Here is a 72,089-nt window from a genome sequence, read left to right on the forward strand (position 1 = left end):
GACTGTCTAGGCCTCCAGGGACAAAAAAAAGAAACGAAAAGAAAAGAAAGGAAGACTAATCCACGTGTCCCTATTGCCTACATGTCGATTGCACTATTACAAATCATTTTTTCTTGCATATGTAAATCAATGCAGGCAATATTTCCATTAAAAGCTGCTTGTCCTTATTAATTCAAATTATGCATTTTAGACCCATTAAGCATAGTGTAGCTTAAAAACAGAGAATTTGCTGTACAGTTTGCCATTATTGCTCAGGCTTAAAAGCTACTAAAAGCTGTATAAGTAGGCTATACGAAATAAGGTACACATCAGTCCATGGCACTGTTCATCTGAATTTGCGCCTTGGGGCTATTTAGGCACCACTAGTAGCAAGTGCAGCTGACAGGGTCACTTCTAAACGTCGCCCTAGCGGAGGAGGCAACGACTCTATGGACGGCTAACTTCAGAGGGCTACTTCACTGCTTTACTGTATGTCACGGGCTGTATAAATATGGGGTCTCCCCTGTGTGGATCACACAGTTGCGCAAGACTCTGATGGATCATTTTCAATTCAGCGATCCTCTCTGGGTAGATGTGGTATAGTACAGTAGGTAGTTGTAGAGAAGGGTCTGTGCGTGAGTGTGTTCGTTTGTGTGTTCTTGTACTCCTAGAATATACAGCCAGAGGAAAGAGAAGAGGGAGAAGAAGGAGAAGAAGAGAGGCGGGATCGGTTTGTGTCTTGTTGAAATCCCGGGTGAAGCAAATAGATCGTCTGGAATAGATCGATCAGCAGTTCGCGTTCCCTCCGTGGATTTGATGGATGTTTGATCAGTGGATGTGATGCCCATATATATCATCGACCGTAAATTTCCCGACATATCTGGTAAGTCGCTCACGCAAACCAAGCGCTCTTGTAAAGCTGTGCCATCTGTGTGCGTCGGCGCCTCTATGTGTGTGTGTGTGTGAGCGTATGTGTGAGTGTGCGCGCGTGTGTGCGCGCGCATCGGTTTTGCTTGTGCGCCCGTGCTGCTTCAGTGACACGGGGCAGCGTGCACCAGTTGATCATGCCACCCCCCTCGGAGTTTCTGACGTGCAACAGGAGATGAGGAGCTGGCACGCATTTCTCGGTTGCGAAGCACGGTGTGTGCGCTGAGGCTTATATTTTTCCCCACCATAGTTTAAAACTTAGATGCATTTGGTGCGTCAAGAAAACACTGTTCCAGCTGGGTATCCTCTAACCTCTCTGTGATACTAGTGCACTGTATTCCAGCTGTGTGCGGACTGGTGGTGTTGCTGTAAGTTTGGTGTTATATCCCTTTAAAAGTTATTTTTACTGTTGCATTCATACTGCTTTTGCAAAAACCATTTGGACAGCAATTTAAGAGGTGGACTTCATTTCATCTAGATCACAGCACTTTTGCGCACAGGGACTCTTCACTCAAAGATGATTTTAGTCTTCAGTGTGCAGCTATAGGCCCCGCGCTAAAAATCATATCTCAGAGAAGGTGTTATTTTCAGTTAAAGTAGGCCACATTCCTCCATGTATTCAAACCCATTTAGACTCTGGACATATTAAATGCTCACATGTATGTAAGTTGTAAAAAAAAAAGTGACTTTGCAAATAGTGTTGTGTCGATTGTGTATGTGTGCGTGTGCGTATGGGCACATGGGTGTTTTCAGGTGTCTCAGTGAATGATGGGTTTAATTTTGAAGGGGTTTGTGTGGTCTCACAAGATTTGGGCTGTTTATGTTTTAGATATATCAAGAAAGGCAGACAGAGTGGGAAAAAAATGAGTTTTGATTTTTGTGGCTCCTTTCATAAACTATTATCTTAAAATACAGACACAGCAGTGCATACTTTTCAAATACACTCAGAGCCACAGCATTAGAAAAAAAAATATTGACTGCATCCTGTAACTGGAGTAGCAACATTTAACATGGATTAGGTGTTCTCTGTCACACACACTGACAGAGTAAACCTCTTTAATAAAAGCATCACTGTCACTGCTAACAGGTCCCCTTAACCTAACCAGATCCAATGTTAATGAGTAAATGAGAATAACCTTACTTTATATTTGTAGCCCCAGAAACACAGCAGTAAGCGTAATGACAAATAGAACACGAGTGGGACAGTATTAGTGCTCCTATAGGACTCCGCTAAACGTGCCTGGATACACTTTTAGGGAGTCACTCAGGACCTCTCAGTGTCCTGCTCAGTTTTTCTTGCACCTTTTCTTCCTCTTGCTCTCAACTCTTTTTGCACATTCCTTCACTGCGTCTTTATGTTCAGTTTCCCTTTTAATATATTTTGCAGACATTCGACTTCTTGGCATGCAAAGTGTCAAGAAGCGTGGCTGAATATAATATACAACCTCTACAATGCTGACATGCACACATGGTTTTATTAGAGCTGTGGGACTGCTGTCACAGTGATGTGTGTGTTCGCAGACAAAGTTTCTGCCCCCTCCTGCAGTCTGAGAGGGGTTGACAGGAAGTTGCGACTAACATATCAACTTGTGTCATCGTACTGTCTCATCTCCTTTTTTTTATCTTTTCAATCACTTGTTTCCCCTCCATATTTTCCCTTGCCTTTATTACAGTTGTAGAAACAAATCCAGTTGTCAATTCCCTGTAGTAAATCTTGGTGATGTCTTACATGCTTTGGTTTCGGTGTAGAGTTGGGAAAGCACCCTGCCTGTGGGGATCTGTGCTTGGTGTGTGTAATAGTGGCTTATCATGCTAGATAACAGCCATAACCTCAGAGGTTTACTTTACCTCGGGTTATTGTTTAGTCATGAAGTGGATTGATAGGTGAATTTACATCCAGCAAGACTGTGGTTACGTTTGATAAATGTGGATTGGGGGTGTGTGGGAGTACAGGACATGATGTGTGTCTGTAGTTGTCTGTTCGTTCAAAGAAAGTTAGGAGACTTTGTCCTTTGGTCACGCAGCGCTCTCATCTCAGCCTGCATGTGGCAAGACTCACCCATCTGCATAGACACCTCATGACACTATAGCTTGTAGTGTGTATGAGAGCATGGCTGTGGATGAGTGTTTGTGTGCAGTCACTGAATGAGTGCATGTCTGTGCAGCGTTGTTAAAGGATTAAGGATTAATTGCCTTCAGAGATAGACTTAACTACTTGTTTCATGAACTTTGTAAAGTTCTCACTTGGCCCCGGAGAGGAAAACAACACTGCATAGAGAAGAGCAGAGGAAAGTTTCTGCTTGTTTTCTGTTCTTCAGAAGTGTGTGCTTCCTTCTCTGTTTTTGCGTTTTGTTCTTTTGTTTTTGTTTTTGTTTTCTTTTGCTTTCCTTTTTTTTGTTGTTGGGAGCGTACAGTCACCAGGGTAAGAACTTCCATTATTTTCACCTTTCACTCCAAGAAAAAAAAAGTTTTTACGGTTTCTTTTTTCCCCCTCATTTGTTTTCCTAACATTGCCGTGTCTTTTATCTCCTTTTAACTTTCTCTTTCTTTTTTCTGCATGTGCCTAAGAAAGCAACAAAAAGATTCAACTAATACCTTTCATGTTAGAAAAGTACATGGTCCAAAAAAACAGAGAAAAAAAAATTCCCAAACTTTAAGGTTCTCAAAGACTGGGATTTTTAGTTCTACTTATATTTTTGGCTCACTGCTATTATCTGAACCCATTCATTTTGTTATATTTAGATTGAATTATTATTTTTATATTAAATTATTGAATCATTTCTAATAAATTAAAGCAACATTTGCCACAAAACTGCAAAAATGTCCCAATGTGCCAACATTAAGTTACTTATTTTGTGCAACCAGTATACACAAACTACAAACGTCAGCATATATGCATTTTAAAGTTTTTGCTTACTAAATCAGAATTTGTTGCTCATTAGAATAGCTGCTGATTAGTTTGCTCTCAGCTGACTAATCATTTCAGTCAAAACTCCGTAGGTGAGTTGATACAGGCGGCAGTTGAAGAAGGAGTGCCAAGAATGACAGAGACCAACACCCCCAAGTCGGCTAAGAAGCTCCGATGGACCTCCCTGGAGATCGGCCTCATTACTATTGTCTCCCTGCTCTTCATTGTCATCATTGCCCTCATCATCCTCTTTGCCACACAGAAGACGGGTGAGTGATCTAACAACAGAAGACTGATAAAGATAAATAAGAAATATCGAAAACCTTGAGTAGCTCAAAGGACAAACATTTTGGGGTTTTTTGTCAGGCTCATGCTGATGAAGGTTTTCTGCACCTAACAAAATCCTTATCAATACAAATGCATCAAGTAATTAAAAATACTTTTGACAGTCACCGAGTGTTACCAAGCATTTTTTTCTCATCTTAACCAAACTTTTCCAAACTTTTCAAGATTGCCTTTAAACTGTGTACATGGAAGGACAATTGCTTTCAACTGAGTTCATGGTTAATGGTGAGCACAAAGAAGCCTGCTGAAGAGCAGCACTTTGTTCAGGTGATAGATGACACTTGAGCTGTGTACTTTAAAAACACAGTGCAGAAGTGCAGTCACTGAGACAGAATGAAGAAAACACTCTTAAAGGTCCTTTTTTTAAAAGTTTCCATTGTGTTTTTTGGCACCTTTGTACACCCATTGTACGAAATCTGACCTCAGATGAGAATATATGTAAATATATTTTGATGTTTATTTCAAATCAGGAGAAATTATGATAAAAGGACACTGAGAAAGCCTTTCTTTGCCAGTGGAAGCCAAATAAGTTTGTTTCATTTGTCAGTTTTTTAACATATACATGAATTTTCGTGCTTTTTTATGTTCTTTATGATTTATTAAACTGTCACTTGCACATGACAGAAGGCTCATTTTACATAATATTAGGAGTTTCACTTATATCACTGCAGATCCAGGGTTAATGGAATGTGGCACAAGCTATGTAGGAATAAATTAATAGTGATAATAGGAAGCTTATTTATAGATGTACAGATTAAATAATAATAAAAGGAATGTGAAAATTTGCAGGTTTAGAAAACAATCATCTAACAGAAAGAGGAATCAAATTAAGTTTGAGGCTTTTATAGCATTTTGCTTCATAAATGTGTAAACTACCAAGTCATGAAGATTAAAGTTCAACACCTTGTTTGTGCCCGTTCATGCACATAGCTGTGCGCACATCATGTGCAATTCCACATAACTCATGAAGCATTCTGTTCAAGGTCGTACAGTACTTTGTTTCTTGTGTCAGACTGAATTTCATTAACACTTTACCATCTAAATGATTCCTGATAGTGAGAGTTACACACGTTATTTGCAAGAAGAAGAACAAATAAACAAAGGAACTGAGTGAAAATGGAAGTGGAGTAAGAGGAATAGGATATGACATCATGACTGATAGCTGCAAAAATCCCACTGAGTAATGATTTGTTTTGCATTTTCTGTAGATGAAATCTGCACCACAGCGGACTGCACACAGTCAGGTAAGCAGTGTTTGTTTGTGCATTCTCTTTAATGGCTCGTTCCGCAGGCTTTGATTCTTCTCAAGGGAAGACGGAGAAGATAGGAAAACTGAGTTTGCCTCATGAAGCCCAGGGATTTCAGATACATTCTTGGAGAAATTGTCACTTCAGATTCTCATAGGAAACAGAAGCTGAGAAACTGGTAATTCGTTAAGCGGGTATATAGATGAAGCGAAACAGTCCAAAGCTGAAACTTCTTTTTCTCAGCATATTAAGATTTTGTTATGGAGTTCATTATTTCAACTGCAAATATTCTTTGACCACGTCTCCAGCAATAAGCAATCTTGTATAACGTTCATGAATATCACACAAAGCTGTTGTCACACAACCAATTTTTCTTATCTTTCTCTCTCTCCTCTTTTTTTATCATGATTCCTGTCAGTGAACATGACATTTTTACTAAAATTGTAAGAGTAGCTCCCAACAACTCTGTTGTTATCCTTAAAAAAAAGAACCCCTGCCTCTCTCTTCATCTATACTAACATAAAACATTATTACTTTATTTTTTCACATTGTTAAAAACATCTCATAGGAGAGAAAAATACATGAAATACAAGTTTAACTGGTTAAAACTCTACCTCCCGTTTCTAGCAACAGATGCTGATTCATTTCTGATGCATTTTTGGGGAGCTGGTGTCCCAGTTCAGTCAAATTTGACAGACAGCCTTGTCACAGGAGATCTCTGAGCTGCCTTGTGGAATTTAATTGCAGTTTAAAAAAAGTATACATATCTCGAGTACCGGTGCTAAGCTGAACTCAATCACTGTCATTATACCGCTTTTTTTCCTTTTGCATTGCTGCAAATGTTACATTTATACCAGAGAATTGTATTTTTGTATCTTCTTTTGTTGAATATTATGCTACTGCAACAGCAAGCATTTCAGGCTTTAGGGAGATCATGATTGCAAATGCTCTTTTCTTTTTACAGGTTATTCAGTGACCTACAGAAAGAGCCCTAACAATTCCTACCTTCGTTCTGCTTAGTCAATGTTCTCTGTGAAGTTTCAGCATTTCAGTGTTTTGAAGTATTTTTCACTGTCTTGCTGAATCGTATGTGAAAAGATGCCGTCAACCATTTATAATGCCTGAGACAGCTCATATCTTTAGCTTTATATAACAACTGAAAACATGGAAAGATTTTCACAGATCACTTATCAATGTGTTATATCACATTATTTCAAGCCATATAAAAATGGAAATGCTGGCTACCATGTTAACTGGAACTTCAAGTTGCCATCTGCCATTATCCACCTAAATTGCAGTGATTAAGAATGGACATGTGTGTTCAAGGAGAATATCAGTTCAGCTGACAGTCATTTATGAAACAAAATTTGATCTGTGTTAGTCTCTGACCTATTTTTCTGCTTGTTATCCATCTATTTGTGCCATCTATGACTGGGAGAAGGGCAGGTTGATCTGCTTTTGGGGAAACCCAATAAAATTAGTTTCAACTTTTTGGTTATTTAACTTCACACACATTTACGGGATTTCATTTACTGTATATTTTCTGTTTTCAGCCTAATATTTATTCTTTGAATGCATTTATTTTTATTAAATCTAAGTTAACAATGGTTTTAATTATTAAACAAAAATGTGTTCACATCAGTAATACTCAAATAAGTCCTTTTAGTGTAGCCTGCAGCTTGTTAGCTTTTTGCTGTCAATACATTTGTCCAAATATAGTGCAATGGTAGGTTTCACTGACTTGCACTTGTTGAAAAAACTATACAGCACTATACACAATTTTGAATACAAATTATAGGTTGCATATACACTGTCATATATTTGTTGGTTATTTTTTACTGAAACTGTATATCCTTAAACAATGGCTTGCTTATTTCTGTATTCCTTCATTTCATGGAGTTTGTTTCCTCTCTGTCCATGCAGCGTCTCGTCTCATTGAGAACATGGACGCTAACGTGGACCCCTGTGACAACTTCTACCAGTATGCCTGTGGAGGGTGGCTTAAAAAGAACATCATCCCTGAAACCACCTCTAGATACAGCACCTTTGACATCTTACGAGATGAACTGGAGGTCATCCTCAAAGGTCAGACACCTACACACACCCACGCAAGCAGATGCACGCACAGAAAGACAAGCAGGCAATCAGACCAAAGTGTTTATACAAATCCAATTCGGAAAAAGTTGGGACGCTGTGTAAAACAAAAATAAAAACAGAATGCAATGATTTACCAATGTCATAAAGTTGTATTTATTTCACAATTGAACACAGAAAACATATCAAATGTTTAAACTGAGAAAAATCTGAAGAAATCTCTGGAAATCATTGAAAAGGCTTATGATCACTTCCAGAAACCACTGTCTGTGAACACAGTTCCCCATTCCATCCACTAATGCTGGCTAAAGCTCTGTCGTACAAATGTGAAGCCGTGTGTCCATGATGCAGAAATGCCAACATCTTCTCTAGGCCAAAGCTCATTTAAAACAGATTGAGTCAAAGTTCTGTAGTCAGACAAATTGAAATTTGAGTTGTGTACTTTAAAAACACAGTGCAGAGGTGCACTGAGGCAGAATGAAGAAAACAGTGTGCAAAGGTCTCTGTTTTAGTTTTCCATTGTGTTGAAATTATTTCTGGAAAACATGGATGCTGTGGCCCCCTGACAAAAGGAGAGAGGGGCCGTCCAAGTTGTTGGATTTAAAAGTAGCCAACATTTGTCTTAAAATTAAGCAATTTCTCAATTGAAACATCTGATATTCTTTTATATTCTATTAAATAAAATTCTGTTTGTCTTTAGATTCTTTTGGAATTAGGGTTGTATCAAAGCTTTTAGCTTATGAAAACTTCTGAAGCACTCGCACAATACGTTCTTATTGGTCTACTTTTTGTAGGACTGAGGACAGCTTGACTTGGTTTCTCTAGTTTACATGTAAGGAGGACTGTCCATCAGGGATCGCAGCTCTATAGATATCATTGATGCCACGGGGGCTGGGAGTTTGTTGGCATTATCAATATGTGTGCATGTGTGTGAGCGTGAGCTGTTTTCTAAAGATCCCAACACATTATGATGAAAAAAGCACAATTTAAGCATTGCATGTGTGAGTGCGCCCAAGTGTATTGTAGGTTTTTAGTAGGCATTAGAGTATAGTGTCCTTGTTACAAAAAAGGCAGTTAAAGTGCAAATGTGTTTGCAGATTTGAGCATGTGTGTACATATGGGTCCATGCTTCATTTCAAGTTGTTTGCATGAAGGTTGGCAGAGCCCTTTGTTTCAGGGTGCTAAATATTTATGGGACACAAACTTTCCATGGAAAATGAAAACTCTTCATCTGCCATAAATTTAGAAATGTATATATCAGTACCTTTCTCTGTAATAAAAACAGTGTGGAGTGGCTGCAGGAGAAACAGAGTGATTAGAGAGGATGAGAAAGATTCATCCTTATTGGGAAAGGAAAAATGGGGTTTAAAGTGCAGCTTGTCTTGTGGACTTTGCAGCATCCTTGAGTAATCCATTTGTCCAGTCTTGATGGATAAACACACTGTTTAGTGCATTGGGACAGTATCGTCTTTCTTTTGCTTTCTACCCTGATATTTTCAGTTGGTGAGATTTGTTTCAAAACATAAAAATGATTGTGGATGTGAATGAAGTAATTTTTGCATTTAATCCAAAATGAAGTATATATTGTCTGCCGTCTGTTACAATGATTTATCATGCTATGCTATTTTTAAAGTGAAAAGCTTTTCTTTTCTAAAACTTTTTTGTTTTGGAAAACAAATTCTTTAATTTTGTTACTTTTTCTTTACTTCTTGATCAACACCTTTTTACCAATCAATAGAACATTCATTAGGGTTTAGAGATTGCCTTGTAACATAATGATCATTTATTTATATACCTTTGTTCAGAGGGTCCTTTTAGTGGTAGAATTGCATCATTATTTCTTCTGTGTAGTGTAATTATAAAAGTGTATTGCTGAAATTCTGCCTCTTACGCCTTCACAGTGATTTTCTTGAACACGAGATTCTCAGAGGTACTGCAGGGATTTTAAATTAGACTTCTAACAAACAGCTTAGGGATGGTATAAAAAGCAGTGCACATTAACTTATTCGGACTGCACAACTCACAGCCATTCATTTCTGCTTTATTCTGTCTTCTCAATGACAGTATAAGCACTCATAAAAATCACACAAAGGGGGCAAGAAGGAAACATTTCTCAACAAAGACTCATTTGACCATTTGAAAATGCTATTGTATGTGCCGTTATGCACATTGCATGGCTCCGTGTGGGTTTGCGGCATGACTTTACACATACAAAATATGCTTACTCTTGTATTGTTGCTGAGACCTGGCTGATTTATCAGGTCTTGCACTAATATCTGCTGCATTACTATAAAAGGAGAAAGGAAGAAAGCAAGTTTTGGCAGAAACACTGGGCAAAGTGCAGTGGTTGATGTTTTACAATCATTGACTTAATTGCTCTAAATGCTGTGCTTACCACAGAGAGACATGAGGTTCCAGTCATTCATCAGATTAAATACCCAACAGCAGTCAGTGTTGCGCTCATTCCTTCAGCTTGTCACAGTAGGAACGTCTCAGACTGCACTGTATGCACACATGTTCAGGTTTACTTTCTGTTTGCTTCTCTGTGTAAGTCCTTTTTTTTTTCATTTAAAAAAACAAAATAAAAACACAACGCCTTGGATCTGAAGTGCACATTCTATTGTTTTGAAGACTTATAGCCATAAAACCTTTGCCCCTAAAACGTTTCTATTGACTAAATATGTAAGAAGGCAAATTTACTGTAAGTGTGAGACCTAAGAGTTGTGACCTCTGCTCTGAGGTCTCAAATATAAGACCTCTGATCTTAGGCCTGGCTGCCGATGCTTACTTGGATACTACCGCCTACTGATGAGCACATCCTTTTCCTGTCAACAGCTGCAGGGGCCTGAAAACACCTGGATACCACAGAGCTCTAGGCTCTCTGACATGCAATAAAAATGACTCCATCTATGTGTATGTGTGTGAATAGCTGTGTAGATTTGTGGCTGCTTGTAAATGCCTTGGATTGTTCTCAGATGCTGTAAAATGCTGTAATGATCCGTAATGAGGATCTGCACCCTGAATGTGACCACAGCTGTGTGTACGTAGGTGCACGAGGCTGGTAGAATTTTGTTTTTCAGTTCCCCCTCCTCAGGTGTGGCATGCTGTGCAATAATTTAACTAATTGACCGTGACTCTTTTAATTACTAACTAGTGTGTTTCAGGAAGGAACAAACTAGTTAGGAAGGAACAAAGGCAGATATATGTGTGTGTGTGTGTGTGTGTGTGTTTGTTTGTTAAAGTGCAAAGTGTGTGTCTGTGTCTGTGTGTACATTTATCTGTGCATTATCTGTATATGAGCACACTGCTGCTCTCTTGTTTTGTACACATATTTTGTACATATTTTGTACACATATTTGTAAAATATGTGTACACACACACACACACACACACACACACACACACACGCGCGTAGAAAAATATTTAGTATACACATCCAGAAATGCATATACTATTATATATTGTACATATATTTATTAGTTTCAGATGTAGCCATTCTTGTATTTTGCTTGTTTACATTATTGTATTTTGCACAACTCTGTTGCTTGTGAAGCTCGCACACAAGAATTTCACTCACATGTGCTGTACCAATGTACCTGCACATGTGATGTGACAATAAAAGTGATTTGATTTGATTTGATTTGATTTGATTTGATTGTGTGAGGTGCTTCTTGTATAGGTCTAAATCTGACTATTGAGAGCAAAATCCAACCAGGGCAGCGCCTGCAGATTACGTTTCTTGTGGAATTCGGCATAATCAAGAGCTTCAAAACAAACCTGTGTGGTAGCTGTGGCATCAACACTGTGTCCAGATATGAGATTTTCTTTCTGCATGATGCTAACAACTTATGACAAACTGAAGAGACTGTCTGTCTGTGACAACAATAACTGAAATACGGCTTTACTGTAAGACAAACAGTACTGACCACAGTAGGACTTGCTCATGATAAATAGCTTGCTCACATGACCTCCTCATATCAAAATTCCAGCAAGAATCGTTGCAAAACACCACAGAAACTCGACTCCTCATAAACACATCAAATAAATATAGCTGACCTGAGGTGTGTGGCCAAGAAAAATAATATGAATATTAATGCAGTAATTCTTCTCCAACAAAAACATATTGAACTAAAATCCTGAAGTGAATATGTTTTTGCCAGAAAAAATGCTTATGAATAAAAGGAAATAGTTTAGACCTCCACTAAGGTAATAACCTCCCCTGCTAGCTGTCCTAAAGCCAAATGTCTGAGTTTCCTGTGTAAATAACACTAAGAGTAATAAAGTGGCATTTTGACTAACAAGAACTGACAGAACGAGTGTATAGTATATACAAAGTTTTGATTTTGCTTTTTTTGGGGGGGAGGGGGGGACTAAATACTTACTACCTTTACTTGAAAACTGCAGTGTTGAGCTATATGGCTGTTTCAGCAACTGCTGGGATTATTTTAGTTTACACAATAGCAAAGTAGGCTGTGGCGCAGCCAAGCTCTAAGAAATTACTGTTTTTGTCACTGAATGGGGAACAAGACTACATGTAATAGCTCTATAACCACTAAGTATATGAAAGTTGCATGTAACTTATGGGTCTGAAACATGAAGCCAGTGCTGATGTGACAGCAGGAGGCTGCTACTTTGATTTCAGAAAGCAATCTAAGATCTAATTAAACATTAACCTGAGTAAACACTTTCCAGATCCGTTGAAGGTTTTAGTTCAATTTGTCTGCTTCTTATTGAACGCAAGATATTATTTATTTTTAAAACTATAATTAGAGTCAAAAAGGATGATAGAGAGGGGTGTGCCTTAGGTGGGCTTACCTGGTGACTGACAATTTGCCACAAGGCCCCCCTGTTCCTTTCTTGTGACCTCTATTTTCTAATAGCTAAGATGATGACAGCAAAAGCAGTCAATGCGGCAACCGTGGTTGGGAAGCGCATCTGTAACCAGAAGGTCGCCGGTTCGATTCCCAGGCTCTCTGTCCTGGTCGTTGTGTCCTTGGCAGTAGGCGGTAGACACTTTACCCTACCACCTACCGGTTATGGCCAGAGGGGCCGATGGTGCGATATGGCAGTCTCGCTTCTGTCAGTCTGCCCCAGGGCAGCTGTGGCTACAGCTGTAGCTTACCTCCACCAGTGTGTGAATGAATAGTGGCATTGTAAAGCGCTTTGGGTGCCTTGAAAAGCGCTATATAAATCCAATCCATTATTATTAATGCGAGGCCTCATAATGGGAGTTTTCTATCCAATGACTATATTGGCTATGTGCATCTTTTATGTACATTCTATTAACAAAACATCATTTGTATTAACTAATTAGTATTAATATTAATTGTAATTAATATTTAATTTAAACAAATGGAGATTTAAAGTGCAGTTGTTCAGCCTATTTTAGTTTAAACATAAGTAACAAAAAATAGTTTTTTTTCCAACCTAATTGCTTCAAACGTTTTATTTGTGGGGCAGCTGACCCTCAGAATAGCTCCTCTGCCCAAATATTTCCCAGCAATAGCACACAGAGAGCAAACAAAAACCTGACTAGCCAATTTCACTTAAACAAAAAATAAATAAAAACTCACTGGGCATATGGAGTAGAAATGTATTTTTTCAGAAAAAAAAGCAGAATGATTTCCTACCATCCTTTCGCCTAGACCACAGGGGGTTGAATCATAGGATGTTCTGATTTTGATACTCTTTTCAAGTCTGCCACTGATTGGCTAGAATTATGGCTCTAGACTACTCTGTGACATTTAGAAAAATATTATGGTTTTATGCAATTGCTTCTTTACAACATTAACCGATAGAAGCTTCTCCAGAATATTCTTGAGTACACGGTCTGATATAATATCTTTTACCTGAAAATGTACAGCATTAGCAAAGCCATGAAAAAAAAGACAAAGAAATTTTAATTAGGAAGTCATTTTCAGATATATCGCAAACAAACAGTCTTAGATAACACATTTCAATAAATTTTAGCTGAATGGGAACAGGAGACGGGGCTGCCTCAGAGAAGCTGAGATGTTAAAGCTATTGCATAAAATTTTTAAAGCTAATCTGTATTCCTTTGGTAAAGACGTTTCCTCGCAGTGGGTTTATTGTCCCTACAAATGTGTAAAGCAGGAAACTTAGAGTCTGAAAACACTTTTGACTCATTTCAGTCTTGACTTCATTTGCAATTTCTGCTCGTAATATACACTAAGTACATCCTTTATAGTCATGTATTGTAAGCAAATCCAGCTGCACTAAAAACACTGCAAGTGAAATGCCTTGTGGAATGAAAAACACTCAGGGATAAAATGGCAATGCAGAGGGTAGAAACTCTAAATTCGGATTCTGTATCATGCTGAGTGGTTTGGTTCAAATTGACGTGACGTCTCAAGCAAACATCAGGTGGCACAAAATCCATTCTCAAATAAATCCAAATACACACATAAGGGGTGATAGAAAGTGTGTCTGTTTGTTTGTTTGTGTGTGTGTGTGTGTGTGTGTGTGTGTGTGTGTGTGTGTGTGTGTGTGTGTGTGTGTGTGTGTAGAAAAGAGAGTGAAAGGGTAAGCCTTTGCTGTGGTTAAACATTAGCGCCAGGCAGTCAGTAATCCAATCACACACACATGATCTGTGCCCTTTTGCAGGAAGCGCCCTGTGAAGGGTCTCTATCTCAGGACATCATTACAATTAAATGAGCACATAAATAGTGCACACATGGTAATAAGAAAATGGGAGGATTCGAAATACGAACACGGTATAAAGAGTCTGAAGTGAAATGCAGTTATGCAAGAAGTGAAAACAAGTAGACCTATGAGGGAAAAAGGAAGGAAATTACTTAAAAAAGTAGCAAATGAACCAAAAAAAAAAAACCCACTCAAAACTACACACTGAGCATTTGGTGCAAAATTCTAGCCTGTGTTTGTATTTGGATAAATGATGTTCTCTGTGTTTCAGCATACCAATTTTGAAAGAAACTAATGGATACAACATCATTATGGTGGAATATAGGAGGATGAAGAATATACTTGTCCCTCACCTGATCTCAGTCCGATTGAGCTGCTGTACCATTTAATTAGGTGATAACAGCCTACTCAGAGGTGGGGGAGGCAGTATCTGAGCCACGTTAATTATATCTTCTATTTTCCGAGGCAGATCTATAGATAACAGTGCTGTGCTGTGATCCAAAAACACATATAAACATAAAATAAGCACAATAAAGAAACCTCTAAGTTGGTTTTATATGTCATTTTAAATCTAACTCTCTCATCAGTTGGGCTACTTGTAGGTCTGTGTATAGTAGTCAGGATTTCCTTTGAGGATGTCAATACTGCCACCCGGAGCTGCTGGTTCCTGCTATATTGTTGCCCACTCTTATAGATCTTCCTTTTAAAGAATGCTCCTCATGTTCTTAGTAGGCTTGAGGTCAGTGGATGGTGGCTGTCACAGCGTGATTGTTTTCCTTTTTATTCCAAGGGGTAAAGGATGTTTTGTGCAGCAGGAGATAGAGATACCATTTGAAAAGGTATCTCTTGGAATCATTTCATGTTTTGTGGAAATCTTTTTATGACTCTTCTTTAACACTAGAATGAACCAATTATAATTTGATGGTCACTGGTACAAACCACAGTAACCCATATGGCAAACAAACAAAAAAAGCTGTGTCCAAGGATTTCTGAATCCAACCTTTTCTCATCACATACTAATGTGTGTAATGAGTGGCTGGCTTTGCACATCTCTCACCCCCTTACTCACCCGTTATGAAAGCTTCAAAGGCACTCTTTTGCACCACATTTAAACCTAGTGGTGAGGTGTCATTTTCCTACATGCAGGATTACTGTTGTGAACCATGACCAGCTGTATTCATTGTCTAACGATAACACGTGAGTGACAGTGTAAGTCAAAAGCCCAATGGAAGTCAGATGCTGAAAATGAAATAATAACAATAATAAGAAAAGAAAAACCTCCGGCCATCCCTGAGTCACAGGAATATCAACCTTTGAAACAGAACTGTTATCTTTCTCTGCCACAGCTGCTGCCAAAACACTTTGTGTGTAAGGAATAGATGCCAGCAACATGTGACAGATCAGCAGTATTTGATGCACTGAGGTAATAATGGGTCACCAGAATCTGTAGAAAACAAATTTAATCCAAACTTAATTTGCAGAAACAAAGAGTGAAACTGCTCAAATATGTATTTTGCAGACCTACTGCTTATAAAGGGGAAAAAAATGATATTTCATATCAGATCTTGATAAATTAAATATTAAAGTTGATAATCTTTCCTAAAAAAAAATGAATTGTGTAATTTATGGAAACCCAGATCTTTAAACTGTAGAGAGCTGCATTGAAAATCCTTTTTTTTTTGAGCAGTTAAAAAAATCTAATTTGTTCTTATTGTTATCTTTTCATATCAACCCAACTCATAGTGACAGGATTGTTGTCCTTTTGGACTCAGGGGAAAGTTGGCTGTCAAGCGCCCGTGTAATTTAAACTCCATCCTCTTTCCTGTATTGATCCTGGTGTGTCACTGAGCTGTGCAGCATGATGGTGTATATCTGTTGATGCAATATTTATAAGATAACTTTATAATTGTCAGGAAGCTTTCAGGTCATGTTGAGCTATGTGACGGCTTGTCAAAGTCAAAAGGTTATCAAAGGTTATCTTTCTAACACATCCTACCTACTTAACCACCCACTGAAGAGTTTACTTTTGATAACACAGAAATTGCTCTCCTTGGATAATGTCAAAACAACCACGAAGAATAAAACAAAGAAAATATCATTTAAGCTTTTGAAATGTTGGTAGCATTTTTTGTCAGGGATATTTTGTATAGGGGAGAGTGAGGTAAGATGAGCCAGTGGGTAAGTTGAACCACCCCTTGTATCTAGGTAACTGTGTACATGTTTTGTCATGTGACCATAAATCCAGGAAGCACTCATCATTTCCATCCTGCTATATTAAAGAGGAGCACATTGGAGAAGGGGTAAGTCTGTATTACACAAAAAAATGTTTTTTGCTTGTCAAAGTAAAATTTCTGCATATCAGGTAAATTGACTGTAATATTAAAACAAATTTATCTGTGTCTAAGATGATATATTATACATGTTGGTGGGTTTCTAAAATATAATATCATCTGAAGAAGTTTTCTAAAGATTAGCCTAAATTGCTAAGCTAGCCCGTTTTTTTCAAAATGGTGGCTATGGGGCAAAGTGAGCCAAAGGCTATGGGGTAAATTGATCCAATGGTTCAACCTACCCCACCATAAGGCACTGAAATTTATTTAAGGCTCTGGCTTATTAAATAGTATTTTAGTTCAGTATACTGAACCCTTTTGTTGTATTTGTCATATGTTAACTATTATAGAAAAGATATCATGCCAAGGACCTACAGACGGAAGACCAGCTGGGGCTCAACACCCCTGGAGGAGATTGAAAGGGCAGCGAGTGAAGTCAAGGGAGGAAAGTCCATAAGATCAGTGGCTAAAGAAAGACAAATTGACAGGTCAACACTCAGGAGATATATTAAAAAGAGGGACACATAGGAGGTCAAATCGGTTGGCTATAGTGGAACAGCTTCAGCAAAGAGAGTCTTCTCTGAGGAGGTGGAGAAGGAGCTAGCAGAGCATATCAAGAAGCTTGCAGAGCAGTTCCAGATTTTTACCAGACCCTGTACATGCATGTGGTTCACGAAGTGACCCCAACCATGCTCGATATGTGTCTCCCACTGATATTCTACCCTTACCCAAAAGTCAGCAGCCCAGGAAACAAACAAATCGAAAGCGTGTGAAGACACGAATCCTGACTGATACACCTGAAAAGCAGGCAATTGAGAGAGAGAGCCCATGAAGAAAGGACAAATAAACTGAAAGGCAAAAAAGAAATAATCCACAAAAAGCAAGGAATGTGGAAGAGGAAACAAACCCAGACAAAAATGGCAGTGGAAAGCAGCTCTGAGGAGAGTGATGTTCCCATCCCATTTGAAGACACTTCTGAGTACACTTCTGACACGCTGAGTTCCAGCGATGAAAGAAGTGAACCAGATGTCTCAGACCTGGTAGTTGGTGACTTTGTCATCGTAAGATTTGCATCCAAATCCAGGAGCCACCATTACATTGGCCTGGTTGACAGCTTTGCAGACAACGAAGTGAGTGCCAGATTTCTCAGAAGAATCCGAGGGATCACTAGCAGTAAGAAACCCACGTTTGTGTTCAAGGAAAATGATGAGGCATCTTTCCCACGCAAGGATGTGCTGAAGAAGCTACCTCAACCTCAACAGGCTGGAGGAACTGCAAGGAGGGAGCAACAGTTCATATTCCCCTGCAACCTTGATCATTGGAATATTGAATAGTTCTTTTGAATAAATGGTTTTGAACTGGTGGTTTGTTTAGAAACCACCAGTTTCCAGGTTTGTTCTCACAGGTTTACAACTGTTAAAATGGTTTTTTTCACAATATGATCAGTTTTACATTTTAAAAACTACATGGTCAGTTTGCCCCAAGATGGCTCAGTTTACCCACTGACTAGGTTCAATTTACCCCTAATCTGGGGCAAGTTGAGCCAAAGGAGCATTTTTTTTTAATAGGTCATTATTTTGGGCAGCGTCATCAGACATAGATTCTGATCATTACATTTGAAAGGAGACATCCTGAAATAAAGGAATATGTTATCATTCTATTTCTGTGTCATTTTTTCTCACATCCAGGGCAACATGAGTAAAAAGTGGCTCATCTTACCTCACTCTCCCCTATCCTTCTTAGATCTTAGTCAAAATCTCTGCAGCAACACAGCACATGATTTATATATTATTTAATTTCTTATTTTTTATGAGTTTTGTGTTGTCAGAAAGAAAAAGCTAATTTTCAGACATCAGGGTGAGTGCAGCACGGGAAGTAAATTATGTCATCTACTAATTGGAAGGTTGGTGGCTCGGTCCTTGGCTACTCCCAGTCTGTGTGCCAAATATCCTCGAACAAGACACTAACCCCAGATTGCTCTCTATTGCATCCGTTGTAGCATGAATGTGCGTGAATGTTTCTTTCCAAGCTCTTGAGACTGTGTGTGAATGTTAGATAGAAAGCATTCACAAAAAAGTGAATGGGTGAATAAAGCGCGTTGAGTACAGGTAGAGTTGAAAGGTGCTCTATAAGAGCCAGTCTGTTTACCATTTACCATGCAGGTTATACATGCTTGTATTTGCCGAATATTTAGTCTGCTACACTAAAAGCCATGGGGAAAATGACCTTAAATCCTTTCTTTTAGACTCAAGAAAGGAGGATTGTACTAACCAGACAGTGTTTGCACAGCTTGTCTTTGTGGCTATCAACAAGCGGAAGTTTATGAATGCAGAGGAGACACACAGTCTGAAATACTAAGCTAGCTATACCAATGAATTCTTCCATTAAATCTTCAAAAAGCCATCCCTGAGGGACTAAATGTTTAAACATGCTACAATAATCTAAATGAATGACTTCAATCGTTCACTCTTGTTGTTTAGATGACTGGTTCTCTAGACAGCAGGCCAGTTCTGAGAAGCCACGAGTTCATGAACGGGCATTATCTCTGTAGTTCGGTCTGTAGCAATTTCTCTTTGGCTGTACCTTGGCCAAAAGTTTTTGTTAGTTATCTGTGTGCACAGCATTGAAAGAGCTAAATCTACTCTGTAGATACTACTATAGATGTTTTGTACTTCACTTGTCCAGTTTCCTCTATTGTTTTAAGGACACGCTGCAGACTGCGCTGGGATATGCCAGGTTTTCACCTAGCTCCTTGGGAATCACCTTGTTGGTGCAAACATGTTATTTTATGCCTAAGAAACAGTGTTATCCTTGGCATTTTACATAGGATTTAACTATAGAGTTAGGAACAAATGATGTGTTTGTACGACAGGCTAGTAACAAAATACCTAAAGACACCATTTAAAATGGGTTCTTTGCTAAGCTCTCTGTTCTGTGTAGACACAACACTGGTTCATCCCTTGAGTTAGGTGTTTTTTTTTTTTATGCATGAATCATACACAGTGTTAAGGGCTAAAAAACTAACAAACAATGGTTAGGTTAAAGGACTGGACTGAAAATAAGAGAAAAAGAAGCCCATGTCCCACGAAAAACTTTTAAAAAGCTTTGAAAAGTGTAGCTTAAAACCATTTAAAATAATTACAAGAAAGTCTGGGTCCTCAGAAGCAAAATATAAAGAAATGGGTGACACAAGACTTTTGCACAGCGCTGTAGTTGTAAGCACGTGCATTTGTACTGGTATTCACAACAAACAACTACTACTTGTAGCTGGGAAAGGTGTTAGTTGTAGACAGATATGAACCTGGGTTACAGTCTTTGAAAGGTCAGTGCACTAGCACATTAAATGCATTATCTTGTGCTGAAAATGTAAATGCACATATAGTCCTGATGAGATACATTTTCAAAATGTGAAATACATAAAGGCTGCTTCTTTCTCTTGAGTTGTCATAAACAATAGCAACAGCAATCATAAGTGCAGCTATTTACATACATTCCGTATGTAGACAAAGCATATCACAAGGCACTTAGACTTGAAAGACATTTACATCATGTATTATTCATGATACAGGCCATATAAAGCAACTATACAGTTGATGAACAGAAACAAAAAATCTAAAAGCTGGGGAAAAGTTGAGACTTTTTTCGATGGAGAAAAATAAAGAGCTTTTTTTTGTGATACCAGAATATCTTTAGTCTACATCATGTTGTGTTCCTACATTGTTACAATGTTTCCTATCACTTCAATGCACTCAATGCGCTCACCATCTCTCTAATTTTTTCTTCAAGGTTCCCTGAACCACCCCTAGAAATCCCAGCATACTAGTTGAACTGCAGTGAAACATTATGACGTGATAGTCATGCTCATGAATTTATCAGCGTAGTGCAGGGAGAGTTAAGTTCTTCATATTGTTGGTGCTGAATGACAAACCAGCAGCTGGACTTGAGCTGAAGTTTCAGATACCTCCTGTGTAGGTGTAAGGTTTTGTTATTTTGAAGCACCGAGGACACAGACTCTGTACCGGCATCACATAACAATAAACTTGCTTTAACCACAGCGGTTTGCAGCAAACACAAAAATTACTGACTGTGTGGGTGTTTGAACCTTGATGATGAGAAAATGTATTTAGGCACATCCTCGTGTTGCTCCTGCTCGTGTGCTGCTGCTGAAAAGTGACAGCAGTCCCTGTAGGAATAGTTACACTTTAAAGCTACAATATGCAACTTGGTGCCTTGAGGCGGCACAGGAAAAGAGTATTGGTCCCCATGCCCTCCCCCTCAGTTTAGCAAGTTTACACCCCAACACTTATCACTCATTTTGATTAGCTGTCTACCTAGAAATGCTATCTAGCCTGAGGCTGAGCTAACTGGCGTCCATATGCCCACAACAGGTGTTGAAGAGGCAATGAACGCAGGTAATAAAACAAGCGCTGGTGCTCACTCTTGTTTCCAAATGGCCCTTTACTGCCACACCTTCAGCTTTGTTGCACCTTGATTTCTTTCCACCTCTTTTCGTCTGCTCTGTGCCGTAACTCCCATGCCAAAAGGTATTTGTGACAAGCACAGAATAAAATATGCATTTATTTTTACATGATTTTGCATGATAACATTTATCATGCCCATTTAAAAGATGGGAGCTAGAACACTATTTATTTATCTGTTTACTCATTGATTTATTTATTCATTCAAAGTAAAACTGGTTGTTCACCTTATTCACATTTTGACAGTGTATTGATGTGTTAGCTTTGCTCTTGGGGCACCTGGTATATCAAAGGAAAATTCCAATACACACTATGTTGCTTGTGTTTTTATATAACATTTAAAATAAAAATGATCAAAGCTTTGTTTTTGTCTATTTTCTGCAAACCTAAACTATCTTCAGAAGACCATTTATTCTGTACTTGTTTATGACTCAAAAAAATGCACTTTCTGAATATTTTTTTCATAATAATTATTCAGGTTGTTTTTATTTAGAGAGAAATAAAACAATTAAATTGAAAAGAACAGCTGTGACATGTTTTTCTTCTTAGAATAATTACATTTCTTCTGTTTTGTCACCGGTTACTATCTACTGCAAAGGCTTTATATCATAATTTACTTAGTGTCGCCATTTTCTGACAAAAGGACCGAAAGCATCCCTTAATTAAAATAAATAAAATGCATACGCATGACAGCTGAATTCTTGAATTTTTGAATCCCCAGAGATAAGAAAAATAAAACCTCTATGTTGTACCTGAGGTTATATGCACCCAACTACTCCCTCTTTCCTTATTGTGCAGTGAGCAACTTTGCTTCTTCATCTTTGTCTGTGATTGTTTGCTTCATGCTTGCTCTGTTTCTTTATTTGAAGGTGTCCTTGAAAAAACAGTGGAGGGGGAAGCTGCTGCTCTCACCAAGGCTAAGACCCTTTACAAGTCCTGTACCAATGAGAGTGAGTCAGCAGGCAAAAGACATTAACACGCTATGCCTTTTTAGATCTTCTATTATCCTAATGTGAACAGTCATTTTGTAAATTGCTGTTGAAGGTTAAATGTTTCTTATTCAGTTTTTGTGTTGTCTATCAACAAAACTGTTATGAAAATATACATGAATCATCAATTAAAAAAAAAAAAAGAACTGCAGTATTTCAGCTTTACATGATTCAAATGAATGCTTTCTTCAGAAGTGATTTGCTTTGGAAGCCACATCAATAAACTCCTCTAAGGCCTCTGAATTGCCACAGGTTTAGTATGTACTTGATAAAAAGCAATACAGTGGTTGAATTTCTTTTTAATTGATTTTCACAATTTTATGGGTAGAAAATAAATGTATCTACACCGCAAAACCTATTTTCTTTGATTTTCGCTTCTAACTAGGTTTAATTGAGCTGAGAGGGGGGAGTCCTCTGCTTGACATGCTGCCTGACGTGTCTGAGTGGCCTATAGCTGTTGACAACTGGGAGACCAATTATGGTAGAGAACTTTGGTTCTTTTTCAAGTGTCATTGGGCATGATGTTATTGATGCCATTTCTTTCTTTTCACTTCTTTTTCACTTCTTTTTTCTTATTTCTTCAGGGAGAACATGGAGGTTGGAGGACGTTATTGCCAAGTTGAATGAGAAATATGGAACTCTGCTCTTGGTTAACTTTTTCGTCGGCACTGATGACAGGGATTCAACCTCGCATATCATTCATGTAGGTGTATGCCTGTGGCAAGGAAAAGAACTCACCTCCCTCTGTTCATATTCAAAAAGCCCTCATGTCCCTCTGTTCACTGAAGGTAATGACTAAGCCTTTATTTGGCTTTGATACTGAAAATAAATGTCTTCTTCTCCTTGCCAGTTTGACCAGCAAACAAGCCTTGGCCTGGTGTCCAGAGATTACTATGCATGCACTGGTCCTTATGCAGAGGTCAGTTTGCATGTTTACATGTATACAAATCCACACGCCAGTGCAGTGCAGTTAAAGCGTTTTAATCAATGAATAATGAAAGCAGTTCCAACTATTCACCTGAGCCCCTGGATTTCATGTCCCTCCGAATTTGTTCCAAAAAAACCACAAATGATAAGGCTATCAGCCGAAACATCCGTTCACATCAGTGCACAAATAAATTTTATTCCTACTCTTAGAAATGTAGTGAGTTTGTATGTGATGAACGAAAACACACATAATGCTGATAACTCTATCTCAATCCAAACCAGATGTGTGAGTGGAACAGACGTCCGTTGCTCTGGTTTCACTTTACAGCTTCCTATTTTGCCTTAATTGATATGCATGTTTGCTATAGACAGACTTTGTATCAGTCAAATCTTGATTTAGTCAGTGGTTACTGAAATCAGTGAGTTACAAGTTGTGTTTATTTTGCAGGCATGTCGGGCCTATGAGCAATTCATGATTGACCTGGCTAAGCTGATGCGCAAGGACCGAGGATTAGCGATCAATGAAACTCGCATTAGAGAGGAGGTGACACAAGTTATAGACTTGGAGAGAGACATTGCTAATGTAAGTATGGATTTGTGCTTTGCCGTTTTACAAGTAGAAATATGAATTCAAATACTTAAGAACCTCCTGTACTTTTCAAAATATGCTTATTATGGCTTTGAGAAACCATGGGAAAGAGATCTTGTTTTCAGTAATGCATACTGTAGTTCAAGCCTGCTCAGTTCCAAGTATTCATCCAGTTCCAAGTCTGATTATGATCAATAACTGAATGTAAAATAATTCCCGGTCCACTGCGAGAAGTGTGGTAGATATAAAATAGATATCGTCAAACTAAAACTGGCTAGTTGTCACTGGGCACTGTTGCTAGTGTAGACTTCCTGGTGGTTGAGAGCTGTCCATAATGAAACAGCTAGCAAGATTATGTGGCAAACTGAACTACACCACAATCAAAAATAAACCTCTTTCTCACATCTTACCCTTTTCCAATGATAAGCAACAGAAGACGTGTAGTTAAACACATATCATTTTATAAAATATGAAATACACCTTTTTTTCTGAGCTTCTTCATTCCCGTTCTCCTTGACCTATGTGCAGATAAGGGAGTGACATTTTCTTCTTGTTAGCTGAAAGAGAATATTTTTCAGGTAATGGAAAGAGAGACATTGGGATGTCACTGATTTAAAACTACTGTTAGTGATGCAAAGCAGGCTGGTATTAAGCTAAACTAATCTCAATTTTGAGGCTAGTGAATGAGGTGACAGCCATTGAGACTGAATAGTACAGTCAACTAAAATATTACAGAAGAAAGTTAACCATAACCTGGAATGGTAACTTGGAGTAAACTGTCAGTAATAAAGCAGTAAAATAGCAGATACCTTAATAAGCAAGTCAACATAATGAAAAACACTTGCACATTTTTGAGGAGATTCAGTGAGTTGCCTCCTTGTGAAATCCAAGATTTTCTGAATCATACCTGATAGAGCTCACTGACCTGCAGTTAAATGTAGAGCTGCAGGCTGTGGTGACATAATTACTGTGATCATTTCAGTATATAGAGTGTTACGGATTCAAATATTGGGGATGGACACAAGAGGAAAAACCACAATAACAACACTGGTCCGGCCGGGTTGAGTCAAACAATGATTTTAATGATCACACGCGTGGGAGATGGACACCGTACGCAGACAGCATCAGATCTCAAAATGGTGGAGCATTGATCAACCTCTTATAGCCTCTAGTGGCCCCCACCTAATCATAAAAGCCTAAACATTCACATTCTTTCTCTCACACAGCGCCTAAGCTACGACCTTGGCTCCCTGTTTATCTGCTCCTGCTGAGATGGGGCAGAAAACTCCAGCATGTTCTGTTCTCTTCTAATCAGACAAATAAGGCGATGACTTTCTGCGAACAGTATTTCTTATAACTCAGCAGTATAATGCATCATAAAACAATATCATTCATTCACAATAAATCAGCAGTCTAATGTAATGCAAATCAGTTTAACAAATGCAATAGTTATCACCTTCTTCTAATTCAGGAGAATAATGCAAACTAAAACGACATAATAGTTCACAATCTTTATTTAGGGGTATAACATGGCATAAAATAATATTATAATCCCACAAGAGGCAACCTACAACTGATGTAAGTTAAAATGCAGGCAAAAACTTTAGCAGGGCAAAGACTTTGTGCAGGTTCAGTAGCTTTATCTTTCTGTCTAAGCTGGTACTTCTTGACAGACTGGAAAGATGATGGTTCAAAGGTTCCTTCTTCCTTCTGTATTCTAGTTCTGTTTTTTTTTCATCTAACTTAACACAAAAGGTTTCTGTTAGCAGGATGACCCTCCTGTCATCCATTTGTAGACCAAACCTCCCTCCTCTGTGTGTGTGTCTGTGGTTCCAGTCTGTAGCAGCTGATGTCTAAAACAAGCTGTTAACCAGCCTGATCCCAACACCGTGACTTTTCATCAACAGTTTTCCACACTCTGTGTTTGTCATCCTAGTCTGTTCTGCTCTGCTCTCTGCCATGCTTCACTTCTCCTCCACTCAGCTGCTGGCTTTTACAAGGCAGTCACACCATTCGCGCTCTGACATTTACAGAGCCAAAGCCTCCTGGGACGCCAAATACTTTTGATGCTGCTGGACCTGCACTGCAACTGTACGCATGTGTCGGGAAACAGGAGGGTTGTGACAGCATTCTTGACTTTTAGCCCCTCTGTCTTGCTCTTTCCAAGGCTACTGATACCCCAGAGGATCGTAACAACCCGGTGTTGCTTTACAACAAGATGGAACTGGGGGACCTGAACGCCAACTTCACCCTTGAGGTTGAATCACAGGTAAAAAAAAAATTCTTTATGTACCACAGTTTGCTGTTTTCATTTCACATAGATACTTCTTTCTCATCTTTATCTTCTTCTCCTCTTTATCTCTGGGGGGATTTTAAAAAAAAAACTCCTTTTGAAGCTATTTGACTGGAGTTACTTCACAGCTAAAATAATGAATACAGTCAACATCAGCGTCCCTGACACAGAAAAGGTCATAAACTACTCGCCCAACTATTACAGAAGGCTCAACCTGATCTTGGCCAAATACACCAAGAGGTAGGTGTGTTCATTTAAGTCTGTATCTGTGATGGAGTATAAAAGCCTGTTTTTGTCTCTAAGCTTGTGGGGGAGGGAGTGCACAGTATTGATAGCTTTGTGTGAGTATGATTGCTTTTTTCTCAACATGTTTCTGTCTACTCACAGGGATCTGCAGAACTACATGGTGTGGCGTTTTGCTATGAACATGGTGGTGGGTCTTAGCAGAGCTTACAGAGACACCAGGAAAGCCTTCCGCAAGGTACACGTACAGGACCTTGATGCTGTTATAGTCCATGGAAGGTCCTGTTTGCAGACACTGCTGCTTACCTAAGTTATTAAAAGAAATGCAAACAACACAGGGTGCAAAGCAGTTAAAAATGTTTGCAGTAATGTTCCTGCTGGTATGGGGCTAAATGACAATACTTATGCTTTGAATTAAATGCTAAAGTTAGCATGGGATCATGTTTAAGATGCCAACATGCTGATCATTTGCAGGTTTGTTTACCACTGTCACCACCTTGCTGGAATATGTGAGCATGTTAACACTTGGCAATTAGTGCTAAACAGAAATGATCTAAACCACAGTTACATTAGCACATAAGGCTGCTTCCAAATGGTTATTTACTGCACTTTTTTGCTACTTTCACAAAGCAATATCAGTTACCTTAAGCTGATACAGTTTATCTTCTAACACTGACAAGGCTACTGGAAAACCATCTAAGGTTAAAACATGTTTGAGATTTGTCTATGCAACATGCAAAATAGGCACATTTTTAGAAATTAGAAGATTTTATATTTTCAATGACTTTTTTTGGGGGGGGGGGGGGGGGTGTTAAGAGTTTTCATTTTGAAAAATTCTTTAAAATAAAGTGGGGGATGGGAATCAAACCCTACCACCACCCACACACCTATTTAATTGATGCTAAAACTGCAGTATCAGTCAGGCTCTAATAAACAGTCGATTTCAACACGTTGCTTCATTCATATTCTTCCTCCATGCCTTAAAAATCTTGGTAATCCTTTTTCTAATCTAATCATTTCCCCACTGCCCCATTTCCTATTGCCATGAGCCTCTTTAAACAATATGCTGACCAGTTTATCCTTCATCTTTAATTGATCTGTGCCTTGTTACTTTCCCTGCAGGCTCTGTCTGGTACGACGTCAGAGGCAGCAGTGTGGCGACAGTGTGCTCTGTACGTCAACAACAACCTGGAAAATGCTGTGGGACGACTTTATGTGCAGGAGGCATTCTCTGAAAAGAGTAAAGAACTGGTCAGTAGAAGGTGCATTAGGCTTTGTATTGTTAAAACACATTAGACTCAATCAAAGATAAAGAGCTCTTGGAAATATCCTTCATTAGACAAGATACAATCTCTGTAATGGAATTCCGCACCTTGTTTATTGAAAGCTGAAACTGATAATCTAAAAATGCCTCTGCAGGGCATTACAAGAGGAGTGTGGACGTTTATGTATTCAGTTAGTCAGACATACAACAAAAAACATGTGTTTCAGGCACATCTGATGGAGAGTATTTTGACACCCACTTGTGTTTTTGTCACATTTGTGTCTTGTCTATCAGAATACTGTAGTTTTTGCTTGCCTCCACTCAAAGCAGCTGAACAAGGTGTCCTTGTTAGCATGATCACACCACCCACACTGTAAATTCAAACTGCCTATGCATGTGTATGTGTGAGCTGTGGCATCTGACATTGTGCATGTGAATCTATTTTTATTTGCGACCATGTACAACTTTCACAAATAGAAATACATTATTGTACATTTCTGTCATATCATCAAGAATTTTACAGTATCTTTGTATGGCAGTACATCCTCTGATGCACACAGTACACACATTTCATTGTGACTAACTGACCTGCAGCTGCCACACTTTCTTTAAGTGACACAGATACAGTATCTTTTTGATATGTTCTTCTTTCCTTTCAGTGCGTACTTTAGGTAAATTGTTGTTTTATACTGCTGCTATTAGTATACCATCGATACAATATTTACTCATCTGCCACTTTATAAACCAAGGTATGCAGAAGAGCATCTCAGAGGTCACAACACCTCAAATCTTAAAGCAGATGGGCTACAGCAGTAGAAGACCACAATCGCTGCCACTCCTGTAAACTTAGAACAGGAAACTGAGGCTGTAACTTACATCAGCTCATCAAAACTAGACAATAAATGATTGGAAACATGGTACCTGGTCTAATAAATCTCAGTTTGAAAGCATGGTTCCACCTTGCCATGACTCAATAGCACAAGCTGCTAGTGGTGTAATGGTGTGGGGGAAATTTAATGATAGACTTTGGGGTTTTAAATTAAGTGTCATTTAAACACCATAGTCTATGTGTATAGTCTATCTATCTTCTGATGTTTTTTGTGTTCCAACAGAATAACACACTGTATGATAAAGCTGGTTTATTGAACATAACATCACCAGATGTCAATACAATAATAAACCACCCTTGGGACAGGGTTGAACGGGATATATGCAGAAACAAATCTGCAGCAGCTGATGCTATCATGTCAATATAGCCCAAAATCTCTCAGGAGTTTTTCCAGCATCTTCCATCCATCCATCTTCATCCGCTTATCCGAGGTCGGGTCGCGGGGGTAGCAGCCTAAGCAAAGAGGTCCAGACCTCCCTCTCCCCAGCCACCTCCTCCAGCTTGTCCGGGGGAATACCAAGGCGTTCCCAGGCCAGCCGAGAGATATAATCTCTCCAGCGTGTCCTGGGTCTGCCCCGGGGCCTCCTCCCGGTGGGACATGCCTGGAACACCTCGCCCAGGAGGCGCCCAGGGGGCATCCTTGCCAGATGCCCGAACCACCTCAGCTGGCTCCTTTCGATGTGGAGCAGCAGCTGCTCTACTCTAAGCCCCTCCCGTATGGCCGAACTTCTCACCCTATCTCTAAGGGAGAGGCCAGCCACCCTTCGGAGGAAGCTCATTTCCGCCGCTTGTATCCGCGATCTCGTTCTTTCGGTCACTACCCACAGCTCGTGGCCATAGGTGAGGGTAGGGACGTAGATCGACCGGTAAATTGAGAGCTTCGCTTTTACACTCAGCTCCCTCTTCACCACGACTGACCGGTGCAGCGTCCGCATTACTGCAGCCGCAGCCCCAATCCGTCTGTCGATCTCCAGCTCCCTTCTCCCATCACTCGCGAACAAGACCCCGAGATACTTGAACTCCTCCACTTGGGGCAAGAACTCATCCCCGACCCGGAGTGGGCACTCCACCCTTTTCCGGCTGAGAACCATGGCCTCAGATTTGGAGGTGCTGATCCTCATTCCCGCTGCGTTACACTCGGCTGCGAACCGCTCCAGTGCGAGCTGGAGGCCCTCACCCGATGAAGCCAACAGAACCACATCATCCGCAAAAATCAGAGATGAGATTCTGAGGCCACCAAAGCGAAAGCCCTCCGCCACTTGGCTGCGCCTAGAAATCCTGTCCATAAAAGTTATGAACAGAACCGGAGACAAAGGGCAGCATCTTGATTAATCTAAAAATTAAGGCATGGTACTAGAAAAATATACCTAATAAAGCGGCCAGTGAGTGTATATATGACTTCTCAAAAAAATAAATAAATAAATAAATAAAAGGAAAAACCCTAACAAAAGTTATTATTGCAATGAATAATTTAATTTAACCAACCTTTCAGATGTAATTAGCAAATCTTATATATAATATGCATTCAGAAATATATTTCGGCTAAACATGTCATGGTTGCGGCTGTGTGCAGGCAGGATGAGGACCCAAACGCAAGCTCACGGAGGCAGGATTGAACTCAAAACACAGCTTTATTGCTGGACAGAAAAACCATACAAACTAAACTGGAAACTATAACATATTGCACGGAGAAACACACAGCCATGAATGAGGGAGAACGTGACACAGAACTGAGGGAGACACAGACATAAACACACAGAGGGTTAATGAAGGAAGTGGGAGCGCACGGGGAACACAGGTGAAACTGATAATCATAACAAGACACGGCAGGAGTAAACGCAACACTGACGGGAGACTGTCAAAGTAAAACAGGAAGTACACAGAGGTTCAGACAGGAGGAGAGAGAGCCCTGGGAGAGCACAGACATAACGGGCTGGGGAAAAGATGGAATAAAACACAAGGAGGGGAAACGAGGGCTCACAGATACACAGAGGGTAATCAAATAAGCAACATCTTAACAGAACCTAGGAACCACGGCATAAATAAAGAACAAAATACAAAACACATGGAAACTAAGAATACTGGGCCAACATGGCCCAGGACCATGACAAAACAACACAAACACTCACAAATCAAATAAGAGGAATGTTTCCAGCACTTTGTTGAATCTGTGCAACAATGATTTAGGACAGTTCTGAAAACAAAAGAGGGTCCAAACTGGTACTTGAAAGGTGTACCTAAAAAATTGACCAGTAAGTATATATGGTATATAAAGTAATTCAAAATAGTTAATGTAGATGGTAAATATGTAACTCTGATAAGTTGAATTACAATATTTTTCATTAGATTGTTGCTAAAGCGTTACATTTCTAAGCATCCCTCTTTTTAATACGATAAGGTAACTTTGGGTCCAACTGTCTACTTTTCCAAACTCAGTCCATGTGGACTAAATCATGGTGAATGAAAAATATCTATTTTTGAGCACTTTGCTAGCTTTGGGTAGATAATGCACCTAATTTGCAGCACTGTGTGACAAAGAAGCATAATCATACTAAAACTTTGACTAAAAGAAAAAAACCAACAACTGGAACACAGCGTATCCATGCACACAACACTATCACAAGTATGTTAAAAGGTTTTTAGAAAAGCCTCTTAAGTATAATCGCTGCTGGTTTGTCAGCAACCACAGTGTGCTCTCCAAGTCGTCACGCATTATGTTAGCTAGGGCTCTGCTAATGTGATGAGAAGCTGGTGTGCCTTTTGTCTGCCTACTGTGGCCTCAAAATAAATCTGTGGTTAGAGGACTCTTGAAGGGTGACCTTTGATGTCTCTGAAGTTATTTTTTTTTTAATTTCCTGTTTCTGTTCTCTTTGCATTTGTTATTTGGTGGCGATTCATTTCACTTTCATTTGAATTGTCCCAGTTGTGTATTTGTTGTGCTTGTGGCCAAAAAACCTTTGCCTTTTTAAGTCTGATGGCCAAAGTACAGGCATGGTTTGCACTGGTGCCATCAGTCAGATCGTGAAAACATGTAGCTCAGGGCAAATACATTATAGAAACATGCACCACAGGTTTCACTGAAAAGTGAGCTTTTGATGTGATGACTGATGATTTTTGAATTTGCATAAGAAAATCTCATTATCTGAAGCTACTATTGCTCTGAAGCATCTTTTCACTTGCACTCGTTCATGTGTTAAATAAAAATAATATAACTGGCCTGCCTATCGCATGGATGCCGTTATGCTGCAATATCTCTTCTATAATTTAAATTCATGAAGCTCAGGATCATTCGAGTAACCAGAAATGAAACCCTAAAATGCTGAATGCATCTATAAGCAAATGTAGATTTTTAAAATATGTAGAGCAGTAGCATGATCAATAATGTATTTGTAACCATGCAGTCAAGGAGTGAAGACATCTACTGTAGAGAATTTTAAAACAAGATGAGACTTTTATATGTACAAAGAAATATCTATTTAATAATAATTTTCTTTTGGTAGTTGTAGTTGTTTTTAGTCACTAATGAAGCATATCTGATTATTGCCAATTTACAGCCAATTTTAACACTTGATAGAAAAAAATATGTCATGTTAAACTAATATCACACTTCTGAAAATGTCTGCCAAGGTCTCCTACACAGAGTGTAACCTGGAGTTGTTCTGCATTCATACGTGACTATGTAATAATGAGGCTTAATTCAGGGAAGTGCATTTTTATGAATTTGTTGCCCAGTATGTTGCAAGATTGCTTGGCATAACTTCAGATGACTTTTGATGATAGTCTCCTTCTGCAGTAAATCTGTTCTGACTGATATGATGAGGTTTTCACTCTTTGTTTGTGTTTGTGTGGTTTGGCTTAGATGGAAGAGATGATTAAAGGCATTCGGGAAGTGTTCATTAGTAACCTTGATGACCTGACATGGATGGATGCAGAGACCAAGAAAGCAGCTGAGGAGAAGGTATTGCTTATACTTTTAGCTATAACAGTTAATGATTGTTATACGTATAGCCCATTCTGAATTTCAGGATAGTTGATGGCTAAAAATGTTTGTTCAATTTTCTCAACCTATTCTTGTGCAGGCCCGAGCTATTCGGGAACGGATCGGCTATTCAGACAACATCATGGATGGCGAATATCTTAACAATGAGTACAAAGATGTAAGTATCTGAAAATATGCAACTGAGAATGTTTTCCTTCTTTCATGGAATCATTTCAGCAGAATACAGAGCGCCTTTATTGTAGCCGCATATCGGTTCTGTGAAAAATCTCTGTGAATTCCTGGCTTTTATGAGTTTTGCTGGAGAATATATGGCCAAGTGTTGATAGCTCTCATCTCGGCTAATCCTCCTGTTTTTCTGTGTGTTGGTGTTAGCTGAGCTACAGTGCAGAGGAGTACTTTGAAAACATCCTACAGAACCTGGAGTATGTGCAGAAGAAACGCCTGCGGAAACTCAGAGTAAAAGTCAACAAAGAAGAGTAAGCTTTCCATTGAGGGGTAGAATAAACTGCCTTATTCCAGATGTATATTAAGCTGCAATTATTACCATTTAAATTAGCAGTAATAAATCAGTTTTTTTCTCTTTTTGCCACTTTTGGTGTACCCCAGTATCTCACATTTAGCACAGTGCACTGATCATTCTCCCACACATACTCCTACCCACGTATAGAGTTCAGCTTTCCTCGGCTGGGAGGCTAACATTAGCCCAGCTATTAATAACTGCAGGTTAATTTTGATATATTTCATCAAACATGCATTTCACAGTAGTCTAGTGCTCTTTACTGTAGCAGTAGTGCTCTTCACTGTAGGTTAATTCCAACATCTTTCTCCAGGTGGGTAACTGGAGCTGCTGTTGTCAATGCCTTCTACTCATCCAGCAAAAATCAAATAGGTATTTCACATATATGCAAAGATTAAACTGCAAAAGACTAAAACAATACATATTTTATGTATTTGCTGATTTATTTATTTTACTTTTCTTGGTGTCAGTGTTTCCTGCTGGAATCCTTCAGCCTCCTTTTTTCAGCAAAGGCCAGGCTAAGTCTCTCAACTATGGCGGCATCGGCATGGTAATCGGTCATGAGATCACACATGGCTTTGATGACAATGGTATGAGTTTTCGCATTGTTACTCTTTGTTCCTCCCTGGGGCAGTTCTGGCAGACTGCATTGATCTTTGGAAAAATAAATTATATATATATGTAATAGATTTCCCCTTGTAACTGGTACCAGAAAAACATGTTTTGTAACACCATTTAGGATCTCAGAACTTTTTTTCCAACTTGGTTCTGCTTCAGAGATGAGAGGATTTATTTGTACTGACATCTACTGTTCACAAACACATAAATGTAATTGAAATATGCAACTAACATAGAATATATATGTTAGTTGCTATATGTTATATAGCATTTAAGTGCTCTTGATATTCTTGTTTTCTTGTTCATCAAGTTCAACCTGTCCACGTCCCATTCATTCTTTAGGCCGTAACTATGATAAGGATGGCGACCTGAAGGACTGGTGGACACCAGACTCAACACAGAGGTTCCTCGAACTGTCGAAGTGCATTGTTGATCAGTACGGAAACTTCTCTTGGGATCTCGCTAGTGGACTACATGTACGTTCATCTGAACTATATCCATCCTTCTTCTTTCTCTTATCAAATTTCCTCCCATATTTTCCCCCAATATTATCATGAACTTTACTTTATCTCATAATTTGCTTTCCTGTTACCTTTGCCAGCTTATCTGTTGGTCATTTTTCTGTCTTTCCACACATTTTGCTGCCTCATACCTTCTCTGCTCCAGGTGCCCTTAATATTTTGTGTTGACATATCAATGGCTCTTCCTCTCCTTCTCTTTGTCTCACCTTCTGTGTCTTTTTCTTTTGAACAATGCTTCTTTTATCCCTTGTGAAATGATTTCCTATATCCCAAAAGTTATATGTACGATTTGCTGAAATACAGAGGAAAAATTACAGCCTCCTTCTGTCCTTTTCCCCTGTCAATCTTTGTGTTCTATGTCCCTATATCGCCTCTCCAGTTAAATGGTAACAACACCCTCGGAGAAAACATTGCTGACAATGGAGGGATACGACAGGCGTATCAGGTAATGAGCCTGGAAAAAAAAAGAGAGAGAGAGAAAGTCTGTTTAAGAGGCCCAGTTTACAGATAAGAGAGGAGGTGATTCAGTCTGCAGCTTGCTATTGTCATCTGCTTTCTAACATTAATAGACTAGTTATTTTGTTAGGTCACAGGCTGGCTCATTAGCTATTGTAAACACAGCAATAAAGGACATAATGTCGCTGCTGGATGTATCAGTTTTAGCTTGGCAAAGCACAGAAAAGACATTCAAAGACTTGAATGCAACATGAAAGAGCAGGTATAGTATTTTCACATAAATTATACATGTCTAACAAAGTACATACACGGTACACTTTTTTTTCTTTCTCTTTCAGCGCAAAGTCTAGATTATTTTTCTAATTAATACGTAGATCTCAGGGAGACAGGATGGATCCATATGCATTTATTTTTCTGTCTGCAAACATGGTGACATAAGTTATGATTTCATAATCAGTGTGATTTTTGGATGTATTCAACATGACTGCTGGGTAAGATTGTGTCACTGATTTAGGCCTACAAGAACTACGTAAAGCAGCATGGAGAGGAACCACCTCTGCCTGGAATTGACCTTTCCCATGATCAACTCTTCTTCCTAAACTTTGCTCAGGTAATAGCCTTACTGTCTGATGCAGCAGTTGTTTGTTGAATAATAAGCCATTTTTTACACATGCATTGTAGTTCTGATCTTTCCTAGGACTGTAGGCAACATTAGAAAAATATCCTGCAAAATGTGCATGCTTCGTGATGGATGGATGGATGGATGGATGGATGGATGGATGGATGGATTGGTGGATTGATTGAATGATGGATGGATTGATGGATGACTGGGTTAAGCAATGGATAGATGTGCAGATTTCTTGGTGCAATTCAGTGCATCCTAATCACTGTCTTTTTACAGGTGTGGTGTGGAACACATCGGCCAGAGCAAGCTGTTAATTCCATTAAAGTTGACGTACACAGTCCAGGGAAATTCAGGTAAACTCAAACCAAGAGTATTTTCTCTACATCAATCAGCTATGTGCTGCCGGCAAAGGGCAGAAAACAAATTACAATGGTAGCTAACATTTTAAAACCTAGACAAAATGATATGTCATGTTAATTTCACTTTCAAGTCCCCGTCTAATATAACAACTTCAGCTCCAACCATCAATCTCCTCTCTACGTTCACAGGGTACTAGGCTCCCTTCAGAATTTCCCAGAATTTGCCAAAGCATTCAACTGCAACAAAAGCAGCTACATGGTTCCTGACAACATCTGCCGTGTGTGGTGATTCACATACCTCTGGGATGGGTCCTCCCCATTCCCCTACAGTACCTCTACCCTCTGATTTTTGAAGAACTCACCGGGGGCTGCATTAAAATGGAAGCTTCCCTTAGCTCTTGACTGGATGGACCATGGCTGGTGGACTGACACTGCAGTATGCACTTCATCCAAGGACGGCAGCACACTGTACCCTCGTAGATGGATGGACTGAGCACTGTCTCTCCACCTCTGACACTGTAGTTCATTCATTCAGCCCAATTATTCTCCTACTCATACAATCACTTTTGTATTTTTGTTTTTATTTTTCTCTCAATTTTTCTTGTTTTGCTTCTCATTTATGAGTCCAATGTGTATTTGTGAGTGCACATGTGAGTGTGTTTCAGTCTAAATTCTGCAAAAGTATTTGGCAGAAGAGCAGCAGACAGACAAATGTGCTCAGCCCACTGGCATATGAATACACCAGACACCCACTCACACTCATATACATGTAACAGGGCTGAACCACTCTATTGTATGTGGGACTGAGCTGTACTCTCATAAAACCTCAGCTGGTTTCAGCCTTCATCAACATGCTGATCCACTCTTCAGTGTACTCATAGTGTAATCTTTGGTCATCCATAAAACTAGATTAGATAAATTATTATAGAAAATCAAAAGTCATTTTATTATATAGAGCAGCGAGTATTTAATCGCGATCGCATATTACACAGTGCTGTTCTATAATCAATGCTAACATCTTTACCGCAGTTGGCAGGTGGCTGCTCTTCATTAGCAGAACGTGGATTATAAACCAAAATGAAGTTTTTGCCTTTAAGATGACACCTGGTCATAAGTCATAAAGACGACAATCGACAGACACCAAACCCTTTTCGTTCTTCGAGACTCCTGAGTGTTTCCGTGTGAATGAATGTCTCTGTGTCTTTTCCAGTCTTTGTACGTCATTTGTTATAACTGCCTGCTGTTTGTCAAGCAGATTGGTATGCCTTACAGTTGTGCTACTCTGTGTGAGTGTGTATGTGCATTTGTGGGAGAACAAAGGATAAGAAAATGTATTATTAAACAAGTAGCTCGGCTTTTTCTCATGCTCGTTTGCTTTCTCGTTAAGAATTGGATGAGAAAATCAACACCACTCTCACGTCTCAGTGTTTTAGCCAGCTGCCATATGACTTAACTTAGCATAACGAGTGCAAAGAGCTGTCCGTGGTCTGTCCAGTTTATATAATAACCCCGGCTTGATTTCAGTAATTGCCACATTGCGTTTCATGTTTTTATCAGTACGAAAAGCCAAAGTCAAAAAAGAATCTGATTTTTAACAAACTCATGTGAGCGTATTATTAAGCTTCCAAACTTTTGATAAGACATTGAATAAGTGTGTTCATAAAATGTTTAACTATTGAGAAGAAGCATAGTGATTTCCCATTTTTATCTTGGCTTAATCTTACAAAGTGTGCCATATAGCCAATGTTTTCTGTTTTTGTTTTAAGGTGATTATAAGCACAAAGCAAAAAGATTAAGCTTCTTATATAGTTTCAGAAACATTAAAAAAAATCACAAGTGCATCCATTTTTTGAATACAGGTGATTGTATTAAATCAGTAGAATTTAATTAACCATTTCATGTGGTTTTATTTTTTAATGTTAAATTGTAAGTTGAAAAAGCTAGAAAAGCTAGAGATTAGTGCAATGAATGATGTACATGATCATGTAGACTGTATACGCCTTCCATGTCCAAACTATATATATAAACACCCAGCACGCCCCTGCGGGCGGTTTATCCTTCAAGCTCGGGTCCTCTACCAGAGGCCTGGGAGCTTGAGGGTCCTGCGCAGTATCTTAGCTGTTCCCAGGACTGCGCTCTTCTGGACAGAGATCTCCGATGTTGTTCCCGGGATCTGCTGGAGCCACTCGCCTAGCTTGGGAGTCACCGCACCTAGTGCTCCGATTACCACGGGGACCACCGTTACCTTCACCCTCCACATCCTCTCGAGCTCTTCTCTGAGCCCTTGGTATTTCTCCAGCTTCTCGTGTTCCTTCTTCCTGATATTGCTGTCATTCGGAACCGCTGCATCGATCACTACGGCCGTCTTCTTCTGTTTGTCTACCACCACTATGTCCGGTTGGTTAGCCACCACCATTTTGTCCGTCTGTATCTGGAAGTCCCACAGGATCTTAGCTCGGTCATTCTCCACCACCCTTGGGGGCATCTCCCATTTTGACCTCGGGACTTCCAGGTTGTACTCAGCACAGATGTTCCTGTACACTATGCCGGCCACTTGGTTATGGCGTTCCATGTATGCCTTGCCTGCTAGCATCTTGCACCCTGCTGTTATGTGCTGGATTGTCTCTGGGGCATCTTTACACAGCCTGCACCTGGGGTCTTGCCTGGTGTGATAGACCCCAGCCTCTATGGATCTTGTGCTCAGAGCTTGTTCTTGTGCTGCCATGATTAGTGCCTCTGTGCTGTCTTTCAGTCCAGCTTTGTCCAGCCACTGGTAGGATTTCTGGATATCAGCCACCTCCTCTATCTGCCGGTGGTACATACCGTGCAGGGGCCTGTCCTTCCATGATGGTTCCTCGTCTCCCTCCTCTTTCTTGGGTTTCTGCTGCCTGAGGTATTCACTGAGCATATATATATATATATATATATATATATATATATATATTCAAGCTCCCAGGCCTTTGGTAGAGCACTACAGCTTGAAAGCTAAACTGCCTGCAGGGGCGAGCGGGAGATATATGTATCGATATCTATATAGAGATATATATATATCTATATATATATATATCTCTATACATCTATATATTGATATATATCTATATATATATATATCTCTATACATCTATATATTGATATATATCTATATATATATATATATCTATACATCTATATATATATATATATATATATAGACAGATATTCTCAATGCTATTTGTGCTAGCTGTTTTTGTGTCTTTATTGGTCACTCGGTTTTCTTTCTCTCACTTTCAGTCCACTTGTAGAAAGACAGAAATACCTCAGTTGCCTGTATTTAGATACTTTCTAAGAATGACTGATTATCATCTTGAGAAGCATCTTTCTTTCAGAATAAACCTTTAAAAAACACAGTATGTCTGCAGACAGCTTGACTTATTATGTTCATGGGTGTTTTTGTTCTTTAGCTCAAATATATTTCTGAATGCATGTTATCTGGGATAGGAAGGACGTGCTAGTAACATGTGAAAGGTTGGTTAATCTTGTCAGAAATCCTTGAGAAACAAGAAATCAAAATTTTGGGCGAAGCTGAAGTCATTTACTACAATAATTAGCTGATGATATGTTTTTTTTTTTTCCCTCTTCTTCTCAGTTTTTCAGAAATGCCTAATTCTTAGAATAAACAAAGCACTGGAAACCTTACTTAGCAATTTTGGTTCATATTGACATGATAGGATGCCAAGAGAATATCTCCTACACCACTACAGCCTGAACTGACATAACCGGGATGGATACAGGTGTTTTTATGTTGTTTAAGTCTGACCATACTATCTGAAATCAAAATCCGGTAGATTTGAAATAGTCAGACCAACAAGTCAACTTCTTCTTATCTATTCTAATGCTCGGTTTGACCATGTCTACATAAGTGCTGCCATGTAATTGGTTGATTAAATATTTGTGATAAAGAGCAGTTTAACAGGTGTACCTAATAAAATAGTGCAGAAAATCATTCAAATATTCTACATCAAAGCTTGAAATCTGCATTTCCCTGATGGCCTTGTAAAGATTAAAGTATGGACATACATTACATTCCACTCACACAATATTGTTGACTTGATGCGTGTATTATGAATAAAGTGGTTTATTTTTGAAATTTCCACAGAGAGGGCAAATATTTAATCTAAATGCAGCTTCCCCCACTAATTAGGCCTATAAGAATTGGGGGAGTAGGAGCTGAGTGTGAAGCCAGCCAAAAGTTAGTCACAATGCAAACAAATGACTGTGCAATATCTTTATAGCAGCTCCCAAGCTGCCTGCTAGTAAATATACCCCATGCTGCAATGAACTAGCAAGCACATTTCCTGGCACGGGGATGGCTTGCACCTTGGCTGAGACTAGAGAGGGAAACTGTCAGGGACGTACAGGGAATGAGAAGAAGAAGAAGAAGAAGAAGGAAAACAACACTTCAGAAGTTCAGAGGTGAGCCAAAGAGAATTATAACGCACATGATGTGAGGGACAGGGATGCCAAGTAGGAGCACAGGAAATATGACCAAACTCTGAAGAAAAGTGTCAAAAATATCTTAAGAAAGGGGAGAGTGCTGCTGCAGGGGCAAGGGCCAAAAAACACATACTTGTGCAAATAGACAAAAAGTAAAGCCTGGAATTATTTTGTTTATGTCTTCATTTTTGTAGTTCTTCTTTACCACACTATAAAAACTTTCACGTGAGTGCATGCTTCTCATTGGCAGAGCAGACCAGAAGTATTTGGGGGTTATGCTGGAGTCTACAAAATGTCGCCAGTGTGTCAAACAGGGTGACTTTAAAAAGCAAGGACAAACTTTATTTAGTGTTTCTTGACTGCATAAAACAACAAACAGCCAACAAAGATATTTTCACCTGCTGCTTCTGGTTAACACATTTCTGCCCTATCTGAGATTCATTCAGTTACTGTTTTCAGTAGAATATTAGTTGCAGTTGCTTATTTACTGCCAAGATTCCCCCTTTTGCTCCCACTGGCTGTAACACTTTGGCAGTTAGCTGAAAGTTCACACCACCCACTTTCCTCGTGCTCTCACCTTCCCAGTCATTAGCAGCTACACTAGCTAACATCACAGCTAACATTACAACACCTCAGCATGTTCCTAGGAGGCTGAACAGTTTATTTTGCACTGTGAACATTGTAGACTGCTGTGGTAACCCAGAGGGGGGATATTAAACGAAAACACATTAAAGAGTGACTTGAGGTTTTTTTTGTTTTTTGTTTTTTTTAATTTGCTGTTATTATTTTATTTTATATTTCACAACACAACTAGCACTTCTGGGCTTAAAATGTTAAAGCCTACTGCCATTTCAACTTTAAGAAAGTCTCTTTTGTTTTCGCTCCCACTACAAAGTTCCCTTCTGTTGCCCTCTGGTCATAAAACTACTCAGTTTTCCATCGTGCGCCCTTTGGGTGACCTTAATGGTGGGTCTACTGGTATGTGTGTGGGTATGTGTGTGTTTGCGTGTGTATCTTGGGGGGGGGGGGGTGTCTCTTCCAGTCTCTGGAATGCTTGTGTGTATTAGTGCTTGGGGCACTGCACGGTGTATGCACAAAAGCACATGTGCATAGGCACACTGCCACGTGCAAATAATATGTTAGGAGAATCATAAGTGAGAAAGTGTTTCAGGTAGGAAATCACATCTTGTTATTGCTCACTTGATTCAAAAGGAGCTCTTATTGTGAAGTGCCCTCTTGCTGTGCTCTTGTTTTTAATGGCTGCTGATAGCCACCCATTTTGAGTTCAAACTGGTTGAGTTTTCCCTGAAGTTTTTTTTATATGGCTCTTTACTTTTTCATGCATTAGTATAAAAGAAAAGAATTCATAAGATCACACGGGCACGGGAACAATTCACTGTCGCTAGTGGTTTTCATTTAATACATAAATTAACATATAAAATTCTTCAGCTTCACATTAGTGAGTGCAGATATATCAAAAGAAACTGTTTAATGCCTTTTCTAAAAATATTGTCAAGAATTTAAGAATTAAAAAAGACATATGTGTATTAGTTTGCCTCAAGTACTCAGCATAGACAATGTGTAAATACAGTTTAAAATATTTGAAAAAAGGACATGATAAAACTTTAAAAAAAATTTTTTGCATCAACAGCTTTAAGGCTTCACATTAGTGTCTGTGCTCACTTCATAATTAATATAAAACAGCGACCTCCTGTGGTTGTTCAGTAAATCTGTTTTTGTTTTTAAATATCTTTTTCTTTGTTTGTTTACCTATTATTATTTGTTTTTTAGCTGAGTCCATTTGGATAGATAGCTGCAAAAGTTTAAAAGTTTAATCCGATGAGGATTACTGATTACTTTGGCTGCACACAACTTTCCACACTGGATCTTGTTTCTCTTTCGCAGGTGAAACTGCATGTTGTAGCTCGCTCTAATCGACCCTTGAGCTGACAGCTAGGCATCCACTTCAGTTATCTGAAGACAGCCACATATGCTTTCCCCCCCTCTCCCTTTCATGTTTCAACCATGTCTACTCTAGTGTGTTCTGCCATTAAACTAACCATTGATCTTCTTTTAGCAGATAACAGGTGAAAGATCAGTTCCATTAATTTTACATTTTGTCTCACTAAGTGGACCACGCATTTCTTATTAACTGCTTCAAGACACTGGCACACAGGTCACAGCACTTAATTGGTTCAACTGATGAAACACTATTATCTGTCACAATCAGAAATGCCAATTCGACATGCAGCACTTTGTAGGGCTTTCTGGGAATGCAGTCTTTCCATTTTGCTGGTTTGCTGATTTTGCTGGCCAGATAGTTGCTTTGTTAAACACTCTTGATAAAATATCATCAAATCATCAGCTGCTAGATATTTGGATTAAATCAGACAATTAAAACATGATGTGCATTCTTTCAACCTCCGTCTTTAATTATCAAGAAAAACCATCAGTTCTACTTTAATCTCTTGTCTTGGCTGGTCATGGTGCTTATGTTAAGGCAGTGCTTTTATATATTTGGCTTGTTCACTATGTATCAACTCCACAACAAGATTTGACTCAAGTTTAACTGTCATTTTCCGTGTTTATTTTAAGAAGCTATTGATTTCTTAACTACAGCTGAATTGGCCCACAGCTACTGTTAAAACAAATGCATTTATTCCCCATGAGTCTTTCAAGAGCATTAGATCCACATACAGGCTACTTTTTTCCCATCCCAAAATAAGTTTAAGACCAAAATGGACCTGGCTTTGCCCCAGGTGGTGGTGGTATCAAACAGCCTCTGTTAGGCCAGGTGGTTCCAGGGTTATATATAGGAGAACTGCAGCCGTATTGCCAGCATCATTAGTGGTGTTAAATTTACTGCTAAAATCAGCCTAAAGCCTAAAAAAGACTCTTACATCACTATAACGTTACAATTACAGGTATTATTGGAAACAATAAGCAATATTATTGCTGTTACCATCCAATACTTACAGTAAGGTTTGACAGGAACGATGCATCTTATTAGAATGATCTCAGTTTTGCGTTCCACTCATGCATGTTTTATGTTTTTCTACTAAACAAGGGCAAAACAACAAGGTGGTAATTGTGTAATGTCAAGTGTAGACACATAGAATTAATTTAGAGTTAATGTACCACACCTGGAAGACATGTTTTTGCACAGCACCATGTGGTGTACCTGTAAAGTGATCTATTAGTGGGAAGGCATGCCAAAGTGAGGCTGGCTGCAAGTTTTGTGAAGAATGCGTATCTCGATGTGAGGTGGTGTAAGGCAGGTTTGCTGTGAAGTGAGCACAGTGGGTGTGTTAACAGCATAAAGCATGATTATTCTGCAAAATATCTGTTACGAGCAACCTGACGCTATTAAATTACTACAAATCATTGTATGCGTGTTTAATGAAAGGTTATATGTGTATAAGTAGGATGCAGAGTAATTGCATGTGTTTGCATGTTTGTCAGCATGAAGATGTGTGTGCGAGTCACTATAATTTACATGTGTTTCTGCTATTACGGTGTTGTGGTATACAAAGTTTCCATCTCAGCCTCATTACCCTTTAGACTGATGTTTGCATCTGGTGCACATATTGAACATGACACTCAATGTACAGGCTTATTTGGCCTGTGCCCGATTATAAGGCTTACACCTCTTGCTTACTGGAAAGTGGATGTGACACAACTTGCAGTAAAAAACCAGACAGTGTAATAGCCTCTTATTAAATGCAGTCTTTAAAATGCCTCTTTAAGCTGACAGCGCCATTGCAGAGTTTGGTCATTTTAACTTATGAGCTAAGATGTTTGATCACTCATAGCTGAAGTCCAAATACTGGCTTCAAACATTTCCTGACGTGCTACAGTAAATTCTGCCTGAATTCAGTAGTGTGCAACAGTTCATCAGGTGCTTACATTTCTTAGAACAAATTATGAACAAAAAGTACTCCTCAGATGTCTAATCTCTCAAGAGTTATGGTTTCACAGCCATTGAGAGTGCGGGACTGCTAAAAAAAAAAGAGACTTGTGGTAGCCATGGTAACAATATTGCTAGTCCTAAGACTAAGAAAGAATTTTGATGCACAGCTGTATGACAGGAATATACAGAGAGGGCTCACGTGCACATGCACACACAGACAACTTTTTGGAACAAGCACCAAATGGGGTGCATCATTTTAGCAGAAATTACACCCAGCTATATACATTCACTGTAGACTATAATTGAGCAGAACTTGGCATGTCCCAGTAATGTGGCTATGTGACACTGACAATACAGTATATTCCTGTTTTGTTTTGTTTTTGGCTTTGTTTTTTTTAACATGAAGCATTATTCTTTTTAAAGTTGAAATGGTTTACAAAGTGAAGTTCAGCAGCCTAAATATGCAAATGTTTCACATTTAACACTATCTGACAAAAAACAGCTGGTGTTCTCAATAGGATATCTACTTGATTGTGGAGTTAATGGATTTCAATCCCAGATGCCTGAAAGTGTTTTAATTCATGTTGTAGTGATTACAGTATAATATAAATACTGCAATTGAATGGGAGATAATTGCAGAAATGTGTTTATTTGAAAAAAACAATATATGACAGGACAGAGAATTATTCATGTGAACATTATTATCAAACAATCACAGTAGGGAACCGTTCCCTAATTTCATACAAACATTTTCTTGTCTGTCCAGACCGTATCTGATAGAAAATTAATATTGAAGCGTACAGATGATCTTTTCTTCCCCGTGCCCTCTGGAAGGAGAAGTTATTTTCTGTGATGAATTGAATTTCTTCCTCACATACCACTTTTCTGCCAAACAAAGAAAATCAAAATGCATTAGTAAAACAAACACACAGGATGTCTGTGAAGGTTCTCAGTCATCCAGGTCATCGTAGTCAAAGGAGCTTGCAAAGAAAAGCGTCTGGACTTCTTTGAATTGCTTGAAGACGTTTCACTTCTCATCCGAGAAGCTTCTTCAGTTCTAAGGTCAAAAGGTGGAGAGTCCCAGATATAAACCCAGTGGGAGTTTCCCCCAACGAGGGACAAAAAGACCCCCTGATGATCCTCTACCTAATCACATGAGCCAAGGTGTGAAAGCGGGTGTGGGTCACAATCAGCCAGAGTTTCGGGTGAGCTCATTGTGAAACCTGGCCCCACCTTATCATGCGATTTCCTGAGGTCAGATCGCCCAGGATGTGAGTGGCCGTTAAGGGGTCTGGGGAGGGAACTCAAAACTGGATTATATTTTTTTTTTTTTTTTTTTTTTTTTTTTTTTTTTTTTTTTTCTTAAATGACATCAGAAACAGCAGTATGCGACATTACGTGATGGCAGAGCTTCAGTTCATCCTTTGTCATTTTTTTTTTTTTTTTTTTTTTTTTTTTTTTTAATAAATAGGACAGGGGGAATGAATGAGAGAGAGAGGGGGAGAGAAAGAAAGAAAACCCAAGGGGAGAAGAGACGGTGAGAAGGGGGGGGAAGAGAGACAAAAAAAAAAAAAACTCCTGGGTCACCTGTATGGAGAAAAAACAAACAAACAAACAAACAAACAAACAGAGGAGACAGCAAACAACAAAGAGCAACATAATAATAGAGAAAACAAAGCACCATCACAATAAACTAGCTAGTCATAGATATCAGTATTTACTAAGTAATAAACGATATTGTGCAGCACGCAAGATAGACAGCGCACAGTGTGCTTTGAGGCAGCAGCCAAGAAAGCTTTAGTCCACGTCTGTGAATACCCATGTGTGCATACCTGTGTGGATCAGCATGCTTGCATTCCAAAGGTTTCTCCATGTAATGATCTGCTAGGGAGTGTGGGGGGGCCACAGCCCCATCCTCCAGGGTGTGAAGCGGGTATGGAGGAGATCAAAACTCCAGACATCCAGAGGCCCCCAGAACACAAGAGACCATGGAAGACCAACAGAGGGGCAGCCGCGCCACTGTTCCAGTAAGAGCTGAGGAGAGTCCCAGATGAGGGCTCACTCAGCAGCCGCGGAGCAGAAGCCAGGGGGGGTTGCAGTGACGCGCCCGTGAGCTCCGCCGGCCCCCAGCTGCGCCTGAGTGACCGAGCCCTAGGTCGAGAGGCCGGGGGCACCCCACCTCCAAAGGGGCCCGAGCGAGCCCCAGGCCCCAGGCCCCGACAAGCGGCCGCCAAGGAGTGAGCCGGTGTGTACCCGGACGCCCACCCCCAGACACAAAGAACCACCAACACACCGACACCTGAGGGAGTCCGCCACCGGCAGGGGAAGTGGTGGTGGGTGGAGATAGGCCTCCAAACCTTGGAGGGCCTGAGGTGTCCCCAGAGAGGTGGCGTCTGATACCCAACCTGACATATAGACACAGACATACAGGCACACACAGACACAAACATCCATTCCCACCCTCATGCTCTCATATGCACTCACTCCACACTCAACCAACGTGGAGACAGACATAAAGAGACGCTGTACACACAATCACACTCCCCAAGCGTACTCTACAAACCGGGTCTAGGTACCCTTGCCCCTGGAGGGGGGAATTGCACCCAGACCCAGGTGGTGTTACCCTTTTCCCTGCGGTGGGGAGAGGCAGACCACCCCGACTCCGCAGCAGCAGGGAGGCTCCACACCCCAGACCGCAGTCGGACGGCCAACTCCTCCTACTAGCCCCCCCGCTCCAGCAGGCCGCAGAGAATGGGGGTGGGAGAAGACTCCAAACCTCCCTCCACCCGCTCATTGTAGTGTTGATGCATATGTGTTCTAAGGTGCAATTAAAACCCAGGAGGGCATGGAGCTACCTGCCAAGGAGCAGCAGGTAAGCGCATGGTCCCTCCTGCTAGCCCTCAATGACTAAGTGTATTTAAAATTGAGAGGTGGGCAACGACGTCAGGGGTGAGGTATACACCCTGATGGTGATTTGGACTCCGTGATTGTGCCCACCCCCAAGATCCTATATGTATGTGTAATGAGAGTGTGAATAATGTGAATGTCTAAGTTGTGGGATAAAATTGAGGCAGAGGCAGCCAGAAGGGGACAGGGGGGGGGGTAGCCTCCTCTGCACCCTGGTGACATACCCCCACTCCAAGGCCCTGCATGTGTGGGTGGTTGTGGAGGAGATTATACTGGATTATAGATGGCAGACAGTTGGTGTCGTAAACCACCGCCTCTGTTCAAAGATGGTCGCTCACAGTGGACATAGATGGCTTCTTTCACTCCTCTTTCAAACCATCCTCTCTGTCCAAAATGTGAACGTTAGCATCCTCGAAAGAGTGACCTTTGCCCTTTAGATGCAGATGGACTGCTGAGTCTTGTCCTGTGGAGGTGGCTCTTCTATGTTGGGCCATGCGCTTGTGAAGTGGCTGTTTGGTCTCTCCAATGTAGAGGTCTGAGCATTCCTCGCTGCACTGTACAGCATACACCACATTGTTAAGTTTGTGTTTAGGAGTTTTGTCTTTCGGGTGAACCAGTTTCTGTCTGAGTGTGTTGCTGGGTCTGAAATACACTGGGATGCCGTGCTTGGAGAAAACTCTCCTGAGTTTCTCTGATACACCGGCTACATAGGGGATGACAATGTTGTTGCGTCTATCTTTCATGGGCTCCCCCGTGTCACCTATTGTAGTGTAGAGGAGTGAAAGAAGCCATCTATGTCCACTGTGAGCGACCATCTTTGAACAGAGGCGGTGGTTTACGACACCAACTGTCTGCCATCTATAATCCAGTTTTGAGTTCCCTTCCCAGATGCCTTAACGCCCACTCACATCCTGGGCCATCTGATCTCAGGAAATCACATGATAGGGTGGGGCCAGGTTTCATAATGAGCTCACCCGAAACCCTGGCTGATTGTGACCCACACCTGCTTTCACACCTTGACTCATGTGATTAGGTAGAGAATCATCAGGGGGTCCTTTGTCCCTCTTTGGGGGGATACTCCCACTGGGTTTAAATCTGGGACTCTCCACCATTTGACCCTTAGAACTGAAGAAGCTTCTCGGATGAGAAGTGAAACGTCTTCAAGCAACTCAAAGAAGTCCAGACGCTTTTCTTTCCAAGCCCCTTAGACAACACACAGGATGAGACTTCAGGCTGGCTTGTAGGTTTTGAAACATAATCTCTAGTCACTATTTTTTCTTTGAGGTACTTTTCCTCTTGTGTATACATGTCATCTTGATCTGATGAAATGTGAAATATTAAGTGGTTGCCAAGGATAAAATATTTCACCCAGATTGAGCCATCCATGTCTATCTTAAATTTTCTAAATTTTAAGCCATCCAGCCATTTCTGTTTTAAACTGAAACCATGACGTAGTGCTAAAAAGGAAAATCAGGGGATCAGCTAAGTCACAGCAAATCATTGTCTTGGGGCTTGCAGGTCTATGCAAAGCCCCATGGTAACCTATCAAATATTTTTTGAGATAGTTCAGTCTGAGTCAGAGTGGTGGGCTGAAAGTCTGACTGACTGACAAGCCACTGGCATTCACAACTTATTCAAAAGTATTCACATTTAAAAACATCTAGCAAATACATACATTATTGCTGTATTACATTTAAGCATGTCATACATTTTAAAGAGAAATCAGATACCCAAGCAAAAATGAAGACGAAGTAGACAACAGCTATGCAACCGAGAATCCATCCTACGATCAACAGAACAGGGAATAGTTTGTAGGATGAATCTGTTGGACCCACAACTAGAGACAAATAGAGAAACAATATCAATGTGATGAGTGGTTGAGGAAAAATTTATTAAACGGAGCCCCCCCCCCCCCCCCCCCCCCACCCAATGTTGTGTCTCATTTCTGGGTAGTACGTGTGTGTCTTACCTCGCCTGGACATGGCACTTCTCTCTGTTCTAATCTTTTTGTTGTGATGTGTGCAAAACCAGCCTCCTTGCTGTGAGGGCTTGATGTTGGCATCCGGCAGAGCAGGGTGAAACAAATCTGGTGGAGTTGGAATACAATCCATCTTTAGCCCTTCTTCAGTCCCATTTGATTTTAGCCTGTTCTCCTCTACCCAACATTCACAATACACTTTATATTACCAACAGAACATTTAAATTTTCCTTTATTTTTATTTATTTATTTTTTTTGGAAGTGATGCAGTGGCTGTCACATTGTTTTCTCTATGGACCAAGTCCCAGCTGTGGTGGGCCCTGGTCTTCTCCTCTCTTATCCTCCCGGGAGAAACTGTTACAGCTGAGGCTGGCAATGTTGTCTCTAGAGTGTATTCTGACTCTCCAGCAGCTCAATACTCTGGGTCAATATTAGAGCAACGTGAGATAAAACGCATTTTTCTGAACGGTTTCTTTTGTGGATTTTGACCTGTCTGTTTTTTTTTCTACACAGATTAGCCAAAACATACAAGAAACTGATTATTAATATTTAAATATTAAAATCAATTTGATTCTTACAAACCATGTGTAAATATATTTTTTAAAAAAGGTTTGGAGTGTGCAGGACTATTTCTTGACCAGGAGCTGTGGCTCCCCAGAGTCTGGGCAGGTTACTTGTCAGTAAAACCACAGTCAGTCATTTCCACACTTTGTGTTTTCTGCACAATAATCACATTGGATGCAATATGCCAACTGATGTGGAAACAGATTTTGTTTTGTACGTTGATAGAAATAGGCGTGTCGACGAGAGAAGGAGAGAGGAGTGGAGGAGAGGAGCAGTAATTACTGGAGACCTTTTAAGACCCAACAAAGGATGAAGGAGGAGAGCAGAGGAAAAGTGAGATCATGTGCCCTGGAAAGCAGAGGGCACAGGAAGATTCAGAGGAAGGGAAGAAAACGAGAACGCAAAAGAGACGGCACTCATGGTGTAATTGGATGAGCACTTGCAACTGACAGGCTGTCCTTCTGAAAATGACAGCTCTTTTTCTCTGGCTAAGCCCTTTCATTGTTAATACCCCTCTAGTCCCCCCTTCTAATTGTAGATCCAGCACCCTCACCTGCTAACATATGGCCCAGAGTCTGTATGCTGAGATCTGAAAAGTATGAGGTTAGGCTGATTGCAAGATTACATGAAAGTGCCCAACGTCTGCTGTCAGTGCAAAGTGTGGGTGTTGATGAAATTGACACAGCTGTTTCCAATGATTTTACACCATTGCTGCAACAACTTACTTTGAGGTGAAATGTAAATATAGCATCTATATTTTAAAACCTCTTTCCCTGGTGATCTGAATGTGCACACCTGGGTGTTACGCCATTCCTGTGTTAACTCCATATTAGCCTGTAATCTCTTTCTCCTCCTGCTAAGCCTTGATCAGACTTTCCATCCTTGCTGCAGTGATTCTTATATATTAGCTACATTGTTTTCCTCCTCTTTCCTTTAGTGTGACAAAGATTACTTGAAACCACTGTTGCTCAAAGTAACTGTTCATTTGTATTGTTGATTTGTGATTAGAGGATTTATGTGAAGTATTTTCATGCGCATATCTGTTGTACTAACTAATCAACTTTGGATATTCTTTGAATTTCTCTTACTGCACTTTTTTCTATCAAATATGCATTTCAGCTCCATGGCTGCTTTGCTGACAATAACCTTTATGGAGAGAAGTAGGAACTCTTGCCAGTGGTAAAATATATTCCAGGTAGTGTTTATCAGGTAGGTAGGTTATTGATTGATGGCCTCATCTGTGTTCATGTGGGAGCAGCACAGCCTGAGCTGGAATTTCAGACTGAGAAAGCTAGTGCTTCCCCTAAAACATTGGACTTTAAAGGATGTAATGTTTTCTTTTCCTTAATATTAGCTAATTCAATTCAATTCAATTCAATTTTATTTATATAGCGCCAAATCACAACAAAAGTCGCCTCAAGGCGCTTCATAGATACAGAGAAAAACCCAACGATCATATGACCCCCTATGAGCAAGCACTTTGGTGACAGTTGGAAGGAAAAACTCCCTTTTAACAGGAAGAAACCTCCGGCAGAACCAGGCTCAGGGAGGGGCGGCCATCTGCTGCGACCGGTTGGGGTGAGAGAAGGAAGACAGGATAAAAGACATGCTGTGGAAGAGAGACAGAGGTTAATAACAGATATGATTCAATGCAGAGAGGTCTATTAATACTACGCATTTTTCATTGTATGGCTTTATTTCTGATGTTGATCTTTCTTGGTGTTATTTTCCTGTGTGACTCATGTAGCAGTTTTAACCAGTCAGCTTGTCAACGCCTTGGGGATACGACCTTCGCAGTGAAGGAAATGAACAGTAACTCAGACCTCCTGTTCAGCGTCACCCTTGACTGTCTGAAAGCTGAGAGTTGCCTAGCAAAGGGCACCACTCTGTTAGCAGCCATGTCTATGGTAACTAGAGATTAAGTTCATGCCCCAAACGTTCCACTGTAGAAGTGATGAAAGGTCAAACAATCATGCTTCCAAGTTTGCAGGTAGACACAAGCCCCTGGATAATGTCCACATGGGTCAGAGCAACACTTCAATTGCAAGTCAGCGACAATATTGCTGTCAACACACTGACTGTTTTGTTACTTTGTTGCTCATACCAGTAATGAAGCGTTACACATTTGTGTTTGAATTACACTGTGTTGCACTGCTACCTCAATAACAAGCTTGCAGGCTCTATATGTTCAACTTTCAAGTTTCCCCAGTTTTCATATGGCTTTCCTCTGACCGCTCCTAATTTCCCACAAATCAAAGGCATCACTGTTAGGTATTAGACATGCTCCCACAATTGCCTTTGACAAAAGCAGTGGCCTCAAAAATGAAGTCTTTCTCTAGGATTACTCATATTTTATAACTCAACTGATGTGTCAATTTCCATTTTTTCATACTCACTGTCTCTGTCTTTTTAAACTGTCTTTCTTTCTCTTTCTATCATCTGTCACTCTAACCACTGCTATTCTTCACAGATGAGCTACCTAGCCTTCATTGCCCAGTGATGCTGCACAAGCATGAGCCATAGTTGAGCTGCTGCCCTTGATGGGATGGACTTGGGTGGAATTGCTGTATGCATATGATGATTCTGGCAGATTTAGGATTCAGGGGGTTGCAAACAAACTCAAAGCAATGCCTCCTTATTAAAGTAGTTCTATGAGTTCCTCCTCTGTATTCTTAAAGCCTCCAGTTCCCGTTTTTATTCAAAGGACTAACCAAAGGTGGTAATGGAAAGCATTGCTGAAAGCTTGAACTCTACATAATACACCTCTGCTTCTCAGCTCTTCGGGTACTTAAGCTGTGAATCGGTAATGAGGCTTGAGTCATATAGATTACTGTTTGCATCCCATGTAATGTCCTCTCATTTGATAGGACAATACTATTTGCTTTGTGGAAGGTTGATATCTCTGGCTTTTAACACAGAAAGGATGCCTCGTGAACTTCATGCACCTCAGTTCTGATCCTTTCATAAAACTATCTCCAAGGAACGCTGTGCGGTTGCTCTCTTAGTGCTGACATGGAAAGAAAATGCAATTAATTAATTAATCCATTTTTTTGCTGCTTATCTGGGTTGGAGTTCTGGGGACAACAGTCTGAGCCGAAAAGGCCAGGATTCTCTCACCCCAGCCCCCTTCTCCAGCTGATCCGGGGGGACGCCAAGATGTTCCCCATCCAGCTGAGAGATATAATCTTTCCAGCAAGCCTTGGGTCTGACCAGGGGCCTCCTCCTTGTAGGACATGCCTAGAATACCTCACCTAGGAGGCAACCAGGAGGCATCCTTGTCAAATGCCCGAACTGGCATCAACTGGCTTCTTTCTTTCTTTCTTTCTTTCTTTCTTTCTTTCTTTCTTTCTTTCTTTCTTTCTTTTTTTTAAAGAAAAAGACATGAAAACAGAATTCAATGATTTGTAAATGTCATAAACTGATATTTTATTCACAGTAGAACAGAATATCTACTAAATGACATTTTGCTTTTTCATGTAATATTAGCTTGTGTTGAATTCAATGATAGCAAGATTCTCAATAAAGCTGGACGGGGGCAACAATAGGCTAAAAAGTAAGTGCTACTGAACAGATACAACTTGATTGACATTTAGTGGCTAATTAGCTTAAGTGCCAACAGTATTGGATGTAGGGTTGCCAACCGTTCCTTAAAAAAACGGAATCGTCCCGTATTTCGAAACAAAAGTACACGTCCCGTATTGAGCTAATAAGGGACGCACTTTGTCCCGTAATACAGTGAGAATCAAAAGTAGTCTATAAATGTTTATGGAATTAACGCTTTGTTTGAAAACATAATTCCCAGCCCCTCTCCTGCTTTGTGACACATGAGCTGACAGCACACTTATGACAATTCGAGTATGACAATTCAGATTACCGCTCATCTCATTGGTCGAGGAAAGGTCGCTTACGGAGAAAATACCGGAAGACAACAGATGACCACAACAACAAGCATGGCCAACAGGGAAACAAACGCCGACACTGCGGTGCAAGTCTCGGACGACAGTACACCTGAAGCTGGGCAAACACTGTGCGATTTTTTTCAGTCACGTTATTCAGCTCCTGCTCAAACTGCACGATTGACTCGCAGGGGTTAGAAGTTCGTAGGTCACGATGCAGGTTCTCACACTATACCGCCCGATGCTCTGATGCGACCTGAGTGCGCACACTGTGTCTCCATAAAATGAAGGTTATAACAGAAAATCTGTCGCTCTCCCTCTCTCTGTCTTTCACTCACACAGACACGCACACCACTATGGGCTCAAAATGTGGTCATAAATATTTTGTACGTGTAAAAAAGATTTGTATGTGTAAAAAAGATTTGTGTGTGCGTAAAAAAGATTTGTGTGTGCGTAAAAAAGATTTGAAATAATACCTCAACTGAAGCCAATTGTACTAAATGCACTATATGTGCACTGTTACAAGAATATTTTTCGTTCTATTGTTTTCTATTAATTTATATAATTTTAAGTTAAGCAGGACAGAGTTCTTTTAAAGAAAGATTTACTTATATTCTCAAAAGTTAAGCATGACAGGCTTCTGTTTAAGAAAGAGACCTGTTTTACTGTGTTAATGTTGTCATTTTGAGCTAAAAATAAATGGCTAAATGATCATTTGTTTCCCATATGGTCATATCACAAAGAATATGCATCTGCTTAAATCAAATTCAAGTCAAATGGTTAAAAAATAATTTCACACACAAAAAAAGAGCTACAAAATTCACCACACTGTGAAGGGTGAACTGGGTTGCCCGGCCCTGGCCACGAGGTGTCCCTTATTTATTTTTCAGGGAGTTGGCAACCCTAATTGGATGCCAGTGTTATTTAAGACCACTGGCAGCACTGTGTTAAAACAAAATAATTCCATAATTCATGGAAATCACTGCATAGGCTCAGGAAAACTTCCAGAAGGCACTGTCTATGAACACAGTTCACCACCTTAAATTACTAGTTAAAGCTCTGTTACGCAAAACATGGATCCACCTTGCTATCAGAACTCAGTTCAAAAGCATAAATCCCTGATGGTATGGGTGCACGATTACTTTAAATTGAATTGTCAGTTTGCAGATCTGGAAAGCAACCCTCCATATTGAAAGGTTTAAGAATTCATTTAAGAGTAACATAGGCTTCCATCCATCTATCCATCCATCCATCCATCCATCCATCCATCCATCTATCCATTCTATTCCACTTATCACTTGTGGCGGGGGGTGGGGAGTGGAGCCTAACACAGAGAGACAGACAACCTTTTGCACTCATAATCACACCTATGGGCAGCTTAGAATTACCAGTTAACCTGACCCTATTAACTGCATCTTTGGACTGTGGGAGGAAGCTGGAGTACCCGGAGACAAGCACAGAGAGAACATGTAAACTCCACACAGCCAGGTGGTGAAAACAAAAATCAGGACCTTCTTGCTGTGAGGCAACAGTGCTAACCACTGTTCCACCGTGCTGCCTGTGATGTGCTGACAAATCATGAAACAAAAAAAATACAACAAAGTACGGCCAGGACTGTCAAAAAAGCTAGAATCCTTGATCAGACAATAATAGGACAAAAGTAACAGTAACTGCTCTCCATAGTTCTCAGACATAAACAGGCTTTTGCTAAAAGAAAAATTAATGCTACACAGTAGTAAATATGGCTGTATTACAGATTTTGAGATGTGTTAATGCCATCAAATTCAATATGACTCTGGGTTATGATTTCTATGTTTTATTGTAAATAAAATCTGTGATTTGCAAATCATTGCATTCTGTTCTTAATTACATTTCTGTTAACATTTTGCACAGTGTCCTATCTTTTTTCAGGGATTGTACTATTTATTTGCATTATTTGCAAGGAGAGACATTTAGGCATTGAAATGCATGTGTACACAAATGTGCCTCAACTAAGAATTTCAAAAGCAATGAAATAAAAGATGCACATGCCTTTGAAGCTCAAAAAGAAACGCATGACTGCATGACTACAGTGGGGTTCAACTAGTCTCTTAAAAATATCGTGCCACTTCTTGCAGATAGTGCTATCTGAGACAGGACAGGATTGGTTCTTTTCACTTCTAAAACTGATAACATCTGTGCCTTCTCAAGATTGTAGAATTTCATTTACAGGTACAAACTGAACCTGACCTCTGGACAGTCTCATATGACATTGAATGGTCTCTGACAGGATATGAAACAATAGTTTGACACTGTTGGTCATCTTGTGATGCGAGCATCAGTTACACATTGACACTGACTGAGTGGTTGTAAGGAAGCAATTCCCATAAAGTGAGAAAAGTTGACTTACCCCCTGAATCTCTTTTACGCACTCAGAATCTTGTTCTGAAGTCTGAATGTGACTTCTTTTGAATTCTCAGAGTCTGATGTAATATTACCATGTTAACTGGTCCTGGGTGCCTGGGTGTATATGTGGTAGTCCTTGTCCTCCTGGTTCAAGGAGAGCAGTGCTGACTTACATGTTTCCTTGACTGCTGGCCTTGTGCTGAGAGAGAAAAGGGTACTTTTCAGGATTCATTATACTGAAATAGTGTTTGAATAAATACATAATAATAACTGGAAAATAGCTCTTCTTCACATGCATTTAAGAGAAATGAAATACATAAATAATGTGTGTCTTGTGCTATAGACCAACCCATATCCATAGCCTTTCTTTAAAAAAGTTTTCCATTCATTTTATGTATCAGTAAAAACTAAATTTCACACTTCAAAATGCCTTCAAGTTGTCATATTAATATTAAGGTGAAATGTGGAATCATAAGGTATTTTAATATAATAATTTCATGTAGCTCCACGGTAACTGTTAATTATTTAGGCCTTTAAAATCTTAATGAGAAGCACTTTTTTTTCATTGAAATATTTCCTTTAAAGTTCACGGAATAGAAAATTAAAGGAAACTTTAGGGAAATGTCCTGTACATGCGGTTTCCCTACAACGTGTAAGTCATTACTATAATAGTGCTACTCCTCCTCCTTGTCATAACCTCCAATTGTTCTTGTCTTTCTGCATTTTATGAGTCATTAGGTTTTGTTACTTAACATAAGGAAAAGCCTAAACATAACTGTTATCGATCTCTCTTGTGTGCTGCCTTTCTCTTTGTGTTTTCACAGATAATTTTTTTTTCTCCAAAAAAACACCATCATTCATTCGACTGTCACAGCTTAGGCTGCACTGACAAATGAGCAGAGATTGCCATAGGTGTGTGTTGTTAGTATAAATAACCAATTCAGGAAAAGATGTGCCAGCAAAGTGTAGCACCACCACAGGTATTAAATTACATTTTTGAAAAAACGGCATCTTTTTTTTACCATGCCAAAAAATATAATTATTATATAATCATAATGCAGTTCTGTCATTCATAAAGTCTTCCTTTTTAAAAAAAAAAAAAAATCTCCCTTAATTTGAGGTGTGAGCTAATCACCCAGAAATGAACTTCATGCTCCTGCTTTCACTGAATTTGCTTCTTTTCCGAGGGTCTTTTCTTTGGGGAGCCTGCATTTTGGTCTATTGTGGCCAGATATTAGTTGCAGTCTGATTTATGTTGTCTATCTGCTGCCTGCTGAGTTGAGCTTCGGTGGTCCTGGTGGCTTTTCATTCTGTGGTACCACAGGAGAACCTGATGTGTTGTCAGCAGAGGTTGGGAATTTGCCCTCTGTAGAGGTGATCCTATGTTTAAAACATAGCACTTCTTTAGGTCTGTAGTGATTGGCGTACTTTTCATACTAGTGCCCATATGAGGACATGCAACAGAGATTTAGTCTTGTTCAAAGCCCTGTGCATTGCAAACTGCTTTATATTCACAATTTGAATTTCCTAATATGATTTGTATTCTAAACATATTTCCCTTTTCATTTCCTCAGTCAACCTTATTTTCACAGGCACTGATCTGTGCACTGTGGCTGACCTTGCCTGCTCATCAGCCAGCAGAAACAGACATCATGGACAATAGGGAACCAAGATCATTACTGAATGTGCAGTGGGGTCAGTATAGTGCCTCTCACTAGTTTTGGGCTACATTGGTCTACTGGCCTTTGTCTGCCTCCTCCTGGCCTTCTAGCCAACAAATGTCCTGATTTTAATGAAGCCAAACTAATCACCTTCAGTATGCTGATCTTCTGTAAGTGGCCTTTGTGCCAGCAGTACATTAGTTTTCCTGGAACTGATACTTGCATAAAGAAGGTATTTGCACTGTACTGAAGTTAAAGCACTCTGTTCTGTATTGCACCAAAGTCTTTTTTTATTCTTCTTCTGATGCCTGAGACAAAACACACATACACTTACAAAAAAACCAAACAAAACTAGGAATCAATCAAACAAACAAGAATAAATCTTGATGTCCTAATAGCATGACACATTGATCGATAGGAAAGAACATAACAGACTTAAAACAAAAGTGAAGCAAAATCTGACCAAGTACTGACCCTTTACAAAATGCGATGTATTTATCATGACACCATTCCCTAATGGTCAGATAAAATGAGATTGATCTGTCCATTTTCAGCTTACCTTACTCTAAGGAGGAGTATGTATTTCTGCATAAATAGAACAGAAATTTTATCATACTATCAGCTCATGAGCTCATTTGGTGCTACTCATATGACAGTCCAATAAACATTCATCAGAGCTCACGTGCGAGTGTGCTGCACATTGTGGGAATTGTTTGCTCTGTCACATATTATTCAGTGTGAGAAACTGTATTGCTGTCTCTCGTGTTCATTCTGTCAACACATTTCTTATCTGTCCTCCCATTTTGAACCGCTCCAAAAATGAATCTGGTACCTAATTAGATTAACATAGTGACTCATACTATATCAAAAAAAAAAAGACATCATCACACTTGCTTCTTCAATTTCAGAGGATTTTTTCTAAAACCCTCTAATCATTTGGTGTCCTATATAATGGAGGCAACGATGTGGGCTCCGGTGAATGGTGCTATTATGGAAGAGACCATTAGTTTCTGCTGCAGTTACTATGGTGCCCATCTCCCATGTGACTATTTCTCTTACTACATAATAGGTAAAAGAAAGAAAAAGCAACCTCAAAAGAGTTGGTGTGAGGAGCAGAGAACTACAGAAAGCTTTGGGAATATAGCAAAAGAAAGACCATCATCACAAAAATAGATTTGAGGTCATGGTGCACAATGGTTATACAGTGTGACAAATATATAGACTTACCTTCCTTACCTACTTCCTTAAAATAGTTTTTCATATTCATTACATCAATACATCATGTCCTTTGATGTCATCGGTAACAATGGCGCATTTGAAAAAAAGTGGATAATAGAAAGACTGCACCTAACAATAAAATGCAACAGATCTGCATCTACGCAAAATGACTCTCAGAAGCTTTTATCTTTTAAAAATATAGTTTTGCATAAATATCCAGTGATTTGCACTTCCTCAAATGCAGGCAAGGGGTTTGTTGTGATTAACTTTTTCTTCTGTTAATCTGTTCTTTTTTATTATCCATATAATGTCTGAATTTTGTAGAACATTTCCCTTCTAGCAATCCAGGAAAGAGATATGACATTTTTTTTCATCTCTGCCAAATATGTTGCTTTGATGGCTTGTCTTAATGGAGTCTGTGAGACTAAAGGCTGATTGCTGCTTTTATTGCTTACAACCCTTTAAGTAAAAGTTTGCTGAGTATTAATCAACAAAGTCAGATTCTCAACAGTTCCAGCTTTTTGACATAATAACAGAGTATTTACCCAACTTTACAAACAGCTCCCTTAAAGTATAATGTAACGAACCGCAGCATCATGCTGTTACTTAATGTAGGGCTGCTGGAATTTATAGTGAATTTAGTCATACGTTTATCTCAAGTTCAGTCATTTCTAATACTTACAGTATATCTTATTTTAAGCACTTCATAATAATGATACAATCTTACTAATAATTATTCTAATCTCTGTCACTGTAAACTCTTGGGTAATCTGATAAACATTTAATCTGCATTTACCACATAACAAAAAAACCCCAAAAAACAAAGAGTGATAAATGATGAGAGTAAATAGCTGTACATAGAAAATAGCTGTATCTATGAAGAATTCATGCTCTCATCCTAACATTTTGTCAGTATTTTTATTAATGGATTTACTCGAATCCTGGATGTGTGCATTCTTCACAGTCACTTATATTTTTAACACCAAGCCACACTTCAAATTAATTCTGTATGTCTGGATATTTAAAGACCATTCATTTTATTGAAGTTTTCTCCTTTTAAACCAAATTAATTATTTAACCTTCCAATGGAGATTGTTTATTCTGGTTTCTTCAATTACATCTAGCAAACACAGTTATGATCTAAATGATTACTCTGAAATTAATCAGGCAGGCAGTGCACTTTGAAGAGGAGTTGTATTGGAATTTGCATACAGAGAAGATACAAAGGCTAAGTGTAAACAGGGTGTAGATTAAAAAATAGTTAATAAATGTAAATCAGTGAGGCACTTTTGTCTATGTGCCACTCCCACTCACTTGTTTTCCCTGTCTATCTCAAATGAATGACAGAGGCCCACCATTTCTCCATTTCCCAAAGTATTCCTCTGCCTTGGGAGGAACAACAGATCAATCAGTGTTGGATAATCAATGTTAGCTTGAGAGCAGCTGGGTAAGCCAGGAAAATGTCTAATGCTTTAGTTTGTTATTGTAAGGAACAGCCAAGCGTGATGTTTATATGTAAAGGCCCCAGGAGTAGGATTTAATTAACAAATGACAGCTGGGATTTCTAGAGAGCATACCTCAGATACCCTGGGCCTCATTATTCTATCTCAGGTCAAATCAGCATGGACACCATTGCCAAAACCCATTCATGTCTGGCAATGACTTGTCCTTCAAATTTCCACTGAAGATGTCAAAGAAGTGTGTAGCCTGAAAAATACAACTGTGGGATTGTAAAGAAAAAGAAGAAGAAGAAAAAATAGTGTTCATGCATTCAGTTAACAGGATAATGAACACGTAAAACCCATGTAGTCAGCACTGACTGGATGACCATGATTTGTGTCCATTATTTTGGCGGTGTTCTGATGATGGATGGTGTGTGTGTGTGTGTGTGTGTGTGTGTGTGTGTGTGTGTGTGTGTGTGAGACAGACACACTGAGACACTTGGAAAAGTTCTTAGAAAGAATAAAGGTATCTGACATTTCCTGATATGATAAACAGCAGAAGAGACAATTGACAGCACACTACCACCATCTGGTGGCAAAACACTGATGCCACCACTTGCATTTATTTACCAATCAAATACACACAACTGTTTGCTGATTAATTAGTTTAAACTATGTGAAAAATAGTGAGTGACTGTAAGTTCAGAAATAAAATTAATACAATGTTCTAAAATCTTTTGGATGTGGATGTTTTGGACATGAGATGTTTCCTTGTGTTCTTTTCTGGCCTTAGTAGAATTATGTAGCACTTGGGGGCAAAGATGCAGCCCAGCAATCCATAACTTGAGGCCAAGATAGCAAACACCTCTGTGACTGTGGAGTACTTTCCAGGAGAGCTGATGTAGGCAGGAATAAATGCTATCCACACAGCACAAAAAATTATCATACTGAATGTGATGATTCTGGCCTCATTGAAATTGTCCGGAAGTTTCCTGGCCAGAAAAGCCAAGACAAGACAGAGAAAAGCCAGCAGGCCAATGTAGCCCAGGACCAGAGCATATGCTAGATGGGAACCTTTGTCACAGAGAAGAATGACAATAGGGCTATCACGTGGCATTAGTTTTTGTGGCATTGGGGGAGCAACAACCAGCCATACTGTACAGATGATTACCTTTATTTAAAAAAAAAAAGTACATGTTTAGTATTTCAACTTTTTAAAGAAATGCTCCATAATTATTCTTATCTTAATAAAAAGTAAAAATTCTTTACCTGGACAAGTGTACAACAGGTAATGATTATCCTTTGCTGCAAAGGCCCAAACCATTTTATGACATGACTGCCTGGAAGTGTAGCCTTAAAGGCAATTAGGACCACTATGGTTTTCCCCAGAATGCAGGAGATACAGAGGACAAAGGTAATTCCAAATGCTGTGTGGCGCAGCAGGCAGGACAACTTAGAGGGCTGACTGATGAAGATCAGGGAACACAGGAAACACAGAGTCAAAGACGAGAGTAGCAGGAAGCTCAGTTCAGAGTTATTAGCCCTAACAATGGGGGTGCTTCTGTGACAGTAGAATATGAAGGCCACAAAGCAGGTGCTGAAGATGCCAGTGAGGGAAATAACCATCAGAATGATTCCCATAGTGTCACTAAAGGAAAGGAACTCCATCTGTTTGGGGATGCAGGCAGTCTTCTCAGCACTGGACCAGAACTCTGGCAGGCATTGGATACACTCTATGGCATCTAAAGGAAAGACAGAAAGGCCTTAACTGCCATATTGTGACTTTTCCACAGCAAATGCACTGGGTAAGTCACATTGTAAACAGTAATGTGGCCAAATGGCATTTCCTCACCAGTCTGATTGCTAATCTCCCCAGCTGCACAAACCACACAATCATGGCAGCAAATAGGGAAGTTAGGTCTGATTGCTTTCCGGGTCCCTGGGGGACAAACATTGCTGCATACTGACAAGGGAACCTAAGGCAACGTGGAATCACAAACTACACTGGTCACATAATGAAAACCTGAATATACAAATTACAGTTCAGAAAATTGTTGTTGTATTCTGCTGAGACCCTTACTTTGGTTTGGTTACCAGTCCATAAAATGTTCTCTTCCTGGATTTGAAGTTTATGGTGTGAAGCTGCAGTTGTCTCATCAAATTTACCGACAGTGACAAAATCTATTTTTCCATTTGGCTTCAGCTGCCAGTTAACAAGGTCATACATGGCTCTAGGGTCACCATTCCCATCAAACTTTGTTTCGTCACCAAAAGTGTTGAAATATTTTACCTGTTTTATATAATGAAGCAGCTAGAAAAAAAGTAGATATGATCATTTGAGTAAAGTGACTTCTGTAAATTTATAATGAATTATTAAACAAAGTAGTACCTGCCATGGCTTTATACTGTCCATATCTGGACATGCTTGCTGAAGAAATGGTCCTTTTCCTTTCACACAGCTTCTCATAGCCTTGATTGCATGGGCAAGGGCATACACAGCGTTATAGACATTGTAGGAAATCCTTAGCTGTGACACATCTGAATAGATATTTGCTATGCTCCCCAACTCTTCTGTTCCAGAGCATGGAGGATTACCCTCAGTATTATATTTTTGATCTTCAGCCTCTACACCCAGACTGCACTGAAACACCTCTTCCCAGAAGGGTGCCAGGAAGGGATCATTACTTGCATCTGAGCTTAAGGGATTCAAACGAAGAAGGAAATCTCGCAATCCAGGTATGTCTGCTCGCCGAATGGCAAATCCCATCGAACCCTGGAGGATGTGATGGTACTTTCTAGGGGTGGAAAGAATGGCAGCTGTGCTCCAAGCCTCACTGGCCAGCCATTGTATCCCAGCAAGCTCCATTCTGAATTCATGAAACATGTAGATTTGTGTTTTTACAGTGATAAAAAAACATTATAGACTTAAAGTCAGCAAATAAAACAGATGATACTGAGGACTTGTGGAAGAATCCAACCTGAGCACTTCATCAAACAGAGCTGCTGCGTCTTGTTCCACGGCAAACACCAGAATCACCCAAACCCCAGATGATTGGATGTTGGAAACAATAGATGATATCGTGCTCTGCGCTCTGTTCTTAGGTATAATTTCATGAAGAGCAACACAAGCACCCAACTTTGTAACCTAAGAGAGCAATAAAGAAGATAAATAACAGTAAATATCATTTTCATAGTTATTTTAGTAAGATACTCAAAGAAAAGGAAAAGAATGCAATTTTATTATGAATACCTTTATTTGTAATTGTCTGACTCACCTCATTTACAAAGATATTAGCCCCACCACGACCATAATCATCATCCCCTGCAATCACACCCACCCAAGTCCAGCCAAAATGCTTGACAAGTTGTAGTAGTGCATCTACCTGGCAGTAGAAAAAAAACCAAGACTAACACAGAGAACCAAAACAAAAAACAAATATAAAATAAAACAACAACAAAAAACAATGCAAAATATATTTTTGTTTGAGTGTTGCAGTGAACCTGGAAGAAGTCACTGGGCATGGTCCTTAAAAAGGCAGGGAACTTGTTTTTGTCACTGAGACATGCACAGCTTGAGAAATAGCTAACCTATAAAAACAAAACAAACAAAAAAAATCCCATAAATTTCAATGTAAAATAAAACCTTGATGATGACCGGTATTGAACCTTAAAAGACTCTTAAATTAGTCTGTTGGATTTAATTCACAGGCCTGACCTACCCTAGTGGTAATTCAAAAAAAAAAAAAAAAAATGACAATAAGCAATGCACACTACTATGTCGATTACAGAATATTTTACAAGCTGTGAGAAACCTACCTGTGGCACATGAAAGACTCCCAAGAAATGAGCTACTACAAGAGACTGAGTAGAGCCCCCATCTCCAATCACTGCTGGTATGGACTCATGACAGACTCCTTGCTGGTGTGTATTTCCTGCTGAATTGTTCTCTGTACCCCTTAACTCTAATACAGCCTTTAGAGCCTGATGGGGTGTACTGCATGAATCATATATCTTATAGCCCAGTGTGATGTTGGGAAGGAGATTGCCCTTTCTGTTAATTTCCTCAATGGCAAAGATCATAGTTTGCATCCAACGGAATGTCCGAAAATTAAACCTGGAAGAAAACAGCAAGAAATTTACATTTGAGATGCACGGGTTGACTGGCCAGGGACTAGAACTGGATGATTTCCATTGTTCTGAGTCAGGACTGGTAACTGGCATACCAGTCTCACGTAGTCTCACGTCATGCATGTACAACACATGCACAGTGATGCAAGCAAATAGTTACTTGTTACATGGTACCATGTTGCTAGGATACAAGCTCCTTTCTGTGAGAGTAGACACAAAGTTCACCAAAGCTATCAGGTAGGGGACTACAATGAAAATAATCCTGTCAACTAACATTTGTGACACTTAAATTATCTTAAAGATTAAAGATTTCTAACAAAGGCAATGTGGCACAAGCTAAAGCTAACAAGAAGTCAAATGGGTTGATCTAGTCACAACCCAGCAGCCTCAGTATGCACAAAGGATCACTAATTATAAGGAAAATAATGGAAACAAGTTAAAACAGAGGAAATGATCAGTGTCCTGTTATTTGGTCAATTTATAAACATTCTGGAAAATTATGTCAGCAACTGACATTTGTTTTGTTACATAAACGTGTTGCACCTGTGTAAAGCTGGGGGTACAGTGTGTGCATTAATTACAGTTAATTGTTCTTAAAATAACTTTATTTTCAGTTGGTTCAGTGAGAGAAGATTCTCCAACGTATTGCAGTTTGGGGGAAATTGTAAAGCTTAAGTTATTTTGTATCCATAATAAACAAAATATTTTGCATTAAAAGTTTATTTTTATTTGTACATGCTTTTAATTATAGCTCTTCGGAATCAGCAAAAATGATATTCCCAAGTAACACTATATTTCAACATCCTTAATGTGAAGTTCCAAACAGCAATGTTAAGGATATTTAAAGAACTCTTACCTCGTGCACTGGGTAGACGGAGGTGTAGAAGTGAAAGACAGACTGGGCTCCACCACCATGTCATGAAGGGAGAAGAGTCCTCCTAATATGATGTCCCCTTTTTTTTCCAGTGCAGGCAGGCTCATCGTGCCAGGAATTATCTCACATTGATCTTGGTACGAGTCATAGGCAAAAATCCCTGTCCACAAAAGACTAAAGAGGACAAGCCTTGCTCTTCTCCATGAAAGACTAAACTTTGTTAATGTCAGTGTCATCCATAAAGGGTTCATCCTTTCTGGAAAATAAATAACTATATACATCTGATAGTAAATTTTGCAAAACTTATAGAAATTTGACCATGACCAAAAAAAACTAATAAATTAAAAAACAGTTAACTTGTTAAGAAAAAGCATGAAGAATGCATCATTACATCATTAACTTATGCTGACACAAACACAACATTTAAAGAAATTTAACATACAGTATTTGGCCAACATAAGTTGATTAATATAAGCTCAATCTAGTAGTTAAAATACTTTCTATCAATCTGCTGTATCTTCCACCCCTACCAGTGGTGCACAAATAACTGTATAGTCTTTGGCATCAAGTAAGAGATGCTGCCCTGTATGATATATATGCTCTCTGTCTCATGCTGCAACTGTCAGATTGGCACTATCTCCCTGGAACTTATGATCAAAGGAAACAGAACATGAGGTTCACAACAAGTAACAACAACAACAAGGAACTGGGATGGGCACCTGACCATAATGAAGAAAGACATGAGCTGTCTCATGTCTTAGTGTTATGCCTGACTAGGTATTCATCCTTCAGGGATAAGGAAAGGCACATAGTAGTGCAGTGTTAGACAGGGCTTCTACACTACATCACACGTGAATACATTACTTTTAGAACATACACACAGCTGTACTTTTATCAATATAAAATACATTAAATTGACTTACACTGATTTACTCTAACCCTGAACCCTTTCTCCTACAATTCCCTAAACTTTTAAGGTACATTTAAAATAACCATAATTCAGCCATAATTTGATTTTTATGCTTTTAGGATTTATGTTCTGACTTACTTTTGGTGCCTAAAAGAAAGGTCAGACTCTGGAGTAATTTAGTGATTATTAATGAGTCATTGGTGTGTTTTGCATATTGTTATCAAGACAAACTCTGCAGGCTACAAAACACAGCAAAGCAGAATGAATATCACATGTTGTATGTTGTGCTGCCTCAGGCCATGCGATTGTGTTATGCACCTAATATGTCCCTGAGTGATGCTCAGAAGTGGAAGGATGGTGTCCTAGGAGACAGTGTTTAGTATTAGGATACGATAATCTCTGTATTGTTTAGTTGAGCTTTTTAACAAGACCTTGGGCTCAAAGGATCAAATGCTCTCATGGGAAAGGATTAACATTATTTTATTCTAAAAACAACTTGATGAAAAGAAAAAAAATAGACTGTAGTTAAAAGCTATCCTCGCTGGGAGATGGGTATCATGGTAAGTGAAGTTCCTCTCTTATAACAATACAAAGACAATATAAATGAATCAACTTTCTAAAAAAGGAAGAACAGAAAGAAAATACTGAGTCACAGTTAAGATCTTTGTCTTGCCTTCCTCCCCTCACCCCAACTGGCAGCCCCTCGCTGAGCCTGGTTCTGCTGGAGATTTCTTCCTGTTAAAAAGGAGTTTTTCTTTTCCAATGTTGCCAAGGCACTTACTATGATATGTAGGGGCGGTTTTTCTGTTTTCTTTGATTATTTTAGGAGTTCTCACTTGCAACATCGTCACCATTTTCTCTGCAACTGTTGGAGTTAAGCGTGTGAGAAATCGGGCAGGGCAAACTGTATGGAGATCGCACCAGGCTATTGGTTCTGAATGATTATGATTCACTAACATGGTGGTGAGAACAAAATAGACTGGTATGCAACACCGTTACCACACATTTCTGTCATTTGACTTTAACATTCCATCCTTGTACCTTACATCTCCCATCATAAATCAGACAGACACACATACATATATGCACATATATCATTATACACACACACACACACACACACACACACACAGTTGCTAGCTCATATATAACAAATTAACTTACTGTTCCTCAGATAGATGATTTTGTTGGCCCTTACTGGACACTGACTTTTAACAATACATGAATGGATGGTTGTTAGTGGCATATGAAGGAATCCAGATGAGGGTTGATACCTTCATGTTTGAGGCCAGTGAAGTGTCATGTGTTGACTGTGAAGCAGACAGGTAAGACCCATATGCTGGACAAATGCGCAGTTCATTTCCCCAAATTTGAAGTGTAGACCGGTGTAGACTTTGTGGTCCCATATATCCCACAATTCATAGCGCGGCGGTGGGTGTGGATATTTTGTTTCGAAAAAAACGGCGGATGCCTGAAGCGTGGCCGCCAAAGAGTAAACTTCCAAAAGTAAGTACTGAATATTATGTCACTTATTTATGTGCGATGTATGTTTAATAATGAAGAACATTAAAACATTACTGTTGGCCACATGTTGGCAAATATATGTGTCATTAGTGATGTTTGTACTTTCAGCGTCAACTTGGTTTTAAAGCTTTTACTTTAAAATATACGCTGTTCAATAGTTGACTTAATCTTACAGAGAATGTGATGATTTTATAGATAATTAAAGTCAGTCATATATCCACAAACACAACAAGCTGAAAGTCAGTGATGCTGCTCGGTTTGCAGTCGTGAATATCACGGCACAAGCAGGATTCACTGCATTGTTAATGTTTGCTATGTTATATTGCTGCCTCTGTTCGGTGGTGTCGAGCCAAACAGACTTTAACATGTGTTTGAACGAGCTGACGTTTCACTCGTTAAGCTGAAAGAAAGATGCTTTAATCACAAGAATCACACATGTGTCCTGGGAACCAGGGGCGATTCTAGGATCAGAGCTTTGGGGATGCTGAGCACCCAGACAGCTGCGCAGCCAGGCAAGATAAACTTTACTCGTCACGATGAGACTTCTTCCCTGTCTCTGTCAGTCCCTGCATTCCTAAATGTCTCCAGTTTTCCCGAGTTCTTTCTGATTGTCTCCTTGGTGCATTTAAACCCTGTTCCTCCCTGTCCTCATCATCTGTTGTCTTCGTCTCCGTTATCAGTCATCATAATTTTACCATCTCTGTTCAAGTCTGCAAATTTCTTTATTAAATCATAAGATTCTTAAATTCATCAAGTCTCTCTGTGCCTGGGTCCTCGTCACAAAACATGACATCACTGTTTTGTACATCTTAATACAATTTAATCTCCAGACTTGTGAAAGAAAAGCAAAACACTTTTTTGAAAAGTCTGTAACAAAACCATCAAATCTAATCATGGTTATTTAAATGCTGCAAAAGAAGAATGGATTGGAATAAAAACAAATACATATCCTAACCTTAACTACTGGGGGAGAATAATGAATGATGCTCATAGTGAGTGATTTACTTAATCACTTTACTTTTTACATACACATTTTTAATGTGTATGTAAAATATAATACAGATACATAAAAATACACTTCAAAAATAGAAGTCCTTGAAATGTACAAATGTACAAAATATTAATTTAAAACAATTATAAAAATGGAGGCAACTTTGCCAATGGTACAATGTATACTATGTATGAAAAGATCTTTATTGCAGATACTACTATGGCTCTGCAGATGTTTTTATTTCATTTTAACCTATTTCGCCTCACCTTGAGGTTAGCACATCTGTCTATCACTTTTGGTGGTCAACTCTCTCAAGCAGTTTAAAAGTGTCTGTTTTGCTTGTCACTATTCCCTGTCTGTTTTCTTACCTGGTTCTTCCTGACCTTGTAATTTCTCCTCACGTTCCCCTCTTTCCTCTCTCCCTCTTTGGACTGACAATCATACACAAATAGATTGTATTCAATTAAATGAAAAAATTACATTAATATGAAAAAAAAATACTATTATGATCACTAATGAAAAAGTCCTCTCTCAGTGTACTTTCAACCAAAAGGCAAATAACCAAACTACATGTACAGCTGATAGAAGATATAAATATTGAAACACTGATCCAGCGAACTGCGTGTACTACGAAGCGTGCGGTCGCTGGATTGGGACACAGCCAGAGAGATGCAGTCAATACATACACAGGAGGAGATGGGGAAGTGGAGACAGCTGGGAACACAGCGGGGGCAAATCAGGAGTAACGACACAGGTGAAGCAAAGCTGAACATAATGCACAAGAGACACCGGCCACCACAATAAAACAGAAAGCATAACCACTGAGACAGAGACAAAGACACGAACTTGACATGGACAAGAAAGGTAAACAAACAGAGACACAACTGACTTCATGAGGAAGGACATGGGAGGAATGAAATCTAAAGACTAGATAATACAACAGAAAAAATAAATAAATATAAAACAGAGGGATTACAACTACAATAAGAACCAAAACCTGGAACAGAATCTTAACTGCAGAATATTAAATAAAACAAAATCAAAGGTCCAAACACATAAATGCTAGGTCGCAGACCGACAACTATGAAAACAGATTGTTTTATCTTTTCTGTTTTGGAGAAAGTCACTGCTACAAGTGGTCTGAAGTAGCTTTGGGTATTGGTCGCAATTGAGAAGGATGAAGATTAAATTCCACAGACAGATTAGTTCTGTCTCAGCATTAATGTGGGAATTGTAACCACACTTTTTCACTGATGCTTCCCTTTGTTGGATTTACCTTACAAGCTCATTTCACTGGACCCCGCCTGGTAGAGTGACAAATCAGTGACATGCAACACTAAATCTTGGAGAAACTCTAGGAGAAATTATATAAAAATGATGAAATTATATCTTTCTTGGGACGCCTTTCTAGGCTGCATCACGTTTCATGTGTGTTGCTCCTCCATATCATCCCTCTGGTGACAGGCTGATTGCTGAAAGGAGCATAAATTGAAAGTTTCGGAGGGCTTGCTTAATTTACAGTCATCTCTGTCCCATCAGTCTGAGTCTGCAGATATTATCAGCTCGATAGAGAACAACTTGTTCATTTTCTTTCTTCCTTATTAGATGTCATTTTTGCGCCGTTATATTGATGTAAAGGGCTACAAACAACTAGTTTGATAATCAGCTAATCCAAATCCAATCTATCTATTTATCTGACTTCTTTTTCTCATCTTTACGTTAGGTAGTGAGGTTAGGTGTAGTGTAGTTTCTTTCTTTTGGTTAGGATATCTTGATCTAATTGGAGATAAAATATCTGAATTTCAGGAGCAGGACCATGCCTCCAAACATGCTCATTCCGGTTCTCATCTATATATGTCCCCCAAGTTTACATGCCCCACCGTCCCAGCCCTTTACAATTCGTTAACGTCTTCACTTCTATTTAGTACATGGGGATCTGCCAGGCCCGGGAACCTCCGCCAGTCCCCTTCGAGGCCTTTCCCAAACCGTAGCTCAATTTATGTCCAAGCCATTCACCTTTATCTACTAAAACGATGTAAAACCTCATATGAGGACGTGGGCCCAGCGAGTGAATCTATCTATCATGGAATGCATGTCACACATATCTAATTCCTTAGATTTGTTTGTCTGATATTTTCAGCTAGAACGATCTCTTTCTCAGCCTCATCCTAGAAGGGACATAACATGACAGTAAAGGAAACACTCTGGATTTAGCAGTCAATTTGAATTTAAAGTATTACCTGTGGCTTCAGCTTTTAAGTATAAGCTGGATTTGCAGAATGCCTGGAAGGTGAAGAGCTCAGAAATCAGGAATAACATTGAGTATAATAAGTGCAAAAATTACATGGCTGTATCGAGCACACAGAAGAGATTAAGAACATAGAATTACAAATTCTAGCTGGCCTGGAAACACATTTTCTCTGCTGTTCTAAGGAAAATGAAAATGATCCAGGCAATATGTATGCCTATACTCTACATGCACTCTGTTGGATATATATGGAAAAATAAAGAACCTCTGGTTGTGATATGATGGTATAGGGCTTGATTCACTATGCAGATCAAGCAATTCCTTGTTGTTTCTCACACAGTGAATATTGAGCAAAATTTCACTGCCTCTCACTGTCATGCAAAAATCATTTCCTTTTGTACTGGAAGAAGTAAGAGACCTGCGGCCTATTAGAGTCTTCAGAATATTCAGTCTCCAGGCTAATAGTCTGTTCAGAGAATGAAGGTTACTTCAAACTTTGCTGTTTGATTTTCAGCATTTTTAGCATGAATATTTTTTCCCACAAAATCAACTTAAAGCCAGTGGTGTGGGGCAACTTTTCTTATTATTATAATAAAATAATAATAAAGAATCAGCTGAATTAAGAGGCTTGAGCAGACAAAGTTAACTGTAAATATCTACACAGTGGGGATTGAAAATATGAATGAAAAATGAATCTGATGTGTTGACAAAGCAGCTGGTTAAACATATTCAGATAATTTCATAGATGCTACTTCGAAAGTGTACCTACTCTCCCATCAGATTACCGTCAAAGACCAGTGGTTTATCCATAATGTGCACGTGCAAATTACAAGAAAAACACAGCTGGCCTTTCAGCTTGTCCAGTTAAAGTAATTTTTAATGGAGAATGGACACGTCCCCAAAACAGAGAGAACTGGGTTTTTTCTGAGATTGACACAAGTGAAGCTGACTGCAGCCACAAGATGGCAGCAATATAAAGGATGGATGCACATGTTAATTGACAGGCGCGAAGATCTCTGACAGTGACAGCATTGTCTGAGATCAAAAGAAAGAGGTTGGTTTCCTATGGTACACATTATTATATATGTATTTTTAGACAGCATTGCTTGCCTTGCTTGTCCTGTCAGAATGCCACAGGAGTTATGGAAAATTTTGAAAATTCTTGTTATTAATTAAAATGGTAACTATTAAGCAAACTTCAGTTAAACACCACAACTTTTGATTTTCCTAAAATAAATCTCATATCTCAAATCCTATACATACTACAGGCTATAGTAAGAAGGAACAATTGGGTGGCATACACACAGTTGTACAAGCTATTTGGATAGAGCACCACTTTGCTAACGTTTGGAAGAAGACCCAAAATGTCACAATAAGAAGAAAGGGAAATTGGTTAGGATGTTCAGCAACAACCCAGGAACCACCAGGAACCACTGCTGAAAAAGTAGTGTCACTGTCCACAAGAAGCCAGTTTTACATAACCATGGACTGAATGGTTCAAAATTGCCACTTTCAAATCAATATTCAGCTGCCCAAATTGACAAGCCAAATGATTTCTGGGAGAAATGCTTTATGGTCAAACAAGAAAAAGATCAAACTATTTAGCCAAATTGACAAGAGGTATTTTTGGAGTACGAGTACCAGTTATTAAGCATGGTGGTGGTATCATGCTCTCGGGTTATTTTGCTAGTACATTGCACAAAGTCAATGAAATAATTA

At 39.4% G+C, this 72,089-nt stretch overlaps 2 protein-coding genes and 1 pseudogene across 4 annotated transcripts; 2 read left to right on the forward strand and 1 right to left on the reverse strand.

Annotated features, from left to right (window-relative positions):
• The first annotated feature begins 440 nt into the window (after window positions 1-440).
• On the forward strand, window positions 441-37,148 carry LOC147314683 (neprilysin-like). Of its 3 annotated transcripts, none has more exons than XM_086261793.1 (23): window positions 441-862; window positions 3,907-4,083; window positions 5,368-5,403; window positions 7,330-7,491; window positions 21,841-21,921; window positions 22,346-22,441; window positions 22,545-22,663; window positions 22,811-22,879; window positions 23,336-23,470; window positions 25,644-25,745; window positions 25,873-26,009; window positions 26,157-26,250; window positions 27,135-27,263; window positions 32,025-32,123; window positions 32,245-32,322; window positions 32,538-32,641; window positions 32,996-33,054; window positions 33,153-33,272; window positions 33,643-33,776; window positions 34,201-34,266; window positions 34,792-34,887; window positions 35,179-35,255; window positions 35,451-37,148. In XM_086261793.1, the coding sequence occupies exons 1-23, from the start codon at window positions 820-822 to the stop codon at window positions 35,548-35,550; spliced, it is 2,313 nt and encodes a 770-aa protein (XP_086117919.1). In that variant the 5' UTR covers window positions 441-819; the 3' UTR covers window positions 35,551-37,148. The 3 variants fall into 3 exon arrangements, with proteins under 3 accessions (XP_086117919.1, XP_086117921.1, XP_086117920.1); XM_086261795.1 differs by lacking the exon at window positions 441-862 and adding an exon at window positions 1,118-1,274; XM_086261794.1 differs by lacking the exon at window positions 441-862 and adding an exon at window positions 2,933-3,328.
• Window positions 16,671-18,113, forward strand: LOC147314684 (uncharacterized; annotated as a pseudogene).
• A 23,274-nt stretch (window positions 37,149-60,422) lies between the features above and the next one.
• Window positions 60,423-64,869, reverse strand: LOC147314685 (extracellular calcium-sensing receptor-like). The gene is made up of 10 exons (XM_086260399.1): window positions 64,680-64,869; window positions 63,512-63,809; window positions 63,197-63,283; window positions 62,971-63,078; window positions 62,674-62,840; window positions 62,085-62,562; window positions 61,776-62,006; window positions 61,548-61,671; window positions 60,965-61,437; window positions 60,423-60,866 (listed from the first exon to the last, which is right to left on the reverse strand). Exons 1-10 carry the CDS (start codon window positions 64,802-64,804, stop codon window positions 60,423-60,425), a joined length of 2,535 nt encoding a protein of 844 aa, XP_086116525.1. The 5' UTR covers window positions 64,805-64,869.
• Window positions 64,870-72,089: the final 7,220 nt, after the last annotated feature.

The sequence above is a fragment of the Aulonocara sp. 'chitande type north' Nkhata Bay genome, linkage group LG14, assembly GCF_057382095.1.
Source record: "Aulonocara sp. 'chitande type north' Nkhata Bay isolate Kocher_YH1m ecotype deep benthic linkage group LG14, A_spYH_male_GT1.1, whole genome shotgun sequence".
NCBI lineage: Eukaryota > Metazoa > Chordata > Actinopteri > Cichliformes > Cichlidae > Aulonocara > Aulonocara sp. 'chitande type north' Nkhata Bay.

What these genes read in the sequence shown, in the direction of transcription:
- LOC147314683 (XM_086261793.1), top strand. Translation starts at nt 820, where the DNA reads ATGCCCATATATATCATCGACCGTAAATTTCCCGACATATCTG. An exon ending in ACTGGAGGTCATCCTCAAAG is followed by an intron (nt 7,492 to 21,840) that starts GTCAGACACCTA and finishes CTTTATTTGAAG; the next exon opens with GTGTCCTTGAAAAAACAGTG. An exon ending in TGGAGAGAGACATTGCTAAT is followed by an intron (nt 23,471 to 25,643) that starts GTAAGTATGGAT and finishes GCTCTTTCCAAG; the next exon opens with GCTACTGATACCCCAGAGGA.
- LOC147314685 (XM_086260399.1), bottom strand. Translation starts at nt 64,804, where the DNA reads ATGAGCCTGCCTGCACTGGAAAAAAAAGGGGACATCATATTAGGAGGA. An exon ending in CTAATATCTTTGTAAATGAG is followed by an intron (nt 62,841 to 62,970) that starts GTGAGTCAGACA and finishes TTGCTCTCTTAG; the next exon opens with GTTACAAAGTTGGGTGCTTG. An exon ending in CTGTTTGATGAAGTGCTCAG is followed by an intron (nt 62,563 to 62,673) that starts GTTGGATTCTTC and finishes TCATGAATTCAG; the next exon opens with AATGGAGCTTGCTGGGATAC.